Source organism: Helianthus annuus, chromosome 13, assembly GCF_002127325.2.
Source record: "Helianthus annuus cultivar XRQ/B chromosome 13, HanXRQr2.0-SUNRISE, whole genome shotgun sequence".
Lineage (NCBI taxonomy): Eukaryota > Viridiplantae > Streptophyta > Magnoliopsida > Asterales > Asteraceae > Helianthus > Helianthus annuus.
In genome coordinates this window covers 138,955,371-139,027,459 of record NC_035445.2, presented here as the reverse complement: position 1 = coordinate 139,027,459, position 72,089 = coordinate 138,955,371, and the positions used below count along the sequence as shown (strand labels likewise).

Below are 72,089 nucleotides of genomic sequence, written 5' to 3'. Positions count from 1 at the left end.
AGAAAAAAAAAACAATGACAAAAAAATAATAATTAGAAAACAAATAAACATACCAAAAATAATGGGTCATCTTCCTCAATAAGCTTTAAAAATGAAGGACAGTTGTTACTCTGATCCATATCTGGAAATTAAATATGAAGGCTTTTTAAAAATTAAAACGGTAAACTATTTATAGAAACAAACTTATAATATCGGGAGAAACTTCTAAAACAAATAATTAAAAAGGACCGGTTTAAAAAAAATTAAAGCATATTTATTTTTAGAAACACAATCAATATTCCGTAAAAAACATATCACACTCTAAAAAATTACATAATTTTTAATGGATTCAAAATTAACACAATATAAAATTTATTAGTTAATCATGAAAAAAGAAAAACAGAAATAAAAAACCAAAACAAAAGAATCATTAATACATCTTAATACCATACAAAATTGATTAGTAAAAAAACAAAGATTTTCAAATTTCAAAAAATATCATAGTTAGATTTTCCAAAAAAAAAAAAACAAATTAACTTAAAAATTATAGAGATTAGCATAAACGATGAAAACTATCATTATACTGGATCAAAAAATACCACAAAAAACGATAAAATTAAACTTATCTCTTGTGTTCGAAGAAGATTCAGACTCCTGCAATTGCATAAGTCATCATCAATAAGTTCAAGACATTGACCATATGGAACTTTTCCTCCCCACAATAAGCTTGCAAAATCATACGGTATTTCCTATGAATCGAAACAAAAAACATATAAGCTTAAATAACTTACTGTCTGTTGATAAAATGAAAACCAAAGAAACATACCAAAAATATAGGATCATAGTTATCAATCAACTTTAAAAACGATTGGAGCGTTGTTTTTAGGATCCATAACTGCAAAGGAATAAAGGAATTTTTTTAAAAAATATAATGCTAACTTATTTACGGAAACAATTTCTAATTACAGAAACCGAGTTATAATTGAGAATAGAGAAATTAACCTTAAAAACAGTAATGCATTTATGGAAACAAAAACATCTTTAGAAAGAAATTAAAGGTATCTTTAAACCTAAATAGAAAAACTCATAATTGATAAAACTAACAATATGAACTTCAAAAGATAATGACATAAAGTTTCAAAATTATGCCTAACAGAAAATTTAATAAGAAATAAGAAAGAGTATACATATCAAAATACAAACAATACCAACAACATTTAACTAACCTGTTTTGGTAGACGAACATTTCGAGTCCGAATTTCAAAAAAGATTGAGGATTCACCATGGGAAAATACAAACAATAAATCATTCAAAACATATATTACTAATTTAAAAAAAAACAGTGACACAAAATTTAATAAGAAATAAGAAAGACTATACATAAAAAAACAAACAATACCAACAACATTTAACTAACCTGTTTTGGTAGACGAACATTCTGAGTACGAATTTCACAAAAGATTGACGGTTAACCATTGGAAAATACAAACCATAAATCATTCAGAACATATATTACTAATTTAAAAAAAAATTACTAAACAGAAAGGATAAAATTAAATATTACAAACTTAAAAAAGATAAAAAAAATACAAAATTCAACTAACCTCTTTTGTTTGAGGAATTATCGGAGTCCGATTTTTATATAGGATCATAGTCATCAATCAACTTTAAAAACGTTTGGAGAGTTGTTTTTAGGATCCATAACTGCAAAGGAATAAATGAATTTTTTTTTTAAAATATAACGGTAACTTATTTATCGAAACAATGTCTAATTACAGAAACCGAGTTATAATTGAGAATAGAAAAATTAACCTTAAAACAGTAATGTGTTTATGGAAACAAAAACATCTTTAGAAAGAAATTAAAGGTATCTTTAAACCTAAATAGAAAAAGTCATAATTGACAAAACTAACAATATGAACTTCAAAAGATAATGACATAAAGTTTCAAAAAAAATGCCTAAACAGAAAATTTAATAAGAAATAAGAAAGAGTACACATATCAAAAAACAAACAATACCAACAACATTTAACTAACCTGTTTTGGTAGACGAACATTCCGAGTCCGAATTTCAAAAACAGTAAATAAATTTTTAACAAAACATCATTTCATATGAATCATGATGAAAAACAAACAATCTAATATTGTTTACATACCTTGACTATATGTCTAATGATCTACAAAAAAATAAGAAGAACAACAAACATTAGCAACTGCCAAAATAGTTTTCAACATCAAAAACATAACTTTTTCTTGAATAAATTGAAGATCGAACAACATAAAGAAACAGTATTTAACCTTAATCATGTAGTTTTACCTTAGATCTTTGTATAGATTATTGATTAAATACACCTATAACATGTTTGATCTACAAATAAAAAAAATTCATCAAAAATTGACATTAAACATTTACAATAAATAAATATCTGCTATAGATTACATACCTGCAAATTATGTGGACATATCATTTACAATAAATAAATATCTACTAACATTTACAATAATAAATATCAAAAACCTAAAATACAGACATACACCACTCAACTAAAGCATCAAATAACCATTGAATACAATCAACTAACCTCGCTAACAAAAGGCCAGATCTTTGTAAGATGAGCATTAAGCCATGGAAACTTGAAAAATTGAACAGCAAAATCAGTCCCCAAAAAGTGAACAACAAAAGGCCAGATCTGAAGAATATACATAAAATGAATATTATAAAAACCAAAATACTACACAAAATCGCAAACCTGGTTACTGAATCGTTAGAATTTCGAATTTTCCGACAAATCACTGGACAATTCAAACATAAAAAAAAATTGTATGGATCAGGTAAGTTAAATATCAATAAAAACTCTAATGATAGAAAAAAAGCCCTAATTAAAGGAAAATATGAATGATACAACATGAATTTGCTCAAATCGATGGACGATTCAAATGATTCAGCCAAGTTTGTATGGATTGTATTACAAATAACTTCAGAAGAAGATATGGCGAAAAAATAAGACCTCATTTGCAAGAACGAGCCTCGTATATGGTAATTTAAGAAAAAGATGCGGCGATGATCGATAGATGATATCTAGGGTTTAAGAAAGAGATAGATTGTGTTTAAAATAACAAAGAAAAATCAAAGACAGAAAAGAAAATTAACATACCTATGCTCGATCGGTGAATAAGGAAGAACCAGATTAGAGAAAAATGGATCTAGGGTTTGAAAAAGTGAGGCTGTGAACAATTGTTGTTTGGAAAAGATGATATATAAGATCCATTAACTTTGACCCGATTATAATTTGGATCCCGTGTACAATTTTCAAAACATCTAATATTGTGTCTTCCCTCCCAAAATCACCATCTCCTCAACCATAGGATGCCACATAAGCAAAATGGCTCCACCATTCAAAGACACATGGCCCAAATCATCTCATTTATTAATATATATAGACTAGCCTAATCACGCCAATAAAACTTAACACCAAATCTAAAGGTTAAACCCTATACCGCTAAACGAAAGTCTGCTGGGTCACCTCAATCTCTTATGTCTACTACGCCCAACGTCATTTTCCGTGTAATATGAACATCGCCTCATAGACCACAACATTGTTATTTATAAGAAAAATATGATGCCATGAAATGCGTCTGTTTTAAAGACATTAAAACTTAGACCTAACATTGTCGGTATTTCTCGCCGTAAATTTAAATCGCGCGACACAGTTGTCAAAATCGCTCGAAGCTCGCTCGGAATATTCACTGCTTGGAAAATGACCGCTTGATTTGAAGCTCAGTTTTAAATGAGCCGCTCCGCTCGGTTTGTTTTGTAAACGAGCCAAGCATGAGCAAAGGTCCGCTCGGTTCGGCTCGGCTCGTGAACAACACTACTTGACGAACCAAACTGCACCGAAAACGGCCGAGGTCCTACTACGTTTCCACCTCAATACACGGGTTGAATTTTCTACGATAATGTTTTACGTCTTGTTCAAAATTTGGTGAGTTAACATCTTGCCACACATGTGCATGATTCAATATTCTTATATTTATCTTTTGTTTAGTTTAACGGTTCCGCCGTATCACATGGTTCCTAAAACTCGTGTAATACTAGGAACCAATATAATGTAATTTTTACAATGCAATAATTATGATCCAGTATATTGTTATATATTAATTATGAATCGACACTTTCTAACTGAAACTTTATACAAAATTTGGTGTTGGTGAACAAATAAAGGAGTAGGCAGGACAACCTTAAACCATAAATGTAGGATCGTGTGTTGACCCGAACGAGTCATTCAGAGAAGTTTTGATCTGTTTCAGATGCGGAAAATAAGAAACAGACTTAGACACAACTTGCAATTCACTTTAAACACTCTTCTGATTCATATAACAGCGATTACAACCACAGGATAAACCGGCAGCACCTCGGTATCCAAGTTCACAATTCTTGTTGAGATTTCACTTGAATGAGCTATATATAGGCATAGGGGTTCCGCTTGAACATGACATATGCATTTCAAGCGGAATCATAACTTGTTGATTTCGCTTGAAAATGACACAAGTCATTTCAAGCAGAATCTCCACTTTCAAGCGGAATCTCCACTTTCAAGCGGAATCACACTATTTAACCCATAAATCTACTATTTTCTCATACAACGTGCCCTGATCTAACATATCTAGTACAAGACTCGATACAAGACGAAGATGACATATGCATGAACTAACAAACTCCCCCTCAGATGTTGACGAGTCTTAAAGTGTCGAGTCTTCGCATCTTCAATCTTTATCAGTCTTTGGGCTTTCAGAATCTCTTTTCTTCCAGTTTCTTGACCTGGCTCTTCCCTATCCATCTCTAGTAGATTCCTCCCCTTGAATACTAATAACTTCCAGAATTAGAGTCTGGCTCTTGAGCTTTCTAATTCTCTTGATCAGATCTCTTGATTCCTTAAGTTCATCAGCATCATCAGCTTCAGAATCGTCATCTGTTTCTCACAGGTTCAAGATCGTTGCCTGGCTCATACTGTGCTCAGAATCGAAACCTGGCTCTTCCAATCATAAGCTTTTCAGGATCAATTAACCCAGCTCTTTCTTAAACCTGCACAGTATCTTCCACACAATAAATTCCACAATTTTAACACTTTAAAAATAAGATGTATACACCAACACACAGAAAATCTGTGACCACTTGCAGAATACTATTCAAACATTTTTAGGTTTAAACAGACTCCCCCTCAAAATATGCTCAACATGTCTAGCACTCGGAATTTTGAAGATCAGCTCTTCAATACCAGTTGTCGAAAATCTTTTTGAATTTTCCAAAATTTATGCTAAAACATACTTAAAATCTTTTTGGATTTTTGAATGTAAAGAAATATTTACAGACACTATTTTTGAGTTTGTATAAGAGGATCATATCAGTTTTTGAGACAAATCACAAACACCGTTAAGCTTCATTTCATTTTAAGTTCTAAACAATTCACTTAGATTGTCAGTATACTGATCCACTTAAATTTTCACACAAATTTCAAATGATTCGAGATACGAGATTAATGTCTTAATCACTTAAACTTATTCGCGTGTCCCACTACTTGAATATACTCCCGTATCTAGATCCCAATATTCAGTCTTACAGTTGAGTATACCTAGATGATATCTGTAAGGGGTTAGATGCGAAACCGTGAGAGCTCAGGTCAGAACTTCTGTTCAGCAGAGAGATGACGGTTCGACTTTTGGTGGGTCCCCTTTAGAGGATCTTTTTTACAACAGCAGATGATTTGCATTTTTGCAATGTTTCATCATTTTTTTATACTGAGGGTGGGCTATATTTCAAGCAATGCAGAAAGTATTATACGGGGACTAGGTCAGAATTTCCATTCAGCAGAAGTCCCGGGATAATACCCCAGATATCACTGAGTATAAAGACCTAGTATCTCAGAAAGAGGGACCTTTCAAACAAGATTTCGGGGGTTACCCATATATCCAAGAAATGTTCCCCACAAGATAAGCAAGTTTGAATTTTATATTTATATCTCGTCACAATCTACTAATTGTGCAAAAACCTACTGGCATATCCACAGTGAAATTGTTTATCACATTTTTAACTTTCCATTTCTTTAGCATGTTGTGACAGTCCACTGATGTACTATCATTTCCTCTTTTTAACAACAAAACTCATTTTTGATTTTATCATGTTTTTGTCTTTTTTCAAATTTTCTAATGTTTTTGAATTTTCTTACTCCCCCTAAAATGCAAACACATTTAAAGAAATATGAAAACAAACTATACAAAAAAAATGACAACCGATATCGAATCACTTCAATCCGCCATCCACTAGGCATAAACAATCAGAACTCCCCCTTTCAACAAACAATTTTCTCATTAAGATTTCAAAACACTTAAGTTTGTCTTAATAAAAAAGATTTTTTTCGGAAAATAAGTTTAGTTGATTTTACCAATTGAAGGGTCGGGTTCATCATCTTGTTCATTCAATCACTTGTAGGAAATCAAGTACAAGTTAATGTCCCTGATTTACCATTTGCAAGTATGCACATTCAAACCTCTGTACCAATTGTAAAAACAAAAACACCTGTACCAAGTGTAGGAATAAAACATCTACACAAACTAATTTTACCAACAGAGATGCCGATTCCTGCTTCACACTTACCAACCTGGAAGCTCCGGAAATCACAACCTGTAAAATTTGTCAACTTTAAGATTCATTCACAAATTCAATTATCAAGAAAGATACCGATTCCTGATCCGCAATAACAAACTTGGGATCTCCGGCAAGTCCAGATTTTTCAAAGAAACAGAATTTCCACCCAAGTCTTACCAACCTTGGGTGTTTTTAACTCTTGTGCAGTAGGGTTATAAGTTGCTTTCTTTGTTGCATAAAAATCTTTAACCCCTTTAACCTTCCTATCGATCATTTTTCCAAAAAATTTCTTTACATTTCCATTGAAAATTTTCTCAACATCAAATTCATTCTTCTCAGAATAAAATTGATTTGAGATCTCAACCTTACCAATCTTTTGTTTAAAATTCTCAGACTTCAATGGTGGAATTTTAACGTCATCCACTGAAGACACTGATTTTTCTTCTTTTATCTCAACCTGTGGCTCCTCTGATTTTGTGGAATCAGGTTCATCGCCGACTTTCTCATTAGACCTTTTAACAACCCACATTTGGTTGTCCTTGGCTCTCTTTTTATAAAAATTTTTCTTTGAACATTCACCAACTTCATAAGTTGAATTTTCAAAAATTTTGAATTTTTTAGTTGGTTGTTCATCTTTTTCAACAACTTTTCCTTTAAGTTTTTCAGAAACTCCCTGTTTTGTCTTTGTATTCTTCGGACAATTCCATGCAATATGACCAGCTTCATTGCATTTAAAACAGGTTCGAGTATCCTTTCTGTGAAAAACTCCAGTTCCTTTCCTCTCAGCAAGAAACTCCTAGTTTGATTGTCTCCAGAAAGGTTTCTTCTGTTCTTCCTCAGCACTACCTCCTGAAACAAATTCTGTTTTTGTTTTAGAATTTTTCTCATTTTTATAACTTTCAGGTGGAATAAAACCTAAATCTTTCTTTTTGAAATTACCATTATGGTTTGGTTTCTTTTGAAAACCAGAACCAGAACTGTAACATTTTTTCTTGTTTAATCGCTATTGAACTCTTGAAGTGTATTTTTTAGGTTTTTCAGTAAGATTTAAATCTTTTATTTCAGAAATATTAATTTCTGTCATTTTGAAAACCTTTTTGATCATTTCAAATCGAACACTTCTTATTGGAAATTCTTTGTCAGAATATAATTTGTCAGAATCATTCAAAGTATATGCTACTTCAAATGTTTCATCATCCAAATTTGATTTTGAAAACAAAAACTCTTTACTGTAAGTCCGTTTAACCGATGATTTTTGACTGTTAACTGAAAAACTTGAACCTCCAGACTCAGACTTTGACTCAGACTCCTCATCAGTATCCAACACCTGATCGACCACCTTTTTGATTAACTCAGACTCATGATCACTGTCAGACGATGTGAAAGTGACGTCAATGTTTTCTGGTAAATCATCAGTTGTATCGGTTTTTAACTGTATATTTACTGCTTTTTCGACTTGCTCCTCATTTGGTTTTGATAACAAAAACTCTTTACTGTAAGTCCGTTTAACCGATGATTTTTGACTGTTGACTGAAAAACTTGAACCTCCAGACTCAGACTCAGACTTTGACTCAGACTCCTCATCAGTATCCAACACCTGATCGACCACCTTTTTGATTAACTCAGACTCATGATCAGTGTCAGACGATGTGAAAGTGACGTCAATGTTTTCTGGTAAATCATCAGTTGTATCGGTTTTTAACTGTATATTGACTGCTTTTTCGACTTGCTCCTCATTTGGTTTTCTGGGAGAATAACCTTCCCAGGTCGGAGGAGGACACTTGTTATAGCTAACACTTGGTTTCTTACCAGTATCCTTCTTCTTTTGCTGCTCCTCCTGAAATGCTTCGAAACCTGCAATAGTTGGATAAATTCGATCAATAAGATAATCAGAACTAGAATAACTCTGTAATAAGCGTCTGATTCTCTCGTTTTCAATTTTCTCAGTCTCAAACTCTTGTTTCAGCTTGGCACATTCCTCAATGTAATGATTTATAGATTTTTGTTTTGTCATCATCACAGCATTCATCATGGTTAATGCTTGTTCTCTTTCTGAATTTGTCTTTTGAAGACCAGTTACTGTTCTGTTCAAAACATCATAAGATTCCTTCACATAATTGAGATTGAACAGTAATTGCTCTTTCATCTTCTCATACTCAGCCAGCTTCTTGTCTTTTGATGCACATTCTTTGCAATATTCAAGACACTTTAAGCAAGGCTTGATAACTTCTACAATCTTTTCAACTTCAATTGTTTTCACTACCTCAACCACCTTTTCTGCTTCAATTGCCTTCTCTGTTTCAATAATTTCCTTAGCAACACTTTTAACTTTATCATTTTGACCAATCTCATCTTCTTTAGCAATACTTTCAGAATTCATTTTCTTTTGTTCTTTTGCAGCTTGTTTCTCCTTTAGTTTCTCCAAGCAATCTGCAAAATAAAAATGAAAACTTTCAGGAGAGAGATGAGATTTTGCAACATTAATATGTCTTTCTTCTTCATCATCATCACTGTCATCAGTTGGTGATTGATCAAACTCAATTGATTTATCAGAACTATCATCTGAATCACCAGAATCAGATGGTGTTTGATAAAAAACAGTTGCTTTTTCTGAACTTTCATCTGAACTTTGTGAGCTTTCATCTGATGAAACAGACTTTTCATCTTCATTCTTCACACTAACACCAATAGATTTCATCCACTTGGTAGACATATCTGGTTCTTTCACAATTTTAGCAATGAAAGCTTTAAACTCTCCTTTCTCATCTACAAACATATCCCAGCTAAAACCTTCAGGTAACCTTTCATCTTCCTGATTGATTAGGCATGCTTTGCTGTCGGATGAAATGTATTTTTCCTAGCTAAAATTTTCTTGATTCACTAAACATGCTCTCTTTGAATCCTCTATCACTTTTCTACCATGAGCCACTTGTGGTTCTTGTTGTTGCTGTTGACCAACTTGTTGATATATGGCTTTCCGATAGTAGTCATCTTTTCCAAACGGATTCTTTGCTTCACTTGCTTCTCTATTCTTGCATTCCCTCTTGAAATGACCTTTCTCCCTGCATCGAAAACAAGTAACTTTAGATTTATCAAAACCTAAAGTAGAAACATGTGCATCAAGAAAATCATTTCTTCCAGTAATCAATTTAAATTTTTCTACTCTTCTTAGGACACTAGCTAGACACCATTTGATGTCCATGAGCTCCATCTCTTCAGCGTCTATCTGATCGTAATCCTCCTTTGTCAGCATAGGATTTCCGATTCTCCCTGCAACTAAACCTTCATATGATTGTAGCACCGTTGCAAGTAACGACATGTGATCTTTTGCAATTTCTTCAAAAAAACTTTGACCTTCTGGAAGATTCAATGCAATGTTGCATTGTATCACACAACCATTTCCTGTTTTTGAGCTTTGAGAGTGAAAACTTGATGTTGAACTCTTTGGATTCACACTTGGATATGAAGAAAATCCACTGCTGTTCTTTGAATCTTGATCAACATTCTCAGATGAATTTCCAGCACTAAATGCAGTTTGTATTTTCGGGCTTCTTTCAACCTCTTGAACACTACCTTTGTAGTACATCTTCACATCTTGTTGACCACTCGGATTATTCATCCTCGCAATATTTTGCTGTTCAAGATCCTGACCCTCAATCTTCTCGATGAATTGAGAAATCGTCAAACCATCATATTCTCTGGTGTTTTTCAAAATCATCAAATATGTACCCCACTCTTTCTGAGGTAAAGCGTCAGCTAACTTGTCAACCCATTCCTCTCGATCTTTGGTTATGCTCAACATAGACATATATCGCACTAAGTGGCAAAATCGTTCGATCAATTTCTTTGTATCTTCTCCTGGCAAACTGGTGAATAGATCAAATTCTTTCTTAAGTAATGCCTTTTTACTCTTGATCATCTTTTCACTTCCTTCAAACTTAATTCTAAGAGCATCCCAAATTGATTTTGAAGTCTTGTCATGTTGAAGCAGCACAAAGATGTCTTCTTTAATGGCTTGTTGAAGTAAACTGATCATCATTTTTTCAGCTTTGTACATGTCTCTTTCTTGGTCACTGAATTCAGAAATTGTTTTCTCAACTTGCAGATCGGTACGTGGTAGAACATACTTCTTCAGAATACACTCCCATGATCTCAGATGGTTAGCTTGAACCCAGTTTTCAAACCTATCTTTCCATCCGTAATACTCCTCAATCCTCATAAGCTTCGGGGGTTTTTGCAATGTACCAGTTTTATTTTCCAAATTCATGTTCTGAGCAATGCAAGCTGGAGTAGTCGGAGATGTGGCGAAAGTGTTGTAAAATTCTTCACTCATGATTTGGTAACACGTTTTTCAAAAACAGACAATTTCAAGCGGAATACTGTTTCAAGCGAGATACCCTCCTCAAGCGGAATATGTCTTCAAGCGAAATCACCTGAAACAACAACTTCAAGCGAAATAAGAGATTAAAGTTTCAAGCGGAATAAGAATTTCAAACGAAATCACTTGATTTCGCTTGAATTTCAAGCGGAATAACGATTGAAGCGAAATAACAGATTTCGCTTGAAAATTTTCAAGCGGAATAACGATTTTCAAGCGGAATTAGATATTTCGCTTGAAATGCACTTTGATTTTTGAGCGGAATCAACTTTGTTCGTTCAAGAGGAATTAAGACTTTGGTCCATTTTTGTCATTTTTAAACCGAATTTTAGTCTGATTCTTTCAAGGGTTTGTTAAAATGTAATTTTACACATGTTATGAAAAATTCAGGCCATTTCATTCGTTAAATCTTGTTCAATTGATAAAAGAAGGTGTAGAAGTAAGAAAACACAATGAAAACAAGCTGAAATCTGCAGAACTCCTCCTCCTGAGCTCTGATACCAGATGTAGGATCGTGTGTTGACCCGAACGAGTCGTTCAGAGAAGTTTTGATCTGTTTCAGATGCGGAAAATAAGAAATAGACTTAGACACAGCTTGCAGTTCACTTTAAACACTCTTCTGATTCATATAACAACGATTACAACCACAGGATAAACCGGCAGCACCTCGGTATCCAAGTTCACAATTCTTGTTGAGAGTTCGCTTGAATGAGCTATATATAGGCATAGGGCTTCCGCTTGAACATGACATATGCATTTCAAGCGGAATCATAACTTGTTGATTTCGCTTGAAAATGACACAAGTCATTTCAAGCGAAATCTCCACTTTCAAGCGGAATCACACTATTTAACCCATAAAGCTACTATTTTCTCGTACAACGTGCCCTGATCTAACATATCTAGTACAAGACTCGATACAAGACGAAGACAACAGATGCATGAACTAACAATAAAGGGTTAATTCTGTTTTCACCAAAAAAGAAGGTGTCAACCAAAACTCCTATTTTCATCTTCTACCCTTTCATATTATAAACCCTATCTATGTCCAACTCAGTTACTAGTAATGATTCGCAAGTCAAAAGTAACTCAAGGTCATTGATCGTCCAACTTACTACTCATAAAAGTTGCAATTCATACCTAGCTGCCACTAATGCTGCTATTGATCACAGTTACTATTGATAGCAGTTGCAACTCATACATGGCTGCCACTGCCGCTAATGGATCAACTTGATCATAGTTACACCTTTTCTAAGAAGCACTTAAGAGTTCTGATTTGGTATCGAAGCTATACTTTGATTCAACAGAAACAATCATCATAATTTGATTCGTCTTTACAAACCGGTGACAATCACCCGTTGATTTCTCGATTGGATCTATTCTTTCGATCTTTGCCACCACAACATCCGCCACAAGCATTGTTTTTTCACGATTTTGATTTAGGTTTTTATGTGGTTTTGGTAGCACAATCATCATTACCTCAATCGTCGCCTTCATCGCCCTTAATCATCGTCATTTGCTATTATTGTTGTTGTTGCTATTCTTCAGGCGACACTCAGGAGTATTGGTTACACAAGGTTTTGGTTAGAAGTGTTGCCTAAATAAGATTTTTGCTTTGGTCATCAATATCGCCTACACAAGGTGTCGCTTATATTGTCGCTTCCACATAAGTATCACTTACTTAGACACCATCACAAGATTTCACTTGAACTATGATAACGATTATTGCATTTACACCAACCAAAAGGGCATCTCACAACTCTCACAAGTTTGTCTTCCCTCTCTTTCCAAAAAAATTATGGCTATTGGAAGACAATAATTGAGCCATTCCTTATTACAAATAACTTGTTCGGTTATATCGAAGGTTCTATCCCTTCTCCGAGTCCCACTGTTTCCACTACATTTGATTCAACTATTGTCATCACGGTTAATCCCAACTATCAATCCTGGATTGAAAATAATGCACAAGTTCGCATGATCATTATTTCAATAGTATCTGAAGCATATTTACCCATGCTCAAGGGACTACTGCCAGAGAATTGCAGGATTCTCTTGCTTGAGTCTATGCTCCACATACTGCCTTTAGGGAATACATGCTTAAGCCAAAACTTCTTAATTTAAAGATAAAATGGGATGAGACACCCCGTCATTTACCTTAGTCGTGCACAATTGTATGCACATGTGTTTGCTAACATTGGTGAACCAGTCAACGACAAAGACATGGTGTTATATGTTAATGCTGGCTTACGTGAAGATTATAATGGTCTTAAAACAAGTGTTCTTTCTCGTTCCACTCCCTCGACATTCATTGAGTTGTTTGGTTCACTCACAAACCATAACTACATGGTTACAAAACCTCCATAACTACTCACTAAGGGGGTGGGGGTGGTCACTAGTGATAGAATTCCATCACTCACAATATCCAATCATGTTCCGCCATGTCAGCAACCATTTTTCCATCACTCACAACCTTTTTTAGTGGTGGTGGTCATCACTCACCACCACACCCAACAATTTCCCCCCAACCAACAATTACCCTCTAAAAAAAAACCATCACGCCGTTAAAAAAATAATGAAATGGGTTTACCGTGGTACTATCACGCGTGATGTGAGGAGTGACGGTGGGAATTTGTGATTTTCCACGCGTTATATATGTATCACGCGCTAAATTAACGCTACGCCCCCTGTCCCCTAATATTGTTACATTTGTTGCCTCAACAATCCTGCTCAACGTCCTTAGCAGCTCTTGAACCTACAACATATGGCATCTCAACTTGGCTATCAACTTCTGCCAAGTGTCAGTGCTTCAGCTCTACCTCCTCATGCCTTTTATAGTTCTCGTCCTCCCAACAATTAGTGTGGCTACACTAGAGGTGGACCAGGGTCCTATCATGTTGGCTACAACAATAACAACAAGGGATCGTTGTCATGGTCGTAGTTAATTCTCTTGGGAATTTGCATAAAATGTTATTATGGAACATGAAAAAGATGCGAAATTGGACATATTCCTTTAAATTTCCCTAATCGTAACATGTCTACATTTCGCAACTATCCAAATGCTAACTATGCTTATGTGTAGTCTCAACCTGGCTCTTCATAACCGAGCACGTGGTATCTAGAAACATGAGCCAACAGTCATGTACCACCAACCTTGGCAAGTCTAGACAATTCTGAGGCGTATCATGGTGACTTCATTCATGTTGGCAACGGTAAAGGTCTTCCTATCCTTCACATTGGTTCTTCAAAATTTCACTCCTTACACAAATCCTTTATTATTTCTGACATTATTCATCTTACTGAAATTTCTAACATTCTTCATCTTCATGAAATTAAAAAGAATCTTCAATTTGTCCAAAAATTTTCTTTATAACAATGTGTTCTTTGAATTTCATTCTTGTTTCTTTGTTACGAAGGATAAATCTATACGCAAAGCCCTTCTTATGGGCCCTAGTGAATATAGACTATACTCTATCCGTTTTCCACAACTCTACAACTTCAATAAGCTTGCTTTCTCTGCTATGCTGACGTCCTCTACCATTTGGTATAGGAGGCTTGGCGTAACATTCGTGAATTTCGGGTTTTAAACCATTGATTATTTTGTATGCAATTTGATGCGCAAATACAATTGTGTTTATTATTCAATATGGTAACTAATGATCATTTTGTATGCAATTCAATACGTAAATACTATCATGTTTATTATTCAGTATGTTAGTTGTTCTCATGCGAAGTTAATCATGTGATATTTGTAATCACATGCATTCTAAATCCCATGATCGTGAACCAAGATGCCCTAGAAAATTTAAACTCCTAATTTAATTAATATATTAGTTAATTAATTAAATCAAAATCAAGTTTTTATATTAATACTTGATAAACAAATTTAATAATTCTAATATAAAGGTTTTTTATCAAATATTTATAAAATCTATACAATTTTTATATTAATTATAAAAATTTTAAATTTAAATCGAATTTAAAATTAATTATACTAAACTATTTTAAGTTAATATTAATAATGTGATTTATTTAGATTGAAGAAAGAAATTTAATTTATACTTACCTCTATCTTTTCACCATCATATATATATATATAGTTTAGTATATAGGATTAGATTCATTTGTGAACAACTTGTTTCTTGAGAGTGAACTAATCTTGACTCTTGATCATTTTTTAGATTAAAAGGGTAAGATTGATATTAGCCAACTATTTTTAATTAAAATCTCTTTAATTTCTTATCTCTTAAGTCTTTCTCTCTCTCATTTTTAAATCTTTCTCCATTATTTTAATTATAAGAGATTGAAAGGCCAATGTTTTTTTTACATAAACTCTTATGTTTTTTTTAAATTAAATATTAAACCTAATTAAATTATGTTTCTTTAACATATGTGTATACAGATCAGTATATATAAGACTTATACACTTGTGTATTATTACATCTTGTTCCCACATGCCGGTATAAACTAGATTTATAAACCTGTGTATTATTCAAATACATATGCGTATACATGTCGGTATATACCAGACGTATACACATGTGTATTATTCAAGTACATAGTGTATACATGTCGGTATATACCAGACTTATACACTTGTGTATTATTACATATTGTTTCCACTATGCATCTTTTCATCAAACGTTGATCTAATACATATATGTATTATTACATATTGTTTCCACTATGTATTATTACGTTTGATGCATCTTTTCATCAAACGTTGATCTAATACATTACACGTTGTTTCCACTATGCATCTTTTCATCAAACGTTGATCTAATATAAAATTATTTAAAAATTTTGTGTCCTACACATATTTTATTATGAGCCGCAAAATTATTTAAAAGTGTTTGAGTCCTACACATTCTGTATCCTATACCAAAATATTGTTTTAATGGTATAGGAAACGTTGAAAATGTAAGATGATGTGCATGATTGTTTTTATTATGTAAGATGCACAACTATTTTATAAGATAGGCTCATTAAATAAATGATTAAAGTTCATAAATTTGAATAAAAAAAATAAATAATAGAATCATTAAATGATTTGTTCAAATTACCTTTGTATCTTTTATTCTTTTTATTCTTAATTTTTAATTCTTCTCATTTGAACTCTCCACTATATATATAGGGGGAATTGGCCTGTAATAATCCTACCTAGACCTTATTGGCCAATAATAATCCCACCTCAGAATATACCCCCCACCAGTCCCACCTTTCACCTATTTTTCCTACAATGGTCCCCCGTTAAAAAAACTTAACGGAGTTAAACTTTTTTTCAAATTACAAACAGATTTTTTAGGGCTTTTGATCAGAACGATGATACGAGTCCATTGATGTAAAACTTACTTCGAAATGGTGCTCCAAGTGACTCGATTTTGGTTAATTGAAAATTTAAACACCCGAATTGAAGCACTGTTTTCATAGTTTGGAGCACCGTTTCGAGGCAAGTTTTACATCAATGGACTCGTATCGTCGTTCTAATCAAAAGCCCTAAAAAATCTGTTTGTAATTTGGAAAAAAGCTTAACTGCGTTAAGTTTTTTTAACGGGGGACCATTGTAGGAAAAATAAGTGAAAGATGAGACTGGTGGGAGGAATATTCTGAGGTGGGGTTATTAGTGGCCAATAAGGTCTAGGTGAGATTATTACAGGCCAATTTCCCTATATATAGATATATATATATATAGGGTGAGGTTCCTGTAGAAAAGACCTTTGTCGTGAGAAGTGTGAGAAGACATAGAAATTGACATGTAGGCATCATGTTTTGGACTTAGCCTTGATGTTTCGGGTTGTTTTGGCAAAAAAAAAACACCAAACATAACAATTTAAAACACAGTGCAATGTATTATGGGCATGAAATTTAAAAAACAACAAAAACATACTACTTAACGTTCCTGGCATAATGTTTTAATTTTTAAGCCTATAATTCATTGCATTGTGTCTTAAATTGTTATGTTTGGTGTTTTTCTTGCCAAAACAACCCAAAATATTATGCCCAAGTCCAAAATATGATGCCTACATTTCAATTCTTATGCCTTTTCACACTTCTGATGAAAAGTGTCCTTTTCACAGGATCCTAAGACTATATATATATATTTATATATAGGGTAAGGTTCATGCGAGAACCACCTTTATTGCGAGAACCGCGAGAACCAATGTGAACACAACCTAAAATAGCTAAAAAACCTAAAAAAACCTACCCCCCCCCCCACCCAAAAAATCCTAAACCCCCCTCCCCCACCCAAGCTAAAATGCTAAAAACTAAACCCCCAAAAAACCTAAAAAAATAAAAAAAAACACACAAAATGTTTTTTTTTTTAATATTTTTAAGTTAAAATTGCTACTTTTAGTAGCAAAAAAATTTATTTTTTTAAATAATTTTTTTTTTGCTACTAAAAGTAGCGATTTTTTATATAAAATATTAAAAAAAAATTGTGTTTTTTTTAGCTATTTTAGGTATTTTTGGTTGTGTTCACATTGGTTCTCGCGGTTCTCGCAATAAAGGGTGGTTCCTAACGGATCCTTGTCCTATATATATATATATATATATATGTGTGTGTGTGTGTGTGTTTGTGTGTGTGTGTTGGTCCCAACCCTCATGTCTTGGACCATACGAAAAGATAAAACAGTATCAAAAAACAATGCTTTGGAAGACACAATGGCAGAACTCACGTGCTATCTCTGGGACATACACAACTTCCGCCGCAACTCTCTGTGCGACAATCTTGGTGCTAATTATCTCTCCAAAAACCTCGTCTTCCATGCAAGAACAAAACATATTGAAGTTCATTTCCACTTTATACGAAAAAAAGTTACACAAGGAAAACTACGTGTAGATCAAATTGTGAGCATCTTTACCAAGCCATTATCTACTCATAGATTTACAGTTTTATGATCCAAGTTACAGGTCGTTACCGGCTTTATCTTGTAGTGGAATATTAAACAAAAACAAAAATTAGTCAAAGTATGAGGTAATTTATGTAAATTTGGGTTAAGTATATAACTTTTTCCTCTTGTAAACCCTAATTACAATTTAATTTATCAATACAAACACGTACTTACACCATTTCCAACACACACTTAAGAGTTCTAATTATGCCGGTTGTGACCTTCAATTCCTATTGCCAAGAAGTGCTAATAGGTGTGTCCATTGATGTCGTATTGAATATAATAGTTTGACGAATGTAAATCAACTAGTGAAACGTCCTTTTTTAAAGAATGGGCAATCCATGTGGTGTTGAATCTTGACAACGAAACATAGAGTTGCTAGATGACATTGTTGTCCTTTCCTAAAATTAAACATGAGAAAGTATATAGATGAAAAGGTATTAGATATGAAAAAAAAGAAAGTCGAGAGTGTGGGCAAACATATAAATATTGAGAATGATTTGTGAGCAATAAGGCTTTCACCAAAACAATGGAACAAGTTTAAGAACCGAAGCCATACCCTATATATATCCACCAACCTCAATGTCATGATACCCTATCCCCATAATAAGTTACTATCTTTTGTTTTAGTTTTACCATTTTCATATATTGAAAAAAAATCTAGGAGATCAAGTCTCTCGTTGTGTTTCTCTCGAAATATTAGAAGAAACTATCAAGATTTAAGAATATAATGCTATATTGTTAAGTTTTGATGGAAAAGACCAAGAATTCCATGTGCAATGGAAGTCCGTGAATGCAAGGAACATTTTGTAATTATAACCTCAAAGAGAATGGAGACAAATTGATGTATGTTGATGTATATATGTTTGTTTCGAAAAGACGGGAATGTTATGTAATAATGATAATGATCTGAAACAATTCGATGAATGTATATTTTGGGAAAAGTAGAAAAACGATAGTTTAACTGAAGCATAAAATAAAGGTAGCATTGACACATGCATGTGGATGATCACTATCAAGTATCAACAACGGAACTTTCAATAACCAATCACCAACGAGTAGGTAAAAACTGAAAAAAGTATATTATAGAAAAGTATACGTGATGTATCAAATATAACTAAAGATTTAAAAGATTAGACTTTAGATAGGATTTTATTCCGGACTTTTTCAATCGTTGTTTAGAAAAAATTCAATAAAATCCGATAGAGATTATCTTTTTTATTAATTTGGAATGTATTATTTGCGTTTACAAGAACTCGTCAATAACTTTTTATTGATCTTTTTTAGCAAAATAGCTAATATCATTGTATAATCCATCTTAGATCTATCGGTGAAAGTTCCTAGGTGATAATTAGCACATTGATTAGCTAGTAATATGTATCGGTAATCCGTGAGTGAAGTTTCTATTTGCAATCATCGGGAGTTTGTTAGCGAAGACTTTACCCACGACCTTTCTCCGACAGAAGATTTACCCTTGCCCATTCTCCCGTGACCTTTCTCCGACAAAAGACTTTACTCTTGCGCGTTCCCCCGCGACCTTTCTGTGACAGATTATCGACATATAGGTTTAATAAAAGTTATGTTGTTTGTAGTGTTGATATATGATGTAATATTATAAACAAATATAATGTAATATTAGTAACCAATATAATGCAATATGTACAATGCAATAATTACTATGATCCAATAAAATATAATGTAATATTAGGAACCAATATAATGTAATATGTACAATGCAATAACTATGATCCAATATATTGTTATATATTAATTATGAACCGATACTTTCTAACTGAAACTTATTACAAAATTTGGTGTTGGTGAACAAATAAAGTAGGCAGGACAACTTTAAACCATAAAGTGTTAATTCTGTATTCACCAAAAAGAAGGTGTCAACAAAAAACCCTATTTTCATCTTCTACAATCTCATTATAAACCCTATCTATGTCCCAATTCTTATGGTACTTCTGTTCTTGTTGAGTGAATCTGTCAGTTTTCAACTAAATGTTATTTCTGCAGTGATTGTAATTTTTTAACCCATAGGTTTTCAAAACAAGAGGCAAATGTATATGTGCATATATGTATATACACAAATGTATATACATAAAATTATAACATGTACAGAAAGTTAGCTCGTCACCTCAATGCCTAATCACGCCAATAAAAAAACTTAACACCAAATCTAAAGGTTAAACCCTATACCGCTAAACGAAAGTCTGCTCGTCACCTCAATGTCTCATGTTGTTACCCTAAGTCGATCGTTTCCTGCTCTTAACGTCATTGTTCGTGTAATATGAACATCGGCTCATCGACCACAACATTGTTATTTATAAGAAAAATATTATACCATGAAATGCGTCTGTTTTGAAGACATAAAAAACTTGAGATCTAACATTGAAGGGGTATGGTCCCAGATCTCGCGTCAGCATCGACCGCGAGTGACCATTACCCTTATCAAAACCCCCACTAGCTAAACAACCTACTTATGTCCGTGCGGGAACGCATCGACACAGTGGTTGAATCCAATCTGTCTAGTGATGGAGGAGGACTTACCTGGAATATTAGAACGGTAGAGTGATGCGGCATAGCATCACATCTGGTGTATGAAAACGGAAGTATTCACAGCGATGCGGCCTCGCACCGCGTCCAGTGAACACTTCTATCAATACAAGGAAGCTGGACAACAGCAACAGTCACCACAGGCGACGATGCGGCTAGCACCGCATCTCGCGTATTTCTTGATCACAAGCAAGAGACGCGATAACATCAGATGTTACCGCAGGCAGCAATGCGGCTCGCACCGCATCCTATACGCCCAACAAATGGGACTGACACACCAGTGCAAGTAGCGCCAATGACAGTCATCTGTCAGGGCTACGTAAGCAACAGACTGACGTGGCGTAACCTCCACACCCGACAAGCCTGATACACCTGCAAAGGTGCAGCACGTCGTCAGTCTGTCCTCATCCTCCTCCTTCATTCCTCAGCTATAAATACCAACCCCAAACCAGGTTTGAGGTATCTCTTCACAACTCTCTCACTACTACTACTACTATCATACTTTGCTTCCCAAGCAGATTACTGATTCTCACGCCGGAGAGTGGTAACAAGGAGCACCCCCCACCCCATCCTCCTTGTAACGAGTCACGGTTTGTTTCCTTGTGCAGGAGATCAATCCACCGGTGATCCAGTCAACGATCCTCGGGAGGAAGGGATTAACCCTTCTTGACGAGATCAGTGAGTTAACCCTGCCCGGTTAACCATTGTTTCATCATTGGCGCCCACCGCTACTCTTAGCACTTTTTCAGCTATCCTTTTCCCTCTCTCAAGATCATGACTGATCATCAAAACAACACTGGGGATAACCAAAATCCCACAAACATAGGTCCGGTAGGGGTCAATCCCTCAACCTCGCAACCCGGACACATCGGCACGTCAACGCAAAGGGGCCCATCCCTTACGTTTGGACATGACTTATCACAGTACGCATCTGTGATCCCACCAGGCATGGACCTTCATGCCTGGTATGACCAGCAGGCGGCCCTCCTGACTGCAACATACAACCGCGCTTGTGCGGAAGCGCAAATACAAGCTGGGCCTACCCCAGCACCGCACACCCCTGCTGACCGTATTCTACAATACGAAGGCAGGGTACATTCACGTCCAGCTTCGAGAAGCAGACGTGAAGACCGCGGATCATCTTACTGTTCGATCCACACAATCAACGAGGACGATTCCTCGTATGGGTCCCACACCAGGGGACCAGTGCATACCCGCCTAGGTCCTCACATTGAGGACAGGCGACGGTCCGCATCCCGACCTGGCTCTGGAATTCAGAGCCGGTTGGGCCTGCAACCGTATACCGAAGGGTATGGTCGTACCGACCCGGACGACCATACATATATCGGGGATTCGCATGACACTAACAGCAGACCGGGAGGACGCAATTATGTCCCTCCCACTCATCCCCGCAACACATACCTCAGGGCCTCAAAACGCCCTGAGAACCAGCCATATAGGCCGAAAGCTGCGGCCGAAAACTCCAAATTCGCCCCGCGAATTGCCCACACCCATGTTACCACAACAAAATTCCCTTTCAACGTGGGGAAATACAGTGGTTCGACTGACCCGGACGACAACATGAACATTTTCATGGGTGCGGGGTGCAACGGCCTGTGGGACGAACCTACTTGGTGCAATTTCTTCCCCCAGACCCTCACGGGCCTGGCCAGGGCATGGTTCGATTCTTTGCCAGTGGGATCACTGGCCTCATTCGAGGACTTGCACGCAAAGTTCCTCGCTCATTTCAGCCAGCAACGACGTCACGTACGCGACTCGTTGGACGTCATGAATATCTGGCGCAGGGACGACGAATCTTTAGAAGCATTCGTCGTCCGGTATAATAAAGAGTGCCTAGAGATAGGTGACGTGCAAGACCAAATGGCACGGAACCATTTCATCAAGGCCGTCATGGACAGGTAGATGGTTATGACCATCTCCGGCAAGGAGGGCTTGCCTAAAAAATGGGAAGATGTCATGGCCGCAGTCAAGACATACGCCCAGACACAGCGGTCCCTTGAACCGCATGTGGCAAAGGCACAGCCCCAAGCCGAAACCTCCCACCAAGGGTCCAAGCGTAACAATAAACGCAAGCGGGACGTTGGAAATCGCGATATTTCCAAACCATACTTCCCGCGGACCAACCCGTTTGACCCAAAGAACTACAACCCCCAACGGGACAACCGGGCACCAAGGAAGGATTCTCAGGACCGCAACTGGACCGAGATCACTGTGTCGCCAAGCGAAGTCCTTCTTACGGATGCACAGCTCTTGCGACCGGCCCAACCAATGAAGTCCAAGAAAAATCAAGATCTCACACTCTATTGTGAGTACCACAAGGACTCGGGCCACACCATAAACAACTGCATCAGTCTCCGGCTAGAGATTGAGCGAGCCTTAAAAGAGGGGAAACTGCAACATCTTTTGCCAGGTGGTCAAAAACCCACCAAGCGCATCACCCCTCATGGCGAAGGCACCTCCTCCGGGAAGAAAACCATGTACGTGGCCTCCACGCACATGATCAATGGAGGTAAAGGTAGGCCGCACAAAGCGGCGAGAAGGCCGGACAATGACTGGAAAGACGAGCAAGTCGTCTTTCCAAAAGTCCGAGGCGGACCGCGTGATAGGCGCGCCGTCGTAATTACAGGCCAACTGGCACATTACTGCACCGAGCGTCTATTCATCGACTCGGGCAGTACTTCTGATATAATCTACGAACAATGCTTCAACCAGTTCGACCAGGAGGACAAAGATCGGTTGCAAGCAGTAGATTACCCGTTGGCCGGGTTCGCAGGGGAAACTGTCTTTCCCCTGGGCCAGATTACTTTTCCTGTGCGTCTTACCAGCGAAAGGCGTACAAGAACAGAAGAGGTAAACTTCATGTTCTTACCTCACACCTCCAGATATGACGTACTCCTTGGGAGGGAATCCCAAGGCGATTTCAATATGATTACGTCCGTCCCCCATTCTGCTGTCGGTTTCCCAACCGAATCAGGGGTCGCGATAATCTACGCACGAAGGGACGTCATGATGTCGGACGAAATACGTCCGACCAAGGTCGCAAGGCCCACTCCCAACAACCAACCAGAAAAATGGGTTCTCAATGCGAGATACCCAGAACAAAAGATTACATTGGGTCACGCCTTGTTCCCGACCACCAAAGCGCACCTGAAGCAACTTCTCTTCAGGAACCAAGACATTTTCGCGTGGACACCCGCAGACATGACAGGGGTCCCACGTGATATTGCGCAACATCACTTGAATACCTTGCCAGGTATCAAACCGGTGACCCAAGGCCAACGCCACCTTGGATCCGCTAAAAACCAGGCGATGCAAGAGCAGGTGGAAGAACTGCTCTCCGCAGGCATCCTGCGGGAAGTTAAGTACCAGACTTGGTTATCCAACCCAGTCATGGTAGAGAAACCATCCAGGGGCTGGCGCATGTGCGTCGATTACAAGGACCTCAACAAAGCCTGCCCCAAGGATTGTTACGCACTCCCAGAAATCGATGAAAAAGTCGATAATCTGGCACCATTCAGATGGAAGTGCTTCCTTGATTGCTACAAAGGTTACTACCAGGTACAAATGGCAATCGAGGATGAAGACAAAACGGCATTCCGCACTCCTACCGGGAATTACTGTTATACAAAAATGTCGTTTGGGTTGCGCAACGCGGGCGCAACCTACCAAAAACTGATGAATGACACTTTCCGCGGGCAAATAAGCAAAAGTGTCGAAATCTACATGGACGACCTAGTCGTCATGAGCATGGAGGAAGATACCATGCTCACAGACATCGAAAAAACATTCCAGACTCTGCGAAGCGTTAACATAAAGCTCAATCCAGGGAAATGCTCGTTTGGAATGGAAGAAGGCAAATTCCTTGGGTTCATCGTGACCAAAGATGGATTCAAGGTAAACCCGGAGAAAGTTCAGGCGATCGAGCGCATGCCATCGCCTTCAACGATGAAAGACATGCAACGGCTGGCCGGCAGGCTAGCCGCACTAAATAGATTCTTAGCCAACCATGCAGCTAAGTCTTATCCCTTCATCAAGACCCTGCGGAACTGTTTGAAGAAGGAACAATTCCAGTGGACCGCAGAGGCGGAGAACGCTTTCCGGGAAATGAAGGAGTGTTTGATACAACTCCCAACTTTGACCGCACCACGCAAGAATGAGCCACTCATATTATACCTATCTGCCGCGGACAACGCGGTAGGTGCGGTATTGATAGTGGAGCGGGAGGGGGTTCAAACACCCATCTATTACATCAGCAAGATGCTCTACGACCCAGAAACAAGGTACTCAATAATGGAAAAGTTGGTATTAGCACTAGTGCACGCATCAAGACGGTTGCGACGCTACTTCGCGAACCATGTCATCACGGTGCTAACCAATTACAGGATCGGCCCGATCCTATCCAAACCTGACATCTCTGGGAGATTAGCAAAATGGGCAGTAGAGCTGGGCGCGCACACGCTGAACTATAGACCGCGCCCCGCGATTAAAGGCCAAATCTTGGCTGATTTCGCCGCCGAAGTACCGGTGAATCGCATCCAAGAATGCGAAGAAGCACAAAAACCTGCACCAACACCATCTTCCTCAGAAACATGGGCACTATTTACCGATGGGGCCTCCAACGAAGAAGGTGCAGGCGCAGGTCTGCGACTCGTCAGCCCTGATGGCCAAGAACTTACATATGCAATCCGCCTCGATTTCAAAAGCACAAATAACGAGGCCGAATATGAAGCCCTACTGGCAGGACTACGTTTAGCAGTCAATCTCGGCGTGCAACATCTGGAAGCACACGTCGGCTCTTTGTTGGTTGCAGGACAGATACGCGGCGACTATGCCGCAAAGGGGGATATCATGATCCTCTACCTCGAGCAAGCCCTGCAACTAACATCAAAGTTCACTTCATTTAATATCCGGCATATTAACAGGAGTGAAAACAAATCCGCAGATGCACTCTCCAAACTTGCATCCACCAGCTTCCAACACCTGGCAAAGGAGATACGTATCGAAATTCTACAAAATCCTTCAGTACCCCTGCGCCAGGTCAACGTCATCCAATACGGCATAACATCGTGGATGACACCAATTATTGCATATTTGCAATCAGGTGTGACTCCCGAAAGCAAGTCAGAGGCACGCAAGCTACAATACAAAGCATGCCATTATCAAATGGGAGACGGTATCTTATACCGCAAATCATACCTAGGGCCACTCCTACGATGCGTCAACCCCCAGGATGCCACATACCTCATCAGAGAGATACACGAGGGTATGTGCGGCATACACGCAGGACCACGCATGGTAGTGGCCAAAATCATGAATACTGGGTATTACTGGCCCGGCATGCACCTGGACGCCGTCAAAGAGTTGCGCAAATGTATCAACTGTCAACGACATGCTCCAAAAACTCTGCGCCCCAAGAACAACCTGGTCCCGGTCACCACCGCATGGCCCTTCCAGAAATGGGCAATCGATGTTGTGGGACCTTTCCCTGACGCACCAGGTGCGGTAAAATTTATCATAGTAGCGGTCGATTACTTCACAAAATGGGTAGAGGCAAAACCGCTCGCCTCGACCACTGCTATGATAACAAGAAAGTTTATATGGGAACACATCATCTGCCGTTTCGGTCTACCAATGTGCATCGTTACCGATAATGGCACCAACTTCGCTGCTCACGAATTTCAAAAATGGCTAGAAGAACTACACATTGAACATATATTCTCATCCGTGGCACATCCGCAAGGAAACGGCCAAGTTGAGAGTATCAACAAAAGTCTAGTCGAAGGCATCAAAGCAAGGTTGGGAACAGCCAGCCGTGGCTGGGTCGATGAACTCCCAAGTATCCTATGGGCTCACCGCACAAGCCCAAAAACGAGCAATGGGGAAACACCCTTCAGCCTAGTCTTTGGTTCAGAGGCGATGATCCCCGCGGAAGTAGGCATCCCTTCTCCCAGAATGTTGGCTATTGAAAAAGTAGACAACAGTATGGAACGCAGGATTGACTTAGACCTCTTGGAAGAGAGGCGTGAAAACGCTGCCATCAATGAGGCTAAGTACAAATCCAAACTGGAAAAGTACTACAACTCGCGTGTCCGCGTTTGTACTTTCAACCCGGGAGACTACGTCCTCCGTGACAATGAAGCATCTAATGCTGAACGCCCAGGAAAACTTGCCCCCAAGTGGGAAGGACCCTACCTCATCAATGAGGTCTTGGGAAAAGGCGCGTACAAATTGCAAACGTTAGAAGGCGAACCTATCGCACGTACATGGAATGCACAACAGCTTAGACGCTGTTACATGTAAGCCATGTTTTTACATTTTCATGTAACCTATCGGGCCGCAGGCCATTTGCAATTAAATAAACGAGCAATTCAATGCAATATTGTTTGTTACTACTATTACAAATGCGTGTTCCACTTTGCGGTATCCGCAAAAACAGATTGGCAAAATCTTCATTCGCGATACCCACACAAAGTGCCAACCACACACAAATATTGTAATAGGCCAGCAAAAGGCAGAATATTAAGCATCTATCCGGCCGGATAGACAAGGTTTTACAAATCTTACACAATTCCTAAACCCTAAAAAGGTAAACAATGGAATTGACGCGTACTCATACGACAAAGGTATGGAGTATACTTGACCCCATTCACAAATGGGTAGAGTTCCGGACATACAAGTCTTTACAAAACCACACAATTCCTAAACCCTAAAAAGATAAACAATGGAATTGACGCGTACTCATATGACAAAGGTATGGAGTATACTTGACCCCATTCACAAATGGGTAGAGTTCCGCATACATACGTTCAAACATGCAAGAAGTAAACACACTTGTACTGATTGAACAACAAACTTTATAGTCAAAAAATTCAAGCACCCACGCGGTCTTAATGGATTTACATAGAGTTTCCAACATTTACAAAAGGAAAACAAAAAAGGGGGCACACTAGCCAACCTAAACCCTATTTTGTACCACTGGTACCCGTGCCATCTCGGCCACCACCAGCGGGATTTTCCTCTTCTGCATCGGCATACAGCATCCGCAACCGGTCAACGTAATCCGCAGCCTCTAAACATTCGTCCAACTTCTCCACGCAAGAGAGGGACGTATCATAAAAGGAGGCAACAGCCGCGTTAAGGCGCCCTTCGGTATCCATGTCGCGAAACCCAGATCCCTCTTCAGTATAACCGCCTTCAGACATGACGTTCATATGACCAATACAGCGGCTGTAACCAGCTTTAAAACCGGCATCGCGGGCACGTTCCTTGACCAAGTCCAAACCAGTTGCGGTTTCAGGAGCATCCATGATGGCCTGAACAATCTGCAACAAAAGGATAACAAGGTCATCATATGGTCAACAATTAATACAAAGTCACAAAATACTTACACGTGCAATGCCTTGACTCCGCATCCACTTACGATCAGCCTCCAGTTGTTGGAGCGAAGAAGTCAGAGCATCTCTGGCTTCAACGGCAACATTAGCCCGCTCTTCCGCAACACTCACGCGGGCTGTGAGGTCTGTAACCGCGACCTCCCGGGTCTGAACTTCAGCCTTTCAAAGAGCAAAAAACAGTTTACTCAAAATCAGTAAACAGTCTCAAAAGGCAGAAAGAAAAATGCAAACAGAAATAACGAACCATACCTGAAGGCTGACAACAACTTGATCCAAACGGGTGCGCTCAGCATTCGCCACCTCAAGAGCCTTAGAAGAGCGACTCTCACTCTCTTTGGCCTCCTCAAGGGCCTTTGCAGCACGAGCCCCCGCTTCCTTGGCCTCTTCAAGTGCCTTTACAGCCCGGGCCTCTGCCTGCTGCGCTTTAACCGCAACCGCCTCAGCTGCAGCCTTCTCTTTGACCAAAGCAGCGTTCGCTGCCTTGGCATTCGTCAACTCCTGACGAGCACGAAACAGACTGTCATTCTGCTTAGCCCAAGATTCTTTCCACTTCTTGCGCTCATTGGAAAACTTTTCGTTCCAACTCTTGCGTTCATCAAAAAGTAATTTGGCAAGAGTACGAACCTATTTCAGCTCAGCAGTAGCAGCCCACTCTGCGGTCTGTTTCTGCTTCTCAAAAGCAGCTCTATCTCTTTCAAGCTGCTCCGCACCCGGACGAGCAGCCCTTACCAACTCTTCCGCTTCGGTCCGCAAACGAGCAGCTTCTTCTTCCCTGCGGCCTAGCACCTTATAATCTTCCAATATGGCATTCGACACAATGGAACTTCCTACTAACATTGTAGAAAGTTGGTTGATGCGCAGCTCACAGGGTGCGGCACGGGCATGCTCAGTTTCAAAGGGGGTGCCCAGACCACCCAGAATCTCTTTGCACGCGGAAGGATCGTTCGAAATATCATCCCCCTGCATAACAGTCCAGGGGGGTCGATGATAAGCTGTACTTCGATCCTGCGTGTAGGTGCGGTAATAGTACTCCAGTTCAGACTCCCCAGGCTGAATACGAGGCCCATCATAACCCGCACCACCGGCAGACGAACCGGTAACCTTCTCACCAGTAGAAGATTTCTGCGGCTCAGTATCAGTCTGCCGCGGCTCAGCATCCGACTTCTGTTTCCCAGTATCTGAAAACCTCAAGTCCAATCCATCACCCTCATTGGGAGAGATTAGATTGTTGGAGGAATCCACAGTATAAAAAATCTGGGAAACAGCCTTCTCCACCGTCTTCTCCACCTGCACGGTGGGATTAGGGGTCACTTCAAAAGGTGCCGCAGGCTCCTTTGGCACCCCCGCATCCACAGCAGCGGTATGCGAAGGAGACAAAGGGAAATCGAAGAACGAAAAACCTGCATCTTCGGTTTCTGCAATAAAAACAAGGCAATAACTATCAATAAACAAGTTGTGTTTACAAAATACTTGCAACAATTATATACTTACCAGCAGCAACCGCAGGTTTCTTTTACGCCGGAGCAGCCCTTTTAGACTGCAGCTTCCGACGTTTCGGTTCACCACCACCAGCAGCCTTTTGCTCTGGTTCTCTCTTCTTACCAACAACGGGGGGACCCGCAGCGGTTCCACCCGCAGCCGCACCACTACCTAGAACACCCAAACCCTCAAGGGTATCAGATACTACCACGTAATCGGTATATCTGCGATAACAAGATCGATAGGTACCTGCGGCCCGAGCCACCGGAGGAGGGGCAACTGAGCCCTCAGCTTTCTCCTTACCACGACCCCGCATGGTTTTCTTCACCTGCTTCTTCTCCACATGCTTCTTGGGGATGCGCTTTTCAAATTTCCCCAAATCCCCAAGGATAGCTGCATGGGAGAAATCAAGCAAACAAGTTACGAGGGTAGACTTGGAAAACAAGTACAACTTAGAAAATACCTTTCTCGCCTTCCGGCACGGGTGCATTCAGCACATCACGTTTGGGTACGCGGAAGTTGCCAACAATTTCTAGATTAAAACCTTCCCGTAACTCAACCGGAATCAGAACAACTTCGCCCTCGAAATCGGGCTCAAACATCCTCCACAAGCCAACCGCATCCGCTGGTACAACACATGCATGCATATTACTACAAGGATAATGAAGTAAGAAAAACAATAAAGAGTAACAGGCTTACCACCACTCTTTTCCCGCAGAACGGGTCTTGCCTTCCTGTCCGGCCTAGTAAGCATCATCCGCAACACCCACAGCTGGTTGTTGTCTAACTTCTTGAGTTCAATAGGCCACAGCCTAGAGAACCAGTCCACATTCTTCGCGGTGGCAACAGGAATATCCTCATCAGTGACACCAATATTGACATCCCGGAATGTCATATTGGCATATACCGCACAGGCTTTAACATAGAAGAACTTCATCTTCCAATGGGTCACACCCTTCGGAGGGGTCATCAACTTCAAACTCCCATGACGTTGAGTAAAAGAGAAAAAACCGGTGTTTACCGTCAACTGGTAAAATCACCGGAAATTCTCAACAGTAATGGGCAACCCATGAGCACGAAAGGTATACTCAAAGTTCCTGATTCAGAACATCCCAAATGGGCTAAGTTGGGAGATATGGAGATGATAGTACTCCAACACCTCCGCAACAAACACCGTCACCGGCAACCGAAGGTTGCCTTCGGTGAAAAAATCTGCCCACATAGTAATGTAACCAGCCGGAGCATCGACACCGGTATCCCCCTCTTGTGGGTAAGTAGCCTTCCAGTCGTCGGCCATATGAATGGTGGTCATCAGGTTTTTAAAACCACCCTTTGACCACTTCAACACCGGTAACCCACCACCAGAAGCATCAACGTCATCATCTTCGTCTTCATCAGCCGCCACTACCGGCTGTTCAGGGTTCTCGCCCTCCACATTGTGTGGATTCGATGGTTCAGCCATCAGGAATATAGAAGATGAACACTACAAACTCAAAAAACCTCACCGGAAACTTCAAACAATTGATCGGAGAAGACAAAGTAACTTCTTTTCTCTCACCGGGAAATTTTTGAAATTTTCACCAAGTGAGGGGAAACCACGAACGGTTTCCCCTTATATACCCATCGCAATTAATGCGGAGGGAGTAAACAAATCATCACGTTCAAAAAGAGTGAATTACGCGACACCACGTGTCAAGCGCCGTTTCCGCTGACGGTTATCACGCGCGCGTGGCCGCCCACGCGCCTGACATAAGAGACCTTTACACTCCTTGCTACAGTGCATTTAATGCCTCGGGCAGTGCAAATGTCCTTTCATTTCAGCACATGCCAGAATGATCTCACCAACTTCCACCAACTCACACGTGAGATCAGCCACGTATGCAACAAAAAGCGACTACATTATCCAATTATAAGCGGCATGCGGTTTCTCTGGTATACCGCACCATAACCCATACCGCATGTCGTTTTTTTACATACCCCTAAAAATAGGCAAAAATATATATCTCCACACTATAAGGGGGTATAATACCTATCCGCACTACCCACGAGCACACGTGGAATATGCGGAAATGACACACACGAGCCCGTTCAGGTGTGTCAGATACTCAGAAGCAGCGTTGTTCTTTGGACTGAACTGCATCTCAGAAACAGGTAAACCGCATTGCCTTCATTCTCTTCAAGCTTCAAATCCCTCCTATCCGGTTCACAACCACATAGGGTGCATGAACAACTTCTTTAACAAGAAGAAGGAAGGGAATATACGTGAACGCACATCAGCAACCCTGAGTCCTGATCCTTCAAGGGCCACATCCGAGCAATAAACCCGTTTCAAGCGAATATGGGGTGACAAAACCGCAGACACTCACGAGTCGCTGCGGACATAACCATAGCTTCCGCAAACGGTTGCTACGGAAGAGCCACAACTAACTTCACATCGAGGAATGAAACTACTTCAAGGAAAACTCCTCGGTATTGGAGCGTGAAGGAAGGTGCCTAAGGAAGAGATGCGGACGAGGTCCCCAATGATCATACGAGCCCTTGTTGAACAACAAGCGATCGAACAAGCGGTAACAAGTCTGCTTATGACTTTGTTACCCTACTTGTAAGATGGATAGAATAAACAATGGTAGGCATTACCATGCCTATGACCATGTTTATTTGACCATTATCCAGAATCACATTGTTCGACCAAACATGGCCAACAATGACGCAAGTACTGAACGTTGTTCCCACAACCGTGGCCAACAATGTCAAGCAACGAGGTAACCGCAAAGGACGTGCGGTTACTAGAGAGCTAAGTGGAAGAACATGAACACCCCACAAAAGGGATCATCATTTGATGTCCAATCATGACATCAGAAAACTCTCTTCTTCATTCACCACTTCAAAGGTTGGTTCGAAGTTTGTGCACACCTTCAACCACCATCTCAGAGATTGGTTCGAAGTTTGTGCATACGCCAGCAAGGTCTCAGGTTGGTTCGACACACCAACAGGTGGCACCCAACCCGAGGCTGAGAATTTCGCTTCAGACGAAACATTCTCACCGGTACGGAAGAGGCGTCAAATGTCTCTTCCAGACCTCCAGCTTGATTTACAAAGAGCAAAGACCATCCACTTGGTCTAGGATCTTCTCCAAACTCCAAACTACCTTCTAGACACCATAGTCCAGTACTCCTCCCACATGCAACTTGCATATGGCAGCAACACTAGACTGGGGGGACTTGAAGGGGTATGGTCCCAGATCTCGCGTCAGTATCGACCGCGAGTGACCATTACCCTTATCAAAACCCCCACTAGCTAAACAACCTACTTATGTCCGTGCGGGAACGCATCGACACAGTGGTTGAATCCAATCTGTCCAGTGATGGAGGAGGACTTACCTGGAATATTAGAACGGTAGAGTGATGCGGCATAGCATCACATCTGGTGTATGAAAACGGAAGTATTCACAGCGATGCGGCCTCGCACCGCGTCCAGTGAACACTTCTATCAATACAAGGAAGCTGGACAACAGCAACAGTCACCACAGGCGACGATGCGGCTAGCACCGCATCTCGCGTATTTCTTGATCACAAGCAAGAGACGCGATAACATTAGATGTTACCGCAGGCAGCAATGCGGCTCGCACCGCATCCTATACGCCCAACAAGTGGGACTGACACACCAGTGCAAGTAGCGCCAATGACAGTCATCTGTCAGGGCTACGTAAGCAACAGACTGACGTGGCGTAACCTCCACACCCGACAAGCCTGACACACCTGCAAAGGTGCAGCACGTCGTCAGTCTGTCCTCATCCTCCTCCTTCACTCCTCGGCTATAAATACCAACCCCAAACCAGGTTTGAGGTATATCTTCACAACTCTCTCACTACTACTACTATCATACTTTGCTTCCCAAGCAGATTACTGATTCTCACGCCGGAGAGTGGTAACAAGGAGCACCCCCCACCCCATCCTCCTTGTTACGAGTCACGGTTTGTTTCCTTGTGCAGGAGATCAACCCACCGGTGATCCAGTCAACGATCCTCGGGAGGAAGGGATTAACCCTTCTTGACGAGATCAGTGAGTTAACCCTGCCTGGTTAACCATTGTTTCATCAAACATTGTCACTATCTCTCTCCGCAAATTTAAATCGCGCGGCACAGTTGTCAAAATCGCTCGACGCTCGCTTGGAATATTCACTGCTCGGAAAATGCTCGCATGATTTGAAACTCGGTTTTAAATGAGTCGCTCCGCTCGGTTCGGTTTGTAAACCAGCCAAGCATGAGTAAAGGTCCGCTTGGTTCGGCCCGACTCATGAAAAACCCTACTTGACGAACCAAACTGCACCGAAAACGACCGAGTTCCTGCAACGTTTCCACTGCAAGACACGGGTTGACTTTTCTATGATAATGTTTTACGCCTTGGTCAAAATTTGGTGAGTTAACACCTTACCAAACGTGTGCGTGGTTCAATATTTTTACGTCTATTTTTTGTTTGGTGTAACGGTTCCGCCATATCACGCGGGTCCTAAAACTCGTGTAATACTAGGAACCAATATAATGTAATATTTACAAATACAATAATTATGATCCAATATATTGTTATATAGTAATTATGAACCGTTACTTTCTAACTGAAACTTATTACAAAATTTGGTGTTGGTGAACAAATAAAGGAGTAGGCAGGACAACTTTAAACATTAAAGGGTTAATTCAGTTTTCACCAAAAAGAAGGTGTCAACAAAAACCCTATTTTCATCTTCTACCCTCTCATTATAAACCATATCTATGTCCCTATTCTTATGGTACTTCTGTTCTTTTTGAGTGAATCTGTCAGTTTTCAACTAAATGTTATTTCTACATTGATTGTAATTTTTTAACCCATAGGTTTTCAAAACAAGAAGCAAATGTATATGTGCATATATGTATAGACACAAATGTATTTATACTTGAGTGAATCTGTCAGTTTTCAACTAAATGCTATTTCTACAGTGATTTTAATTTTTTAACCCATAGGTTTTCAAAACAAGAGGCAAATGTATATGTGCATATATGTATATACACAAATGTATTTATACGTATAATTATTAACATGTACAGAAAGTTGACTATAAGAAACTAAACTCCTTAATGTGGAGTGAAAATTTACTTGCATGAGTCCAAGAATTTCAGATGCAAGTGGCATAAATAGTCTTCATTGCAAACCAGCAAAGCATTGACTTTCGTTGACCATTTCTCTATATATTTATCCCATTACTAGCTCACTCTTTCTTGATCATTTCACCCTTCAGAAACCCTTTGCAGGTCATCAATGGTGCCTGTAATAATAATATTATTACTCTCAACACTTCCATCATCATCATCATCAATACCAAATTACTCAACCAAAGGAAAATGGAAGCTTTTAAAGAGCAGCATTGGCGTATCCGCTATGCATATGGCACTGCTACCAAATGATCGAGTCATAACCTTTGATAGAACGGATTTCGGGCCGTCAAACATAACATTTCCAGCCGAAAAATGCCCTCCGGGTTTGGATTGTTATGCGCATTCAGTCGAATTCTACCCTGCGAAGCGTGGGGTGCGTCCGCTTACTATATTGTCGGATACTTGGTGTTCTTCGGGTGCTTTGTTGCCTAATGGTGTGTTGATTCAGTCTGGTGGGAATAATGCGGGTGAACGCGTTGTTCGGACGTTTAGTCCTTGTGACGATTGCGATTGGGTCGAGACGCGAAACGGGCTCGTTTCGCCGAGATGGTATGCTTCTAACCAGTTGTTGCCGAACGGGAAAGTGATCATTGTTGGAGGTAGAAGACAGTTTACGTATGAGTTTATTCCGAAGACCTCAAGTTCTGGTAAGAGGTTTTTTTTTTTTTTTTTTTTTTTTTTTTTTTTTTTTTTTTGAGTTGAGCAGAAAACCGATTAACTAAACCTAAACTTTTGATCAAGCTCCGCCACTGAATGTAACCTAACAGAAAAAGGAACCATACTGAAAACCAAAAGTTCGGGTTTCGAATTTTCTGAAAACTGAATTTTACGGTTTGGTTTTTATTTAATTTTTATGTTTTCCAACCAAAACTGCGAACCGAATAACAAAAAGAAAAAACATTTTATTTTTTAGTGTTTGTTGGTTTTTTTTTTCTGAAATGTAAACTTCATTAAAAAAACAACCGTCTCAAATCGAGACGGCCACAACAAACTACAATTTACATATTTATACCAATCTCCCCGTGATAAAAACAAGTTTTTGGACCTAGAAGATTTGTTTTGTTCTTAAATAAATTTATGAGTTAGCTATTTCATTTTCGAACGTATAATAAATGCTTTAGCCTAAAAGATTTATTTAAATATATAAAAATCAATTTCTTATTAAATAACAAGAAAAGTCCAAGTCCATATTTATTATATAAATTTATGAGTTAGCTATTTAATTTTCGAACGTATAATAAATGCTTTAGCCTAAAAGATTTGTTTAGATATATAAAAATCAATTATTTATTAAATAACAAAAAAGTCCAAGTCCATATTTATTAATATGGTCTAGTTTTAGGGTCAAAAATTGTAAAAGCTCAAATGATAAAATCAAGAAAACTGAAACCGAAAACCTAACGGTTTTTATTTTTTAATAACCCTAAAGACAATATTTTTGTTTTTTTTTTCGGTTCGAGATCAAAAACCGACGCATGCACATCGCTGAATGACACGTGTTTAGTCCATTCAGTTTATAAGGGTGGAGATTTTGTTTAGTAACCGCAATGCGCCGGAGATTCTTAAGTTATAACTAAGTCAATTTAGGACGCGCACGTTATGTTGAAACTGTCAAACGGGGAAAAAATAGACGATGTAAAAACGTTCACCCACACACGCACGTTGCGTCATGTTAACTTGCAGAATTTAAAACGAAACGTAAAAACGTTAAAACCAAAGACGCACGTTGCGATGTGTTAAGTCATAAAATTTAGAACGAAGTATAAAGCGAAAAATTTGCGGAATATGAAACTATAAAGGACCAAAGTTGAAAGTTAAAAAAGTTGTGAGGATAGATTGCAAAAGGTAAAAATTTTTGCGTTAAAAGTAAAAAAAACAAATAGTTTTGAATTAAAAGTAATCCAAAAAAGAATCATAGTGGTTAAATCATTTTTTCTTTGAGAAACCCTCAAAGGCAAGATTACAACACATAAGTAAAAAAAATCATAGTGGTTAAATCGCAAAAAATAGAAACTTTTGAATTAGAAGTGAAACTTTAAATTTAAATTGTCAAAGATTAAAACTTTAGGGTTAAAAAGGAAACAAAGATTAAAACTTTAAGAATAAATTGTCAAAGATTAAAACTTTAGGGTAAATTATCAAAGATTAAAACCTTAGGGTTAAAAAGGAAAATTCTATTTTTTTTTAAAAGCTCCCAAAGCTATATGTACAAGTTCCATATGCATAAAGTAGTTGGTAATTTAGATATGGAATAATAACCGAAAAACCGAATTCAATAACCTTAAAAATCAGAGGGTACTTGAGAATTCACATACCCTATCCGAGCTCAAAAATGTGCCTTTTCTTAAGGTTTTATTAATATTAAAAAAAAAACAAATTTTTTTATTATATTAATATTTTAAAATTTTGTAGTGGAATACCAGCTTCCATTTCTCAAAGAGACGATCAGATCGGACGCGTTTCCGAACAATCTCTACCCGTTTATTCATCTCAATACAGATGGAAACCTCTTCATCTTCGCAAACGATCGCGCGATATTACTTGATTACGTGCACAACAAGGTGGTTAGGAGGTATCCAGTGATGCCTGGTGGAGTATCGCGTAATTACCCGAGCACCGGTTCCTCAGTTTTGCTTCCGATGAATCTTTCTGGTAGTTCGGCAACCACGCCTCCGGTTGCCGAGGTGTTTGTTTGCGGCGGGACGGTACCGGACGCGGTTGACAAAGCTATTGTTGGTGTCTTTGTAGAGGGGGCAAAGACTTGTGGACGGTTGAGATTAAATGATGCTAATCCCGGATGGGAAATGACTGAAATGCCCTTAAGGCGAATAATGGGTGACATGTTATTGTTACCTACTGGTGATGTTTTGATTATAAATGGGGCGGCCCGTGGGGCGGCGGGGTGGGAGTTTGCAAGAGAACCGGTTCTAGAACCAGTTTTGTACGAACCGGGTTTAAAAATGTTTCGGAAAATGAACCCGACGACAATACCCCGGATGTACCATTCGAGTGCTCATTTACTCTCGGACGGCCGGGTGATCGTAGGCGGGAGCAATCCGAACTCTAACTACAATTTCTCGGCGCTTTTCCCGACCGAGCTTAGCGTTGAAGCATTCTCACCTCCGTACTTATTTGGTCCGAAATCTCGACCCAACATCACCGGGATTGGATCTGGAGTTAATCTTGTTTATGGACAGAAAATCGTGGTTAATTTTCGGTTGAAGGGCGACGAGAAAAAATTCAAAGATGGGAAAGTTTACGTGACAATGATGGCCCCGTCGTTTACGACTCATTCATTTTCAATGAACCAAAGGTTGTTGGTGGTGGAGGTGGCGGAGATACGACGGAGGTTTGCTGAGAATTACGCGGTAGTGTGTTTAACCCCGGCTACGCCTCAGGTGGCGCCACCGGGGTATTACCAATTGTCAGTTGTATATGACGGAGTTCCTAGTAGAAGTAGATGGGTACAAATTGGTAGTTAATTAACTACCCTTAAATTGTAAGGATGTATTGCATGCAAGTTGGTAGTTGGTACAAGTTGATGTTAAATGTTAAGTCTCAAATGCATAAGTCGTTTCATTTTGTTGCCCAAACGTGACATGAAACCAATATACAAAATTGAAAAGTGATGGGCCTGTTTTTTTTGGGCCTATGTGAGCATGGGTTTTATAATGATTGAATTCATTAGGCTGTGGCTGATCCATGAAAACATTGGGCTGTTTCTTTTGTTGTTTAATATTTTATTTTTGTGTCATACTGGATTACCGGCCAACATGAGAATGAGAACTTTATTTTTAGGAATGTAGGTGGGCAAGAAAAACCGGAAACAAAACCGAAATCAAAATATCCGAAACCGGGTATTTTTATACCCAGGCATTCCATACCCGAAACTGAACCCAGCTCTACCCGTAGAGTATAGACAGGGTGCACATTTTGAACCCAATACCCTACCTGATTCATACCTGATCAATACCTGTACCTCGTTATTTTCAATACCCAACTTTGGGTTTTCGGAATACCCGTAGGGTACAAATGTTTTTAAGTTTTACTTTATACTTTTTATACCATTGTCGCTTCTAAAAAATTTAACCTTTGCTTCAAATTGAGTTTTGATTAAATAAAAGAAATTTTTAATATTATCAAACACTTCTGATTTGGACTTCATCAGAAAAACCCAGACAGGTCTAGAGAAGTCATCAACAACGGTAAGAAAATATTTATACCCTTCTAGACTTGACTGTTTATAAGGACCCCAAACATCAAGGTGAACTAAGTCACCAACCCTAGTAGATTTATGTTCACTAAGAGGGAATGGCACTTTATGTTGCTTCGCCCTAGTGTCACAAGGTTCAGCATCATTATTTTTAGTTTTAAAATTTAACACATGCAAAACTTGGTCTGAGGGATGACCAAGTCTTGAATGCCAGAGCTTTATTGTTTCAGTCTTATTGTAGCACACAAAAACAGAATCATAAGTATTACCACAAAAATAAAGACCATCAGTTTGTCTACCAGTCACCAGGTTTTTCTTTAAGTACACATTCTGAATATAACAGTTGTTTTCATCAAACACAACTCTAAGCTTATTATCTTTAGCAAGCTTATAGACATAAATAAGATTAACACAATATTATGTTACGACGAACACATCTTTTAGAATTACGTTTTTAGACAATTTAAGGCATCCAATTTGAGTAACCTTAGCATCAGTTCCATTTGGATGTTTAACTGTTATATTATAATCAGACACATCAATTAAATTAAACATATTATCACTTCTCATGGTCATGTGTTGATTTGCACTAGAATCTATAATCCATTTAAGTTCCCTTTGATGAAACAAGGAAGAATTGAAACAATAAAGATTTTTATACCATCCTAACGAATTGAAAGCACTAAAGCAATTACCTCCCATATTAGGCTTAGGAGTATCATCCTATTTACTTTCACCCAGCAATCCTAACAGTCTAGAAAACTAATCAAAGGTTAAAGAGTTCAAAGAACTACAGTAGATTTATCATTCACAGAACTACTCACAGAATTATTAGCAGAGTTATTAGACTTTGATCACTGACATGAAGATTGACTAGGTTTTGATCTATAACTGGAAGGATAACCATAAAGTTCAAAGCATTTATCAATCACATGTCCAATCTTGTTACAATGAGTGCATTTCAAATTGGGATTAGGACCTTTATTAAACCTCTTTTTGTCATCATTAAACTGATTAGTTTTAGCAACAAATCCTACGTTAGGAGTTTTAGAAATACTGTTTGAGCCTCTATGTGACTCCTCCCTAGATATTATAGAAAAGACAGTTTTAACTGAAGGAAGTGGATCTCTGGTTAACAGATTGGTTCTAACAGGTTGGTAAACATCATCTAATCCCATCAAGAATTGCATAAGCTTTATTAATTGATTAAACTCATTGAACTTAGTAGACGCATCACAAGTACAAGAAGGTAACTGAAGCATAGCATCGAATTGTTTCCACATAGTATTAATTCTATGATAATATTCAGATACGCTAGAACCATTTTGACTAACAGAAATAATTTTTTTTTTGTATAACCCAAAAATCACAAAACCATCAAACTTGTCATATGTTTCCTTTAAATCATTCCAAACTTCAGAAGCCAGTTTTGAATAGACTTGACCAACATACAATTCATCAGAAACAGAGTTCAGAATCCAGTTTAGTACTACTGAATTGCATCTATCCCACTGTTTAGCCAAAGTATCATTAGACTCGGTCTTGGCACATGTTCCATCAACAAAACCTAACTTGTTCTTAGCCATTAAAGCAAGTTTCATAGAATTAGACCATACCAGATAATTTTCAGTCCCTCTTAATTTGATGTTAACAAAAGACAGACTACTAGAGTCACTAGCAAGCAGATACAACGGATCACTAGCATCTAACTTACTTATCAAAGTAACAGAGGATTCATCTTTGTCAGTCATGATGAATAAGAAACAGTCAACAAAAGCAAAATCAAACTAAGCAGTCAAACAAGACAGATAACCAACAAGAAACAACAGTGCACAAGCCAAACAGATAATCTAAAACCAATCAACAAATAAGAGAGACAAGAAATACCAAACAAATAATCAGAACAAGGACAATATGAAAATCAGAACACTTCACACAAGAGGAGAAAAAACCACAGACTCACGGCGAAACTACACCAGTGTTCCAGATCGTTGGCTCATCACTCAAGGTGCCAACGCAGGTCTTAGTGTAGGAGCCACCTAGATCTTGACTAAAAAAAAAAAAAAAAACAATCTCACCGAGAGGGGTTCCCAAGTTACCGTTCACCAAAAATAAATCACAGCCTATAACCTTCACTTAGGGTTATATGACTGTGATGCAAAGAGAATCCTAAAGATGAGCTCCAGAGACGACGAACAGTCCTTCTGCACGGACCGAGACCAGAACCACAACTGCTTTGAGCGAAAATTCCAAGACCAAGATCCGACCAGTGAACCCTAGCTCAGAATCGGACCTCACTGATTAATACAACCTGTTAATCTCAACTTCAGAATCAATGCGAAAGACTATCAGATCACCAAATCAACCTTAGGCTATAATACCATGCCAGGAACTCAAGAAAGATTTATAACTTTGAATGAAACCCTAGAATTTGATATGAACAATTAACAAATCAGTCGCCAAGAATGACTGTGCGGTAAAACAATAAGTGATCAACAAAGTACCGATCAAAATACAGGTTATGTAAATAAAATCAAGGCTCCAAAATCAAAGTACAGAGCTGAGAATGTTCTAGAGTATATGCGATAAGTGAGAAAGGGGATCGTTCCTTTGTTGCTGAAGCACAAACTCAAGCAAGGAATAAATAGCAGCTCCAACCCTAGACCCAGCTAATGACAGCCTTTCATCTCCTTCCAGTAGCCTAGCTGAAACAAACTGAGCCCAACTTCAAGCGAGCTTAACTCCAAAGCAAAGGAGCCCATGAACCTCTCACAAAAAGAAACCAGGAATTATAACAAATGAAAAAAGCAAGGATAAAAAAAATATATAAACTGAACAGACCCTTTATAATTTCACACGGAGGTGGTGGGAGTACTTGCGGTTGTGGTGACTATCTGTGGGTCGGTCTTCGAACCACCAACCACCTTGTGGTGTTAACATCACCAAAGCCGGTATGGGTGGGCTCTGTGCATGTATCGTGAGAGAAAGAAGGGGTGGTGGAGTGGTATGGGTTGTGAGTGTCAAGTGTGCACCTTAGACCAATCAAATGAAAGAAAATTAAACAGTAATTCTATGAGTGAAAGTAAACTTGTTAATTAATATAGAACTTGTAGCCAGCGGTGGTGGTGCTGAGATCTGCAAAGAGAGAGAAAAAATGGTGGTTGATAGAGAGAGAGGTGGGGTGGAGTGGAGTGGACCCCTGGAGTGGTGGGGTGACTAATGAAAAGGAAGATTGACCAATGATAAGCAAAAGAAAATTGAACAGTATTTTAAGAGGAGCAATCAAAGCTGTAAAATTATAAAGGGGAAAATTACTCCCCTCATTTCTTCCCCTTATGTGACACCTCGAAAAATTATGGCAAATTATATGGCAACATGTGTTATAACTCTTAATTGCTCCCGGTAAGTCGGACGAGAGGAACCATTTAGTACAAAAGATGGAAGGTGAAAAGTGGAGGGATCAAACATGATAAAATGTCAAAGTTTTGGCCTCAGACGGTCCTTACGGACCGTAGGGCATATGCCCTATGGTTCGTAAGGCATTTAAAAACTCTGTGGGCGATGAAGGTCCTTACGGACCGTAAGCCATTACCCTTAGGGTCCGTAAGGTGTCTGCAGATAGTAGACTACAGCTGCAGCTGCTGTCCCTTGCAACTTCTCTCGCGATTTTGCCACTCCCTTCCACTTGGTATGCCACTAATCTTCACCTAAGAGTTCCAGGGACATGTGGCAACATCTAGTTAGTAACAAGATAAGATAAACGTATTTTAAGAGGGTTAATAAAGTCACATCATAAAATCTTATTTTCACACCTTTTGTACGGGCCGTATAGAGTTATACGACCTGTATAGAATAATATAACATGCCAAATATTAAGTCGTATAACATTCTATACGGGCGGTATAACATTCTATACGGGCCGTATAACATTATATGAGGTTTGGGTCGTATAACATTATATGGGACATATAACATTGAATACGGGTCGTATAATGTTATACGGCTTGTATACATGAAGAAAAAACATTCTCTTACTTTTTTTTGTGCAACATTCTCCTATACTCGTTCACCGCAATCAAACAAAGGGTAACAGTGATGTGCCCGCGCGAATACTACACACCCTACCCCCTCTCCCCGCTTACACCCAGTCCTCCCTTATTAAGTTGTGCATAATATCACCTTGACAATCGATTTTAATTTAAGAATAAGTAACAAAATAACATAAACACATATATAAATTTCATACTTTCTTCAAAAAAAATATATAAATTTCATACATTTAAAAAAGTATTTCTAAAATAAGCCACATATATAAATTTCATACATTTAAAAAAGTACTTTAAAATAAACCATAACATCAAATAAGAGTCAAATTTAAAGCTAAATAGTAAAAGTTACATCCTCGGCCTAAAAAAGATTCCAGAATTCAAGTTTTTAACCAAAAGAAGAAAAAAAAGAAAGAAAGAAAGAAAATCACTCTAAATTATGAGCAATGAAAAAATATTTTTGTTGATCTTCAAACATTATTAGTTTCCACGTATATATTGCATATAAAAACAATCATGCATAAATAATACAAAATTATATGGTATATACAAAAATTTAGGCACGTGAGTTTAAAGAAGAAAAAAAAGTTTCTTTTTCTAATACGTTAGCTAGATCACAAGTTGGATACATATTCATGTCTCTTCTTGCATGGGGCCACCACATTCTTCAGATACACCACGACAATCTTTGTCCCATCGTTAGTTGTTTCTCTTAAATACATAAGTTGACATGTTGTACGTACTCGTCTTCTCACAAGCGATCGATTGGTCAATCACCATCTTGTACATCGACGATTCAACGAAAAAACTTGACTTTGCCACCAAAGAAGACTTCATCACCTTAATTTGTAATCAAATCAAATCGAATCAATTCATAATAGCAAAAACCATCCCTCCTACAATTTCTCATGTTGGTGTTAACGATATCCACGTGTGTAAAGAAGTACACCAACGTGTGTAAGGTTAGCGTGAAGAATTAAAAGTTATTGATTTGGGGTTATGAAAAATAAAAGTTGAAAATAACGAGCTTATTTTGGTATTTTTCATTCATGCAATCATCTTTGAATTAAATCTTTTTAGTAAAAAAAATCCACTTATTTTGTTGTTATAAAATAAATGTATTTTCCATTAACTAGAATATTATTCACCTTTAATCTTTCAACAATAAAAATTATATATTAAAACTAATTATTAAAAAATCATGAAAGTACCATTTTTACGAATATGTTACATCTTTATAGTCATGTTAGATAACTTCTCAATCAATTTTAATATGTTCGGAAATTTTGAGAGACATATAATCACTCTTATATCAAATTATTTCGATGGTTCTCTCGAATAATTTAATCGGATACAACCCTGAATTTTGAGAACGAGAACTAGTATGTGTGTATTGAGAATTCGTAATTTAACCAAAACAATGAGACCAAAAATGATCATACGAATTTGGGGATGATTTGCAGGTAAACTGCCTACATGCAATTATCTTCTTTTTTAATTAAAATTTCCTGCAGCTTGCCGATCGATGTTAAGTCTCCTACATGCAATTATCTTCTTTTTTAATTTGGGGATGATGGCCATTCGATCGATGTGCCATCCGATCCGCTGCAGCTTGCCACTTTCCTCTTTTGGAAACCCTATAAATACCTCCTGTCACATGACAGTGTTCTCATTCGACCAGCTCGCTCAAGCCCACTTTTCTCTCGATTTCTCGCGATTCTCGTAAGTTTTCAACTCAAATCTTGTACTTCTATGATCTACACGCACTTCTTCATCATTTTCACCTTCAAATCTTAACTTCTAACCGTGAAATCAGTGGATTTGAGGTGTTCTAGGATGATGTCATCATGGAGTTCTTATGAACTTCAAGTATTGGCCTCATTCCACCAAGAACAACTTAGATCTGAAGGATTTCCACATGATTAAACACTATTTTCACCTAGATCTAAACATTTTTCAAGGTTAAAAGGATTGGAAGATACTTTTCCAACTTTCTTTCAACTCTTTTACACTCAATAGCTCAAAACCGATAGAATCGGAGCTCATTCAGGCCTTCTACTCTTCTTTAGTGATATGCCAGTTTGAGATCTGAATCCTATCAACGAGACAACCGATTTAAAGTTGAACATGAAACCACCCGTCACGAACATAGACTGATCGGATTGGGGTGATTCCCATTCGATCGGATAACCTAGGTCTGATGGAGTTTCCGTTATTTAACACGTTGTCATACCGTCTCGATCAAACCGCAAAAACTTTCAAAACTTAACGAAATTCAAGTTTACAAAACGATCAGCTTGTGGGACGGGTTGCCGACCGATCGGATTGTCATCCGATCGAACCGCAATCCGATCAGATTGTCATCCGATCGGATTGCACTTGGATTTCAACACTTAAACTTTTATAATTTTCAAAGATCATTGGTTCTGAATGGATTGACATCCGATCGGTAGACCATCCGATTGAATGATAATCCTGCTGTGAACTTGTTCTCCAAAGAAAAGTCTCGCCGGACGGATCGCCATCCGATCGAACTGTCGTTCAATCGAGTGACCTGAAGGGTAGAGATACTTCTCTGTTTTCAAAATGCTACAACGAAATCTTCAAAGCCATCATACACAAACACATCCATACCCAAACGAATGTCAATCTGACCGAATGGCCATCCGATCGGATGGCCATCCGAATGGATAGACATCCGATCGAATGACCATCTGTTCGGATTGCCATCCGACTGGATTACCATTCGTCACTTGTTTCACTTACACCGTTTTACACGCCGCTCTTCGCTTATGTTATCATTAACTGTTCAGGCTAATCTCACAACGCTCCCTTCAATCCAAGAGAGTGTTTATTTACTAAACACGATCTATGAGTATACTCGATCCCTTTTTGCTTTACGCACTTTTGGGTGTTACATACGTTACTTATTCAAATCACATCGATCACACAACACATACACTATTTATACGCTGACCGATATTGCATGTTACGTGTTATTCGATGAATGCTTGTATGTTATGTTTACACAGTGATTGTTTCCTGACACCTTAGCAACGATAGTACTATAGTTTGGACTCAGCACCTGTCATGGACAGGGGTTGTTAAAGGCTTTACTTCACATGCCCAGTGGGGATATGTGTTGCGCCTTCTACAACTCGCAGTCACGTCTGTGCATATTTCATTGTCGATAACCTACTAGCTTTCACTTTGCTACATGTTACATGCTGGTTATGCGTAAACGCTTTTCGAATCTATTATACTATTAAACTTGTATGCTCACTTTTACACTATGTGTATTGACCTCTATTTTAATGTATGTGACAGGTGTTTAGGATGTTGTGCTTGCTTGCCCTTGCTTTCTTGGAATCGAGCTTAGGAGAGTCTAGAAACAAACGAACAATTTATTTATTTTGTGTTGTCAGAACAATGATCTGCCTAGAGATATCTGTGTCTGTAATAATTGTTTTACTTGATGGGTTATGGTATGGGACATAATATTAACTATCCGGTAATTTAGTTGTTTTGGAATTTCTCTTGGACAATCTGTTTCGCTCAGTGCCGCGCCCCGATGTTTCCGTCATCGGTTGGGGTGTGACAGATTGGTATCAGAGCCATAACTATAGGGAATTAGGCAAGACTCGACCTAGTCCGGGTCGATGTCTTAGAAACGACCTAGGCTATAGTCTAAGTACCAACAGACCGACTTGTGCATACCCTGTAAGGGTTTGTACGAGCTTACTTGCTATTCTCGCTCGCACTCACTAAACATTATCACTGCACTATTTTCGAAAATGAACGGGTGATTAGGTCGAGATTAGGTGTGAAAACCATAAACTCGCGACTGGATCGCTTATTCGACCCGCATTTTTATCTATAAACAGGAGAATTTGCATTGAATCAGGAGTGAGATCCATACTTTAACACAGGTTTTCCTCTCTATCTAATTGGAACGGAAACGAAGTTGTTAAGTTAGGGGTGAAACCCGAACCTTGATGACTCGTACTACTCTCTATTTTGGTTTTACAAAACTCTCACCAAATTCTCGACGGACTCCAACGACTTGAGTCACACTGTAACTGGAAGGATGCGTGCCGATCGCCCAGATCGAGGCGAGAGCACAGTCTAGAAGGCCAAGGTGTGTACTCAAAGTCCTTGTGAATAGTCGAATCACTTTGGGTAGTCATCATCTAACAGCCTAGGACACTCTATTTTCGATTTCAAACTCACAATCGCTGATTTTATGTGTTCGATTCTGACCCCGCAACTGCTGACTCTGATATTTGTCATTTTTATGTGAAATTTTATGTGCTTTATGTGGTTTGTATGTTTATATGTTTTGATTTTTAGTAATTTGTACGCTTTCGCTTCGATTGACACACACGCCCCGCACTGCACCTCTACCTCAATACGCTAACAAATTGCTCGCTACGCTACTCGCTGTGTACTCACTACTCGCAATCGCTATTCTCGAACGCGCGAACCATGAATGATAGGTGAATCTGTAAGACAAATGTAGGTGAATACGTGCAAAATATAGTGTGGCTTCTGTGGTTACGTGCTTCGGTGCTCTACGTGCTTATGTGACTCTGTGGTTTATGTGCATACGTGACTATGTGTTTATGTGATTAGACGTGTTACTGAGCTTTAGTAGTATTAAGGTGAGGTTCGACATATAGTGTCTAAATCCTGTGGCGATATCTGATGCAGAAAATGTCGTCATTTGGATCATTCCACTCCCGCTCCACTCGCCGAAACCATGAAGACAAGCGTTGATGTGTGTAAAAAGCAACATATAAATTACATCAAATGAGGCATAAAACTAACCCTTTTTAAGTAATAATGTTGGAAAAGTGAGCTTTTGTCTTCCTTTTGTATTTTCAGGGTTAAAAGAGCTTAAATGAACAAAAGAAACAAAAATGCAGCCAAATCCAACATAAATACAAAGAAAAGGAAGAAACGTGGCATGCCCGTCTCTTCGACAGCATCTCCCAAAGCAAAAACAAGAAGAAAACTGAGCATGGGGCTGTGCCCAGCTCAGCACGGGGTGAGTCCAGCTCAACATGGGGCCGTGCTCAGCGAGCACGGGGCAGTGTCCAGGATGGTCAGCCCTGGCACAAAAGACAAAGTGGTAGAAGCTTCTACTGCCCACCACGGGGCCGTGCCCAGCGGACACGGGGGCGTGGTCAGAGTGCTGCAGGTGCATTTATTGTAATTGCGAATTACAATTAATGAAGAGAGAGAGTGTCAGACGGGCAGGGGGCCGTGTCCAGCGGACAGGGGGCCGTGCCCAGGCTTCTGTTCAGCCTATAAATAGGAGTGCTTGGAGCCATTTCAACTCATCCCTTGGCACACCACCTCTCTCACACTTCACCCACCACCCACCACCACCATAACACCATCATCCACCACCATCATCCATTGTCCATCATAGAGTGTGTGAGTCGTCTCGGGATCCAAGATTGATCGTAAGAGTTCTTGACAATCAAGGCCATGTTTGCCTAAGTCTCTTACATCACTTGGTGAAGACAAGTGTTTAGTATAATACTTTTTATTTTTAATCTTTTGCACTTTTTATTTGGTTTTGTATTAATGACTTTAATAACTAGTTGCTTATGTTGAAGGTGATCTTTCCTTATTGTTTGTCCGTGGTGTCTTGGCATTATTTTACTGTCTATATAAAATAAAAGATTTTCACCATTCATATCTCCACGTTCTATATGGAGGTATGTTGGCTACCAGGTCGGGGGTTAGGGGAACGGTTTGGTAAGGGTCTTGCCCTTGTTCAGCGTTTAGAGGTCCTGCAAGGGACCTGGGTCAAATTTAGTAGGATCTCCTTCAATGCCCATAGGTATTGGATGGCGGGGATCCAAACTCTTTGACCCCCTCATAAGTTAACTACTATTAATACTATAACCCGGCTATTTAGGACTGTATCCCTGCTGACTCAGACTACTTAGTCGAGGGTAACGTCACCGCCAAAAGCGGGGCCTACCATAATTTGCATTAATAACTTAATTTATTATCTTCCAATAATCCAACCCTTTAGGATTGTATCCTTGCTGACTCAAACTACTGGGTTGAGGGTAACGTCGCCTTCAAAAGAGGGGCCTACTACAATAACTAAGATAATCTCTTAAACAAGTGCAAAAATGCGAAAATAATCAAAGGTTATACTAATACACGAGTCGGATCCAAGTGATTCATCTTGTCTATCTGTTTTTATTTTTATTTTATTTTCAGCATTTAGTTCGTTTTCATTTTCGTAGTTTAAAAATCTTTTCTAACATTTTGATTTGATTAGACGTTGAGGATAAACCGTTACTAAAAGCTCTTGTGTCCTTGGACGACCTCGGTATCTTACCAACACTATACTACGTCCACGATGGGTGCACTTGCCCATATGTGTGTTTAGTGTTAGTAAATATCGTGTTTTATAAATTTAAAACTTGGCTAAAAGTGTAAAAAGGGCTTTAAATATACATCTAAATTATAACACACTTCACGCACATCAAGTTTTTGGCGCCGCTGCCGGGGACACAAGGATTTTAAAAAAGCTTAAAATCAACGGCCTAATCAGTTTTTCATAACCTTTTCAAAACGTGCACACATTTTTCTGCATTTTAGTTTAGTTTGCATTTACAGTAGCCTGAACACGGGGCCGTGCTCACTGAACACGTCCCCGTGCTGCATATTTTTTAGTTAGATACCCAGATACAGAGTCTGAACACGGGGCAGTGCTCACTGAACACGCCCCCGTGTCCAACGTGACCAGTAACTTTAATTAAAACGCCGAGATACAGACCCTGAACACGGGGCCGTGTTCACCAGACACGAGGCCGTGTCCAGCCTTCTGTTTCCGTCTTTGTTTCTGTTTTCTGGTCCCGAGATTCAGTTGTGGTCTGCTGAGTGATTCTTATGGATCAATACTCAGGAGGTTACAACTACACCTATGAGGAGGATGATTATATGAGAGAGTATTGCACTAATTGTGAAAACCCGCACTCAGTACAATATTGTAACTTGTTTCAACCATCCAATTCATACAACCATTATGAGGAGCCCAGGTACGAGCCATCAACTTCATACACATCCTATGAAGACCAAAGGTATGAACCTCCTCCCTCATACTCGTACTTTAAGGAACCAAGGTATGAGCCTTCATACTCATACTTTGATGACTAAAGATATGAGCCACCACCTTCATATACTTATTATGAGGAACCATGGCGTGAACAACCCACCTCATATGAGTACTACGAAGAACAAAATTTCGACCCTTATCCATCATATACTTACAATGAAGAACAATGGTGTGAACCATCTACTTCATATGGGTACTATGAGGAGCCAAGGATCGAACAACCGGATTCGAGCTTTGAGGATCCCAATTCTTTTTCTCTCACCGAAGTGACCAATAGGATATTAGAACACATTAAAACTATCGAACGTTGCATAAAAGAATCTCGCGCTAGGGAAGAGGAGTCCCGCGCAAGAGAAAAATTAAATTATAATAATAACGTAGAGATAGTTGAAAATGTAAAAATGGAAGAACAAGAAAGTGAAAAACCGACACATGAGTTAAACAACGAAAAAGGTGAGGACGATAACGCTAAATTACAAGAAGAGTCTAATTTTGAAGAAATTAATCTCTTGTCACCTTCTTTCGAAAATCATTGTTTAGTAACCCCCCATGCCAAGTTTTTAAAAGAATTAAACACTAGTGCTAAAATCAAAGAAATGGTAAGTATTAAGTTAACTAATGATCAAACTTCACTAATAAAAGAAGATCCTTTTGAAATTAACATTACACCGGTTCCATGTTTCTTTTAAAATTCATTTATTAGTAATGTCACCATTGATAAAGATCTTTGCGTTAACTTAATGCCTAATTAAATTTTTGAAAAGTTAAGTATTAGTGATTTTTCTCCACTTCAAATACCCATTTTTCTATCCAATCGGAAAGTAATAAAATCAATTGGTGTAGTTGAGGATGTTTTAGTTCAAACAAATCAAATGGTTATTCCAACCGACTTCGTCATCCTCGATGATGCTCCTCTAGTGTTGGGACGACCTTTTGTAAAAACTCATGAAGCTTTGAAAAACCGAAAATTTAACAATCTACCTCTTCAATTAGGGGCATTCAAAAGAAGCATAGATCTTGAGCGCTCAATGAAATATCCTTTTGGCAATAATGACCCCCTAATTGAAGATGAGCCAGAACCACCCGATAAGGAGGGTCTAGCCAAGGACCCTTATAAACGTGGCGCACCACGGAGGCATTCCGCGGAACTATCCTTAGTTTTAGATTAGTTTAACTTTTATGCTTTCTAGTTTAGTTTTAATTTGCAGGAATAAAACACACTCGGGATGGTGAAGGATACTAAGGGAAGCTTGAACCAACACCCCATGCACAAAAACAGAGCCTCTCGACAATTTTTCTTCATTACAGCAAGTTCAGCACGGGGTCATGCTTAACCCAACACGCCCCCGTGCCCAAAAATCTGCAGAAATGCCCAGTTCAGGTACCTGGACACGGGGCCGTGCTCATTGAACACGCCCCGTGCCCAGCCTTCTGTTTGCTTTTGGTACTGGCAGTCTGGACACAGGGCCGTGCTCAGCCAACACCACCCCGTGTTCAGCTACCCAGTACCATAAAATCTTGTTTTTAACCCACTTTTACACATTTTAATCAACCGAAAAAACTTATTTTTGGGACACATTGAGGAGAATGTGTAATTTAAGTGTGGGGGGATACTAAAACCTTGAATTTTGCAAGTCCTATTAACAAGCCTTACACAAAACTCTATTGGAACCGCTAATCACCCCAAATTTTTTCAAAAACTTTTCGTTTTTTTACTTGTCTTGGTTTAATTTGGGAATAACAAGTTCTAAAAAGGTTATATTTTTACAAATTCACAACCGATAGCGTCGTGATAAAAAGAACCAACACAAGAAAATTATGAAAAGGCATGACAAATCTAGTTAAAATTTAATTATATATACTTGATCACATTATAAACCCATTCCCACAATAAGTGAGTTTTGAGCCTTTATTGAGCATACAAATACACATTTTTAGATTAAAAGCTCATTTTTCGTTTTTTGTGTGAATAGCCGTTTGGTTTCTTACAACTCTAGAACTTGCCACGACGATACATTCCCGGTCCTTACCAACTTAAACCCGAGTAAGTAAATGATGGAGGCATTAGGACTAACCCTTTTTATTTCTACACCATTATTTTTCTTTTTTTTTTTTACCACCTACCCAAAATCCCCCTAGTTAACCCCTTTGAGCCTAAACCTTTTCATTTCTTAACCCAAAACAAACACCCTTTTTCCCACCAAAACCCCTTTTTCATTTTAAACCCTTTATTTTAGTAACAAAGCGCGGTTTTTCTTATGACTTCCTTATCAAAAAAAAAAAAAAAAAAGAGAAAAAATGATGATAATAATGAAGCCAAAAGAAATAAACAAACAAGGTTATCAAAAAGAACTTTGTTTGAAAAATTGCTTCATTAAATAAAAAGTCAAAAAAAAAAGAGTCTTACGAAAACCGACGCTTTTTACGCTTTTTCGCCCTTTTCTACTAACCACTAACCCAACCACCCACCTTTAGCCCAAGCCTAACCCTTCACCCAAAAAGTTCTCTTGATATTTACCAAGGTATATAGTTAAAAAGGAGGAGGATTGATTGTTTGGTAAGCCTATGGTAGGAGTAAGTTCCAGGCTGCTCTTGAGTGATTCGCTAAAAATACACCTGCGGCCGAGTGTTGAGTGATCCCCCGTGAGGTATGTGAACTTGTATATAAATGAAATTTTAAAAAGGCATGTTATGCCCTAATAAGTAATTTATCTTATGAAAAGTTCTAAATACATCATAACGAATAGGATTGTAAATAGTATAAAAATAAAACCCAATAAAGATCTTGGATTCCCGACACTCAAGACAAGCCCAAAACCTTCTCTTCTACCCATTCCATTTGGGAGTGTAAGCCACATATTAAAGAGTTTTGCTTGAGGACAAGCAAAGATTCAAGTGTGGGGCTATTTGATGTGTGTAAAAAGCAACATATAAATTACATCAAATGAGGCATAAAACTAACCCTTTTTAAGTACTAATGTTGGAAAAAGTGTGCTTTTGTCTTCCTTTTGTATTTTCAGGGTTAAAAGAGCTTAAATGAACAAAAGAAGCAAAAATGCAGCCAAATCCAACATAAATACAAAGAAAAGGAAGAAACGTGGCATGCTCGTCTCCTCGACAACATCTCCCAAAGCAAAAACAAGAAGAAAGCTGAGCATGGGGCTGTGCCCAGCTGAGCATGGGGCTGTGCCCAGCTGAACACGGGGTGTGCCCAGCTCAGCACGGGGTGTGTCCAGCTCAACACGGGGTCGTGCTCAGCGAGCACGGGGCAGTGTCCAGGATGGTCAGCCCTGGCACAAAAGACAAAGTGGTAGAAGCTTCTACTGCCCACCACGGGGCCGTGCCCAGCGGACACGGGGGCGTGGTCAGAGTGCTGCAGGTGCATTTATTGTAATTGCGAATTACAATTAATGAAGAGAGAGAGTGTCAGACGAGCAGGGGGGCGTGTCCAGCGGACACGGGGCCGTGTCCAGGCTTCTGTTCAGCCTATAAATAGGAGTGCTTGGGGCCATTTCAACTCATCCCTTGGCACACCACCTCTCTCACACTTCATCCACCACCCACCACCACCATAACACCATCATCCACCACCATCATCCATTGTCCATCATAGAGTGTGTGAGTCGTCTCGGGATCCAAGATTGATCGTAAGAGTTCTTGACAATCAAGGCCATGTTTGCCTAAGTCTCTTACATCACTTGGTGAAGACAAGTGTTTAGTATAATACTTTTTATTTTTAATCTTTTGCACTTTTTATTTGGTTTTGTATTAATGACTTTAATAACTAGTTGCTTATGTTGAAGGTGATCTTTCCTTATCGTTTGTCCGTGGTGTCTTGGCATTATTTTACTGTCTATATAAAATAAAAGATTTTCACCATTCATATATCCACGGTCTATATGGAGGTATGTTGGCTACCTGGTCGGGGGTTAAGGGAACGGTTTGGTAAGGGTCTTGTCCTTGTTCAGCGTTTAGAGGTCCTGCAAGGGACCTGGGTCAAATTTAGTAGGATCTCCTTCAATGCCCATAGGTATTGGATGGCGGGGATCCAAACTCTTTGACCCCCTCATAAGTTAACTACTATTAATACTATAACCCGACTATTTAGGACTGTATCCCTGCTGACTCAGACTACTTAGTCGAGGGTAACGTCACCGCCAAAAGCGGGGCCTACCATAATTTGCATTAATAACTTAATTCATTATCTTCCAATAATCCAACCCTTTAGGATTGTATCCTTGCTGACTCAAACTACTGGGTTGAGGGTAACGTCGCCTTCAAAAGAGGGGCCTACTACAATAACTAAGATAATCTCTTAAACAAGTGCAAAAGTGCGAAAATAATCAAAGGTTATACTAATACACGAGTCGGATCCAAGTGATTCATCTTGTCTATCTGTTTTTATTTTATTTTATTTTCAGCATTTAGTTAGTTTTCATTTTCTTAGTTTAAAAATCTTTTCTAAGATTTTGATTTGATTAGACATTGAGGATAAACCGGTACTAAAAGCTCTTGTGTCCTTGGACGACCTCGGTATCTTACCAACACCTATACTACGTCCATGATGGGTGCACTTGCCCATATGTGTGTTTAGTGTTAGTAAATATCGTGTTTTATAAATTTAAAACTTGGCTAAAAGTGTAAAAAGGGCTTTAAATATACATCTAAATTATAACACACTTCACGCACATCAAGCGTATCGCTTCTCTGGTCGCCAAGCAAATTGCGAAAGTCATTCCGCAGATTGTTAGCGAGCTGAATGAAAATGCTAGCAAGTCTTCTGAAGAGTCCAGGACTGATGCTCCTAAGACTACTTTTAGCTTCAAGCAGTTCAAAGCCTGCGGCCCGAAAGAATTTACTGGCGAAGATGGGCCTACGGCCATGTTTCAATGGTTTGATTCAATCAAAGTCACCCTGCGCCAGAGTGGTTGTCTGGAAAACCTTCGCACTGTTAACGCCACCGGCGTCTTCCAATCCCGTGCTCTTGATTGGTGGACAGCCGAGAGAAACAAACGAGGGAATGATGCAGCATTTGGGCTGACATGGGACGAGTTGAAGGACATCCTGATGCAAGAGTTCTGCCCTCCCCACGAACTCCAAAAGCTGGAGGATGTACTTTCTGTCTTGTCGTTATTTGGATTGGTAGTATTTATGTACATTATGGTTTATTTGTGTTTATTCTGTTACTGTTCTGTTTTGCTGTACCATATGACATACTTGCAGATTTTGGCTATCAAGTCTTTGACCGGAGCATATGACAGACACAGCTTTGGAAGTCTCGATTCATCAGATATCATCTTGAGGGGAGTACTATTATCCTTTTTCTCTATATTTCAGGTTTCGCATTGGGGACAATGCGAAGTTCAAGTGTGGGGAGGGGGTTAACTTTGTTAACTTTGTTTGTCCTCATATATCCTCATATATATATATATAAAAAAATCAGAAAATCAGAAAAAAAAATCATCATTCAAAAATACCTGTATTTTGTATATATTTTAGTAAATAAACCGGTTGGTTGTGTTTTAGAAAGCTTCGGACTTGAAAAAAACTCGACAAGCAAAATATTTTTGAAAAAGGAAACCGGAAGGCGTGACAAACAAAGAAAGACTTACATGATAGTTTTCACACTTTTACCCATTCCATCCGTTACGTGAGCATATTTGAGCCTATTGTTATATATTTGTTCGTTTCGGATATAGGAGTGAGCCGGATGTTATGTGTAATATAGAACTTGTCACTAGTATGCTTGTTAAAACCATGAACTTGTGGATTTGTGTAAAAGTGATAGAGGCACTTAGATTACCCCTTTGTTGTAAACCTTGTTCTTTGTGTTGTGCTCCCCGTTCACCTTATATTACCCTTTAGGATTAACCATGTTGAGCCTTCCCGTTTACCTTTGTTTACCCACATTATCGCCCACTTAGCCAAATTTAGCCTTTGTATGTTTTAAACCCTTTTTAGTGTTGAAACTCGGACAAAATAATCGTTTAACTAGCGTTTGTTTCAGTTTATTGTATAGTTTGTTTTCTAAAAAAAAAACCACAGAAAATAAAACACCCTAAAATAGGGTGAAGTTGATAAAATCGAGCAATTTTGAACACTTAAATGTTAAAATTTCGTTGATAAGCTCGATTGCACAATAGTCGCCTTTTTAAGGCATTTGTATGTATAGTTGTATACGTTGTTGCTAGTTAAACGCTACTACCGAGTTTTAACCATTTTCGCCACTTTATATGTCTACTTCCATACCCTTCGCCCAAGCCTAACGTTACAACCCGTAAAGACCTCTTGATTTACACTTATTTGCATGTTAGTTGGTGGAGACGAGATCTTATGACAAGCTTATGATATTGCATGTTTCATTGACGAGGCATTGAGTGTTTGCACATACACATTATATGTATGTTTCATAAATAAAACCGTGTGTGTGTGAACATTGTGAGTCGCGTGAAGATTAACATGTTGAGTCGATTAAATGTGAAGTCACGGCTTTTTGGTTGTCGCTTTATAATTGCATATGCTTGTTGGGTTTGAGTCTTTTGATGTTGTCTTTCGACAAACCGGCTAACCGTTTATAGTAGTTTTCAATAAAATAGTGTGTAAATTATCGTTCTTGTTTGCTTCCGTCTTTTATTGCTTTTTAGTTCAGCTTGCTTGAGGACAAGCAAGGTTCAAGTGTGGGGAGATTTGATATTCGCTAATTTACACATATTTTAGTCCCCCGTTTTACCCCTATTTTATGCGTTTTCGGCCGTAAAACCGTCATTCGGATACTTAAATTATCTACATCTTTGTTTACAGGCCTAAAACAGCATACCAGACAAGATGATAGCAAAAACGAGGACTTTCCGGACAAAACGACGAAGCTGCGAAGATTCTGTGAAGAAAACTGGCCTGGGCGTTTGGAACGGTCATGCGACCTCATGCACGACCGTGCATATCCGGTGATCCTGAATGACCCGGCAGTGAACGAGGCGTGCAACTCCGCGTGCAAGGCATTGAAGGCCAACCCGAAAAGGCACGGTCGTGCCGTATGCGGAACGATCGTGCGGATCCGACGTTCAAACAGGACCTCGGAACTGAACGACTGAAAGACAAGGCGTGCAACTGGATTTCGGTGACGAACGACCGTGCCAACTGAAGAACGCCCGTGCGTGTCCGAAGACCAGTCAACGATCTGTGACGTCATGCAGTATGGTGGACCACCACCAATAATTGCTTAAAATGCACGGTCGTGCGATCGGAAGAACGACCGTGCAACATGGAAAAAGCATAAAAACAGAACAGAACCATTCTATTAGTAACTCTGGAATTTTGGAGAGCTCCACAGGCGATTTTCAGGCTCCGGAAGCATCAGCTTTAGCCCGGATTCAAGCCACATTGCCCGGTTTTGCTCGTTTACTATCCGGATTCTTAATCTTGTGCTTGTTTATGGTTTGGATTTCTAACCTTTCCAGAATTTTGTTAATATTTCAAGCATTTAGATTAATATTTATGTATTATTGTAGCCTTTGGGCAAAAACACAACAATCCCTTGCTTGATTATAGCTATTAGTATGTTAATCTATGTTTGTAATGAAATTTGGAAGTGTTTTCTATGATTATCTTTGATGATTAGTTTGCAACCTTGTTATTGATATTGATTTCTTGATTATAAGTAATTGTGTTGGATGATTGGTGCTTGGTTAGGTAAGATAGTTGAAAAATGAAGCTTATTTAATCATGTATTAGTAAACTTTTAATTTGGTTAACTAGCTTAACTTGGTTAAAATGTGGGCACCATGATACTCTAACGGGTTAGTGGTTTAATAAAATGTTATTATTGTTAATCAAGAAAGCTTGCCTTCACGGAAGGACTCTAACGGGTTAGATGGTGTTGTTATGAATTCTTGCCATGATTTGTTAGCTTAGTTAGTAGTTTCGGCCAAAATTGCTATCTTGGTGAATTTATGCGTAAGATTTGTAAAATGAACTCGGTTGTGATTTAATCTAGTTTATGCTTGTCTCGGTGGTTGCATTGTGTTTATCGGTGTTGCTTTCCTTGATTAAGTGAGGTTAGAAAACTCCTAACGGATGACTAACTTATTTTTAGGAGATTTTCATAGACATTTATCAATTACACGTTAAAGAACAATTTTAGGTGGTTAAAGTGTGTTTATCGTTTTAACTTTCCGAATGATTGTCATGTTAGGATTCCCGAAAGGGATACTAATTGTCTCGAAATGGAAAATTGACCGAATGCTTCTAGTGCCAAAACTGACTTAGTTGACATGCTGTGGTTGTGTATTAAGCAAGGCTATTTATATATAATCTACTATGTTTTATAAGTATTTATTTATGCTTACTTTAGATTAATTAAAACCAAAACAACGTATGTTTTTATCGGTAATTTAGTGGTAAAGGTCTAGTATTATTTCTCCGCCCATTTCCGTGGATCGATACTTGGTTCTTACCGATACTTTACTACATATATGACGGGGTACACTTGCCTCTTTCGTGTGTGTTTTGATGTAAAAGTAATAATCACTTTTATAAATTTAAAACCAATTCGTGTGTAATTTCATTGTAAAAATATGTACAGTCGCGCACGTACCAAGTTTTTGGCGCCGCTGCCAGGGAATGGCGAGTTTTAGGAACGACCCGAGTCATTGTGTTATCGGTGTATATACTTGTTAATATTTGTGTATATTTTCATGATTATTTATTTGTTGATTTATTTGTTAATATTTCTAGCTTTTAATTCAATTTATTCATTTTCGTGATTCTTTTGTACACTTGTAAATTTTTATTCTATTTATTTGTTTAAATCCGGATTTATTTATTCATTTATTCTTTGAGTTTTCGGCACTTAAAAATCATTTTCATACTAGCCGATTCGATTATTTTCGTTGCTTTAATTTTTATAAAAATTTCGGCCCATCTTCGGATTTTTATAAATTTTACAGCCCATATTTATACATATTCTGCTTCTATTCAGCAAAAAAAAAAAAAAAAAAAAAACAGCATTATTATATTAATAAAATATTCATTGTGTCAGTTTTTCGTTTGCAGGTTGATGTCCTCAACTCCCGCGCCCGCTATTGCTGAGCCGACTGACGAACCAGCGCATAATCTTAGAAGAAGTAAGAGGCTACGCGAAAGGTCGCTTGTCATTGCACAACGCATAGCAAATGCAATCGACGAGCCGGTGATTATCTCTGAAGACGAAAGCTCAGGGGACGAGGAGAGAGTCGTCATGGCGGACGACAACCGACCGCTGAATGAAACAAATCAGCCCGGAAGGGCAGGCCTGGAGCCGAGTATCCTTCAGCCCACTATAGATGCACCTACTTTTGAAATTAGATCTAGTATTATTAACATGGTGCAGAATTCAGTACAGTTTGACGGACGTGAGCATGAGGATCCCGGGAGGCATATCGCTGCTTTTCTTGCTATTTGTTCGACATTTAGGATTACAGGTGTTTCAGAGGATGCGATTCGGTTGAGGTTGTTTCCGTTTTCATAACGTGACAAAGCTAGAGCTTGGCTTATGTCACTTCCTGCCGGGTCCATCAGGACCTGGAATCAGTTGGCGGAGCAGTTTATGCAGAAATATTTCCCACCTGAGAAAACGAACAAGCTACGGAACCGGATTGTTTCCTTTCGCCAGGACGAGGGCGAGTCGTTGCATGCGGCTTGGGAGAGATTCAAGGATTTGTTGATTGATGTGCCACATCACGGCTTCTCCAAGCGACAGTTGGTTTTGACGTTCTATCAGGGGCTCAGCTATAATATGCAAGAGCGATTAGACGTGAACGTGGGAGGCGATCTTGGAACTAAGACGCCGACTGAAGCGTATGATATTATAGAAAAAGCTGCGTTGAAATCCAGCTCGCGTCGGGACGGAGATAGAGGTCGGGCATCATCATCATCATCATCTCGTTCAAGAGTTCATGCTGTAGACGACTACACGGCCATTACTGCACAAATCTCGGCTCTTGCATCGAGATTCGAGAGGTCCCAGATGATTCCGCATGCTGGCTCGGGATGTGACCAATGCGGAGTGTCACACGAGCTTGGGGCATGTTTTCAGGGAGTCGTATATGAGGGCCACGAAGAAGTAGATTTCGTGAGTAATCAAGTGAGGCCGCAGAACAACCCGTACAGCAACACCTATAATCCCGGTTGGAGAAATCACCCAAATTTTGGGTGGCGAGCGAACGCAGGAAATCAGAACCCATTGGGGTTCACTCAGCGTGCTCCAGCGCCTTAGCAGGGTCAGCAGTACCAGCAGTACAACCAACCCTACCAGTAGCGTCCATATTCGTACCAGAATCAGGGCACTGGGAGTAGTTCCCAGCAGCAAGCCCCTCAGTCTAGTTCCAAGCTGGAGGATATGATGGCTCAGCTTCTCTCTAGCTCTGAAAAACGATACCAACAAAGCGAAGATCGTTTTCTAGCTAACGAGGGAGAAATGAGGAGTCAGAAAGCCTCGATTCAGAATATCGAGAATCAGGTTGGTCAGCTGGCACAGATGATGTCCAAAAGACCCCCAGGCGGTCTTCCGGGTAATACAGAACCAAACCCGGGTGGACACAGGGATGTGAATGCTGTCATGACCAGGAGTGGAAAAACTACCGGACCCGTCATATCGGACTCAGTACCGATCACTGAAGCGGTCCCGACTGACACACCGGACGAGGTGCAAGCCATGCTGCACCCAGCAAGTACAGCACAAGTCCAGGAGCCGGTCAAAGATTACACTCCTCCAGTACCTTATCCAGGCAGGCTGAAGAAGCAGAAGAATGAAGAACAATACGGTAAGTTCCTTGAGTTGTTTAAGAAACTACACATCAATATACCGTTTGTTGAAGCCTTGGCCCAGATGCAAAAGTATGCGAAATTCCTTAAGGATATCCTCTCGAATAAACAGAAGCTCGAGGATATATCATGTGTGGTGATGAATGAGACTTGTTCCGCCGTTCTGCAAAACCGTCTGCCCATGAAAATGGGAGATCCTGGTAGTTTCACACTCCCGTGTTTGATTGGAAACATGTCTGTTAGCCATGCATTGGCTGACTTGGGAGCGAGTATTAACCTTATGCCGTATAAGGTTTTTACTAAACTAGATCTGGGTGAGCCGTCACCTACTAGGATGAGCATTCGGTTGGCAGATCGCTCAATAAAGTATCCGCGCGGATTTGTGGAAAACATGCTTGTAAAAATCGATAAATTTGTTTTCCCCGTGGACTTTGTTATCCTTGACATGGACGAAGATTCAAGGGTACCTTTGATACTTGGACGTCCTTTCCTCAATACAGCGAGGACGATTGTTGATGTGGCAGCTGGCCAAATCACGCTCCGAGTGAATGATGAGCACGTGACATTCGATATCAAAAGATCGATGCAGCATCCGCAATGTCACGATGACAAGCTTTATTACGTTGACATTGTCGATGCATGTGTGTGCTCTTATTTTCAAGGTACTATTGACGAGATTGATTCGGACACACGTCTGTCGTGTGGGGACCTGATTGGCATTACGCAGGAGGGCCACGATTTCGAGCAGCCAGTCTTTCAGATTGGTGACGATGGTTCCCAGAGTCCGGAGAGATTTCTTGAAATTGACCATGTGAAAAAGGAGGAAGCAGAGCCTTCGGTTGAAGATCCGACGCCTTTGGAGTTGAAAGAACTCCCACCACATCTCGAGTATGCATTTCTGGACGAGGAGCGTCGCTTACCGGTCATAATTTCGGCATCATTGGAAAAGGATGAGAAAAATCAGCTTCTCGAGGTTCTGAGACTTCATAAGAGAGCCATTGCATGGAAAATCATGGATATTAAGGGCATCAATCCTTCTTTTTGTACTCACAAGATTCTGATGGAAGACGAGTACAAGCCGTGTGCACAGCATCAGAGGCGTTTAAATCCAAATATGCAGGACGTGGTGAAGAAGGAGGTGATTAAATTGTTGGATGCCGGCATGATTTATCCTATTTCTGACTCTGTGTGGGTGAGTCCGGTGCAGGTCGTACCTAAAAAAGGTGGTATGACTGTAGTCTCGAATGATAGGAATGAACTAATTCCTACCCGTACCGTCACTGGGTGGCGAGTTTGCATTGACTACCGCAAGCTCAATGATGCTACTCGCAAGGATCACTTCCCGCTTCCATTCATCGACCAGATGTTGGAACGTCTGTCGGGGAAGTTGTATTACTGTTTCCTAGACGGGTTCTCTGGGTACTTTCAGATTCCTATCGCTCCTGAGGATCAGGAGAAGACTACCTTTACCTGCCCCTTCGGCACGTTCGCCTACCGGCGGATGCCTTTCGGGTTATGTAATGCACCAGCGACCTTCCAGAGATGCATGGTTGCAATTTTCCATGATATGATCGAGGATTCCATGGAGGTTTTCATGGATGATTTTTCGGTATTTGGGGACTCCTTCGATCACTGCTTGGAAAATTTGAGAAAGATGTTGAAGAGGTGTGAGGAGACAAATCTGGTCCTGAACTGGGAGAAATGCCACTTCATGGTGAAAGAGGGCATAGTTCTGGGACACAAGATTTCCCATGCTGGTATGGAGGTCGATCCAGCCAAAGTGGATATCATTTCACGACTTCCGCCTCCCACCTCTGTGGGAGCGATACGGAGCTTTCTCGGTCATGCCGGGTTCTATCGGCGATTCATTAAAGATTTTTCAAAAATCGCCAGACCCATGACCCGTTTGTTGGAGAAAGACGCTCTGTTCATATTCGGAAATGATTGCTTGAGAGCCTTTGACCTTCTCAAGCAAAAGTTGATTGAGGCCCCTATTTTAGTTGCACCGGACTGGAGTTTGCCGTTTGAGATTATGTGCGACGCGAGTGATTACGCTATAGGGGCCGTTCTTGGCCAAAAGAGAGAAAAGCACTTTCACCCGATCTATTATGCGAGCAAAACTCTTCACGACGCTCAGGAGCATTATACCACAACAGAAAAAGAGCTCTTGGCAGTCGTTTTCGCATTTGACAAATTTAGATCGTACTTGGTGCTTCCGAAAACCGTTGTATATACTGATCACGCTGCCATCCGATATCTCTTCAACAAACAGGACGCTAAGCCACGTCTGATCAGGTGGATCTTGTTGCTGCAAGAGTTCGATATCGAAATTCAAGATAAAAAGGGTGCGTTGAATGTAGCGGCTGACCATCTATCTCGGTTAGAGCATGGAGACATCGTGGACGCGCATTGGGATTCCATAAATGACAACTTTCCACACGAGTCTTTGATGAGTGTTGAGATATGCGATGAGTCGCCATGGTTCGCTGACCTTGCGAACTACCTTGCTTGCGGGATTCTGATTAAAGGGTTGACTCACCAGCAAAAGAGGAAATTCTTTTCGGATGTCAAGCACTACATTTGGGATGACCCTTACTTGTTTCGGGTTGGTGCTGATCAGGTGATCAGGAGATGTGTTTCAGGGAAGGAGGCGACCGATATTCTGCGCCATTGTCATGAGGGACCTACCGGAGGCCACCATGGAGCCAACTTTACCGCCAAGAAAGTTTTGGATTCCGGGTTTTATTGGCCGACTATATTTCGTGATGCGCAGAGTTGGGTTAGAGCGTGCGATGCTTGCCAGAGGGCGACAAATATATCGGCACGTGATGAAATGCCTCAGAACTGGATTCAGGTTTGTGAAGTCTTTGATATCTGGGGGATAGACTTCATGGGACCATTTCCCCCCTCACGAGGTAATAAGTACATCCTGGTCGCGGTTGACTATGTATCGAAGTGGGCGGAGGCACAGGCCTTACCCACCAATGATGCCAGGGTGGTCGTGAGATTTTTGAAAAGCTTATTTGCCCGGTTCGGCGCTCCGAAAGCGCTTATCAGTGACAGAGGGACGCATTTTTGCAATACTCAGCTCGAGAGAGCTTTGTCCCGTTACGGTGTGCATCACCGTCTATCCACGCCCTATCATCCACAGACAAGCGGGCAGGTGGAAGTCACGTACCGGGGGCTGAAAAGAATCCTTGAGCGGTCGGTAGGTGCAAACCGCAAGGATTGGTCGGATAAGCTTGATGAAGCGTTGTGGGCTTTCCGTACGGCTTACAAGACGCCTATTGGACTACTCCCTTTAGTCTTGTATACGGAAAGGCATGCCATTTACCAGTTGAATTGGAGCATAAAGCGACGTGGGCGCTAAAAACCGCAAATCTGGACCTAAAAGCCGGAGGTGAAGCCCAGTTTCTCCAGATTCATGAGTTTGAAGAGTTGCGACAACGCGCTTATGAGAGCCCCGTGTTGTACAAGGAGCGCACGAAGAGATTGCACGACAAACGCTTGAAGGACCACAAAGAATTCCAAGCGGGCGATCTTGTTCTTCTTTACAACTCGCGGTTGCGCTTATTTCCTGGAAAGCTTCATTCACGTTGGACATGCCCATACACGGTTAAAGAGGTATTTCCGTATGGGACTGTTGCAATAGAGAACGCGGACGGCGTTATTTTCAAAGTAAATGGGCATCGCTTGAAGATGTACGTTGCCGGGCCGACAGAGTCGGTGATGGAGGTTATTGAACTCCAAACCCCGCACACATCATAAGTGTGGGGAGAAGAGAGTCTACGCTGCTGACTCGTGGATCAAAAATGCAGCAAGAGCGTATTTTGCGCTTTAGGGGTAGTATCGTCATTTAGGATTTATTTTTCTAGTTTTAGCTTGGAGTCTTGCTATCGAGTCGTCGACAAAAATTTAGCATGAGTCTACGCTACTGACTCGCCGACAAAAATGTAGCAGGAGCGTCTTTGGCACTATAGGGGCAAAATTGTCCGTTTTTATGTTTTTGTTGTTTTAGGGTAATTTAGGTTAGTTAGGTAGTTTCCGTTAGTTTGTACAGTTTCTATTCGTGCCGAGCGAAGGTTCTATGTTGCAATATTGTTAGAACAGTAGGCGTGTTGAAAAAATGGCAAAAAACGGCCAAAACAGTTGCTGGAAATGGATTCTGCAGAAAAATTCTGATCTGCAGCTGACGCACGACCGTACCAGGATTCGCACGACCGTGCATTTCCGAGATGCTGGCACGGTGGATCGCACCCTCGGTGTATCACCGAGAAAAATGAAAGTCGTCGGATTCGCACGACCGTGCCAAACGGCGAACGACCGTGCGTCAGGCTGAGGGCATTTTTGTCATTTTGCACATTATATATACCCTCATCTGCTGCAAAATCCCTCATTCGCGAACCCTAGCAACTGCAGCCGTTCCAGAGCGGTTTTTACACCAAATCGCACGGTTTTTCGCACGATCTCGCACCCAACTTCGCACGGTACGTCTCTAGTGTTAGATTTCTTGTTTTCTTACTTTCTAGGTTAGATTTCTTCCGATTCTTCAAGGAAATTTTTAGGGTTCTCTTCATAAACAAATCGAAACCCTAACCCTTGTTGAATCGAAGTATCATGAACACCCGGTTGACTTTCAGACCCCTGTTGACCCAATACTTGTTAAACTTTGGCAAAAATCAGGTTGTTCTAAGTACAGGGGTCGAAATCTGCAGACACTGTGTCGCACGGACGTTCCTTAGATGGAACGATCGTGCAATTCCGGCTTGTTCATGATATCTGCTGTTGTTCGGTGTTGCACGGTGGTGCCACAGATCGCACGCCGTGCAGTTCCGACAATCTCTGGGCTTGGTCTGTTAGTTCTCGGAGACGCACGACCGTGCATCTCGAAGAACGACCGTGCCATTTGCCCAGTTCAGTTGGACAGAAGCTTCATAATTTGCTGCTCGGCTGTTTTCAATTCAATTTTCTCCTGTTTCTGTCTTTCTAACAATGTTCCCCATTACAGATGAATCATCCCTTCCTATAGTTCGATCTCAACGACGAGCGTGAAGCTTTATGCATTCCAAAAAGAGACGCATTATGGGCCCGGAGGGGGCAGTTCGGAGTCCCTAGATGGCTGGATTGGGAAGTAATGCAAGAACTCAATCAGTATGACCGTTTAGAAAACATGATGAGTCGTCCACTTACAAATCTGGTCGGTTGCAACCGACCCGTTTACAGGGAGCTGACCATAGAGTTCTTTGCATCATATGCCTACGAAAAGCCGGCTGCTGCTCGACGACCCAAATTCCGCCACAAGGAGCGGGTAGCTTTCAGATTATGTGGTCGATGGCACATGTGGTCGGTTGGTCGTCTGGGTAGGAGGCTCGGGATTTACACTAGAGAAGACATGGATGATCCCGATGTCTTCACAGAGCAGTTCACCTTCCCTTCTGATGCAGCACGGGATGTGTTTTGGGCTGTAAATGCCGTTGGGGACCCATGCAACCCGAGGATGTCAAAGGCCTCACGACTTAGAGACCCTCTGGTGCGAGTGATGCACCATGTGTTTAGCCACACTATATGCGGTCGCATGGACAGTCTTGGTAACTGTCCAACACCAGATTTGATTTTTCTATACGCATTGGTGGAGAAGGCACCCATCAACTTAGCGGCGCGAATGGCTGAATACTTTGTGAAGTGCTCAGGGAGGACTTCTAACAGTCAGATACATGGCGGTCAGTATGTGACCGAAATTGCGTACAACGAACACCTTATGACTGAGGAGATACTTCAGGGTCTCACTCTGATAACCGAGGGGGTTCATGTTGACATCATGTCACTGAAGGCGATGGGGGTAATTGTTGAGACTGATCACGGGGATAGGTTGAGGGGGCTCAACAACGAGGTCTGGGACCCGTTGCCCCCACTCCCAGAAGAGGAAGAGGAAGAGGATGTAGAGATGCAGGAGCAGCACGGACCACACACACCACCGCACCACACACCACCACATGAGCCGCAGCACCAGCAGTACTACCAGCATCAGGATTGGCCTGAGTTTTATCAGCAGTTCCAGCAGATGCGTGTTACGCAGGAACAGCATGGTACGTACATCGACCAGATTAGGACCAGCCAGGACCAGATCCGGGCTAGTCAGGATCAGCTTAGGGCCACGCAGGATCAGCTGAGGCATAGCCAGGAGAGCTTATACCAGGGGGTGAGTGCCGGATTTTCGTACCTATTCGGGGAGATGCACCATGCATATCCCGACTACTTTCAGCACCCTCCACAGTTCCCACCGTGGAACCCACCTGGTTATGGTGGTGCGGGCCCATCCTTCACGAGAGACGACGACGGTAATGACGAGTAGGAGTTGGTGGTGATGTTAGTTGGTGGTTTTTATTATTATTTTAGTACTTGTCATTTCGGGTGTTCTTTTTGCTTAGTATGTCGAACACCCTCGGATTGTATTGTATTTTCAAACACTTTACTTTCTGTCTTGTCGTTATTTGGATTGGTAGTATTTATGTACATTATGGTTTATTTGTGTTTATTCTGTTACTGTTCTGTTTTGCTGTACCATATGACATACTTGCAGATTTTGGCTATCAAGTCTTTGACCGGAGCATATGACAGACACAGCTTTGGAAGTCTCGATTCATCAGATATCATCTTGAGGGGAGTACTATTATCCTTTTTCTCTATATTTCGGGTTTCGCATTGGGGACAATGCGAAGTTCAAGTGTGGGGAGGGGGTTAACTTTGTTAACTTTGTTTGTCCTCATATATCCTCATATATATATAAAAAAAATCACAAAATCAGAAAAAAAACATCATCATTCAAAAATACCTGTATTTTGTATATATTTTAGTAAATAAACCGGTTGGTTGTGTTTTAGAAAGCTTCGGATTTGATAAAAACTCGACAAGCAAAATATTTTTGAAAAAGGAAACCGGAAGGCGTGACAAACAAAGAAAGACTTACATGATAGTTTTCACACTTTTACCCATTCCATCCGTTACGTGAGCATATTTGAGCCTATTGTTATATATTTGTTCATTTCGGATATAGGAGTAAGCCGGATGGTATGTGTAATATAGAACTTGTCACTAGTATGCTTGTTAAAACCATGAACTTGTGGATTTGTGTAAAAGTGAGAGAGGCACTTAGATTACCCCTTTGTTGTAAACCTTGTTCTTTGTGTTGTGCTCCCCGTTCACCTTATATTACCCTTTAGGATTAACCATGTTGAGCCTTCCTGTTTACCTTTGTTTACCCACATTATCGCCCACTTAGCCAAATTTAGCCTTTGTATGTTTTAAACCCTTTTTAGTGTTGAAACTCGGACAAAATAATCGTTTAACTAGCGTTTGTTTCAGTTTATTGTATAGTTTGTTTTCTAAAAAAAAAAAACCACAGAAAATAAAACACCCTAAAATAGGGTGAAGTTGATAAAATCGAGCAATTTTGAACACTTAAATGTTAAAATTTCGTTGATAAGCTCGATTGCGCAATAGTCGCCTTTTTAAGGCATTTGTATGTATAGTTGTATACGTTGTTGCTAGTTAAACGCTACTACCGAGTTTTAACCATTTTCGCCACTTTATATGTCTACTTCCATACCCTTCGCCCAAGCCTAACGTTACAACCCGTAAAGACCTCTTGATTTACACTTATTTGCATGTTAGTTGGTGGAGACGAGATCTTATGACAAGCTTATGATATTGCATGTTTCATTGACGAGGCATTGAGTGTTTGCACATACACATTATATGTATGTTTCATAAATAAAACCGAGTGTGTGTGAACATTGTGAGTCGCGTGAAGATTAACATGTTGAGTCGATTAAATGTGAAGTCACGGCTTTTTGGTTGTCGCTTTATAATTGCATATGCTTGTTGGGTTTGAGTCTTTTGATGTTGTCTTTCGACAAACCGGCTAACCGTTTATGGTAGTTTTCAATAATATAGTGTGTAAATTATCGTTCTTGTTTGCTTCCGTCTTTTCTTGCTTTTTAGTTCAGCTTGCTTGAGGACAAGCAAGGTTCAAGTGTGGGGAGATTTGATATTCGCTAATTTACACATATTTTAGTCCCCCGTTTTACCCCTATTTTATGCGTTTTCGGCCGTAAAACCGTCATTCGGATACTTAATTATCTACATCTTTGTTTACAGGCCTAAAACAGCATACCAGACAAGATGATAGCAAAAACGAGGACTTTCCGGACAAAACGACGAAGCTGCGAAGATTCTGTGAAGAAAACTGGCCTGGGCGTTTGGAACGGTCATGCGACCTCATGCACGACCGTGCATATCCAGTGATCCTGAATGACCCGGCAGTGAACGAGGCGTGCAACTCCGCGTGCAAGGCATTGAAGGCCAACCCGAAAAGGCACGGTCGTGCCGTATGCGGAACGATCGTGCGGATCCGACGTTCAAACAGGACCTCGGAACTGAACGACCGAAAGACAAGGCGTGCAACTGGATTTCGGTGACGAACGACCGTGCCAACTGAAGAACGCCCGTGCGTGTCCAAAGACCAGTCAACGATCTGTGACGTCATGCAGTATGGTGGACCACCACCAATAATTGCTTAAAGTGCACGGTCGTGCGATCGGAAGAACGACCGTGCAACATGGAAAAAGCATAAAAACAGAACAGAACCATTCTATTAGTAACTCTGGAATTTTAGAGAGCTCCACAGGCGATTTTCAGGCTCCGGAAGCATTAGCTTTAGCCCGGATTCAAGCCACATTGCCCGGTTTTGCTCGTTTACTATCCGGATTCTTAATCTTGTGCTTGTTTATGGTTTGGATTTCTAACCTTTCCAGAATTTTGTTAATATTTCAAGCATTTAGATTAATATTTATGTATTATTGTAGCCTTTGGGCAAAAACACAACAATCCCTTGCTTGATTATAGCTATTAGTATGTTAATCTATGTTTGTAATGAAATTTGGAAGTGTTTTCTATGATTATCTTTGATGATTAGTTTGCAACCTTGTTATTGATATTGATTTCTTGATTATAAGTAATTATGTTGGATGATTGGTGCTTGGTTAGGTAATATAGTTGAAAAATGAAGCTTATTTAATCATGTATCAGTAAACTTTTAATTTGGTTAACTAGCTTAACTTGGTTAAAATGTGGGCACCATGATACTCTAACGGGTTAGTGGTTTAATAAAATGTAATTATTGTTAATCAAGAAAGCTTGCCTTCACGGAAGGACTCTAACGGGTTAGATGGTGTTGTTATGAATTCTTGCCATGATTTGTTAGCTTAGTTAGTAGTTTCGGCCAAAATTGCTATCTTGGTGAATTTATGCGTAAGATTTGTAAAATGAACTCGGTTGTGATTTAATCTAGTTTATGCTTGTCTCGGTGGTTGCATTGTGTTTTTGTCGGTGTTGCTTTCCTTGATTAAGTGAGGTTAGAAAACTCCTAACGGATGACTAACTTATTTTTAGGAGATTTTCATAGACATTTATCAATTACACGTTAAAGAACAATTTTAGGTGGTTAAAGTGTGTTTATCGTTTTAACTTTCCGAATGATTGTCATGTTAGGATTCCCGAAAGGGATACTAATTGTCTCGAAATGGAAAATTGACCGAATGCTTCTAGTGCCAAAACTGACTTAGTTGACATGATGTGGTTGTGTATTAAGCAAGGCTATTTATATATAATCTACTATGTTTTATAAGTATTTATTTATGCTTATTTTAGATTAATTAAAACCAAAACAACGTATGTTTTTATCGGTAATTTAGTGGCAAAGGTCTAGTATTATTTCTCCGCCCATTTCCGTGGATCGATACTTGGTTCTTACCGATACTTTACTACATATATGACGGGGTACACTTGCCTCTTTCGTGTGTGTTTTGATGTAAAAGTAATAATCACTTTTATAATTTTAAAACCAATTCGTGTGTAATTTCATTGTAAAAATATGTACAGTCGCGCACGTACCAGCTGGTTACTTTGATAAAGCCTCCAAGAATCTGCATCAAGTCACCGCTGCTCCCACCGCTGAAACCGCCTCCGCCCTGCAATCTTCAAAGTCTTCCCGCCGCAAGAGAAAGAACAGCAACTCCAGCAACAAGAACTGTGCAGTGACTGCCGCTCCGCTCCAAACAGTGTTAGCTCAACCGCAACCCCAGAATCGCCAAGTAGCAACCCTAGTGACCACTGCACCGTCGGCCAAGCGTGCATATACTGGTCCTCACCCGCTCTGCCCTACTTGCATCTATCATCATCCCGTGGGGATTGGTTGCAGATTCTGTGTTCATTACAACGTGTACGGCCACTTCACCGCCAACTGTCGTACCGTTCCACGTCAAGCTCCAACTCCAACTCAAGGTCAAGCTCCTGCACCACAAGCTCTCCTTCCTGCTCCCCAGGGCCATCCAGCAGCTCCTGCCCCCGCAGCTCATGCAAGAGTCAGCTTTGCATGTGGTGATCCCAACCACTTTGCGAACGTGTGCCCCAATAGGGTAGTGAAGCAAGAGCCCCAACAGCAATAGCAACAACAGCAACAGCAGCAGCAGCAACCAGCAGCCCGCGGACGTGCCTTCAACATCAACGCCCGTCAGGCTCAAGCATACAACAATGTGGTTAATGGTACGTTCCTTGTGAATGGTATATACGCTTCGTGTTTATTTGATACTGGAGCCGGTAACTGTTTTGTATCGTTCGAATTCGAAAATCTCTTTAATCGTAAGCGCGCCCATCTCCCCTCGACGTTCGACGTTGAAGTTGCCACCGGAAGAACCGTCGTTGTCAATTCTGTCCTTCGTGATTGTACTCTCGAACTCAACAATCACGTTTTCCCTATCGATCTTATTCCAATGCAGCTCGGTAGTTTTTACGTCATAGTAGGCATGGATTTTCTTCGCGAAAATCATGCTGAAGTGATTTGCTTCGATAAGATGATATGTTTCTCGCTCGCTAATGGTGATCAACTTTGTGTGTATGGCGAAACTCCTCTGAAAGGTCTTAAACTTATGTCAGGTATCCAAGCAAGTAAGTATCTCCGCAAGGAATACAGAGCTTTCTTGGCTAACATCGTAGTAGCACAGAAGGAAAAGAAAGAGAATGCAATAGCCCAGGTGCCTGTGGTTCATGATTTTCCTCTTGTATTCCCTGATGATCTACCTGGTTTACCTCCGAGTCGTGATATCGACTTCCGTATTGATCTCATTCCTGGAGCCAATCCTGTTGCTAGAGCTCTTTATTGACTCGCTCCGTCCGAAATGCGCGAACTCTCGAGTCAACTCCAGGAATTACTTGACAAAGGCTTCATTCGCCCTAGCACCTCTCCTTTGGGCGCGCCAGTCCTTTTCGTTAAAAAGAAGGATGGGTCGTTCCGGATGTGCA

At 40.1% G+C, this 72,089-nt stretch overlaps 1 protein-coding gene across 1 annotated transcript; it reads left to right on the top strand.

The window, feature by feature from the left end:
- Window positions 1–34,238: 34,238 nt before the first annotated feature.
- LOC110899527 (aldehyde oxidase GLOX1) lies at window positions 34,239–38,121 on the top strand. The gene is made up of 2 exons (XM_022146411.2): window positions 34,239–35,175; window positions 36,941–38,121. The coding sequence occupies exons 1-2, from the start codon at window positions 34,632–34,634 to the stop codon at window positions 38,008–38,010; spliced, it is 1,614 nt and encodes a 537-aa protein (XP_022002103.1). The 5' UTR covers window positions 34,239–34,631; the 3' UTR covers window positions 38,011–38,121.
- Window positions 38,122–72,089: the final 33,968 nt, after the last annotated feature.

Excerpts from the sequence above, each read along its gene's own strand:
- LOC110899527 (XM_022146411.2), top strand. The coding sequence starts at position 34,632 with ATGGTGCCTGTAATAATAATATTATTACTCTCAACACTTCCATCATCA. Across the intron at positions 35,176-36,940 it reads TCCGAAGACCTCAAGTTCTG|TGGAATACCAGCTTCCATTT; the intron begins GTAAGAGGTTTT and ends AAAATTTTGTAG.